This window comes from Pseudorasbora parva, chromosome 16 (genome assembly GCF_024679245.1).
Source record: "Pseudorasbora parva isolate DD20220531a chromosome 16, ASM2467924v1, whole genome shotgun sequence".
Lineage (NCBI taxonomy): Eukaryota > Metazoa > Chordata > Actinopteri > Cypriniformes > Gobionidae > Pseudorasbora > Pseudorasbora parva.
Window position 1 is genome coordinate 32,368,480 of NC_090187.1, and position 72,089 is coordinate 32,440,568.

Genomic DNA, 72,089 nt, shown 5'->3' on the forward strand with positions numbered 1-72,089 from the left:
GAATGAGATCCACAAATATATGCAGGAGTTTCACAAAAATGATTTAGATTTACAAATAAATGCAATGACATTTGTGAATAAAAAAAAATATCCACATATATGTTTTCATGTCACAAACACAACTCTGCCTTACATTTGTTTGGATTCTTTACATTTATGGACAACAATCTATTTGGAATAATGCAACAAAACTACCCCAATACTGGCGCTGGTACATACGACGAAGATCCAGCACAAGACTGCAAACACAAGGAGATTAAATAGGGAGCAAACAAAAGAGTAATAAGAAGGTAATAAGAGAAGACAGGTGGGGCAAATGAAACAATAATCAGGAAACAAGGTGGGCAGGGTTAGACAATCGACATGAGAGCACATGAGACAAAGAAACACATGAATATGTGCTTACACCAAACGTGACATGAACATGCAGCTAATGAAAACGCATAAACATCATGTTCACACAAAACATGACAACATGAAAGCACACAGCTACACTCTAAAAAATGCTGGGTTAAAAACAACTCAAGTGGGGTTGAAAATGGACAAACCCATTGGGTTGTTTTAATGGGTTTATTCACTGGGTTCAAAGGACCCAATTTCTAGGTTTGTCCATTTTCACCCCAACTTGGGTTGTTTTTAACCCAGCATTTTTTAAAGTGTAGTGAAACACCAGCTGCATGCTACACAACACAAGACAAACACACGGACAGAAGAGTGCACACACACATGACAAGACCAAGCGCACAAGAACGAGCAAATGCTCATTCCGTGTGCTCACAACAGAACACAAAACATGAGAAGCATGAATGTCCGAATCCCAACACAAAACCGAAACCCATCTTGACCGAATATATCTGAGGAGTACATAATAAGACACTGAAAGTATACTCTCTTATTTTTCATTTAAAATAAGTATACTAATAGCACACTTGAATAAACTTCAAGTTTACAATATTTCTTCCTTGTAATTGTGTCCTAGTTTAATCAATTCATTAGAAAGGATTTCTCACATTATTTTAACCATGTAGTAATGTATGTTGTAAATCGCTTAAAATATTTGAAAATCCCTTTGATCATCAAAGGGAGTGGTTAATTACACTGAACTTGGAAAGGTAGATGACTTCTGTGGAAAGATGAAGCATAGAAAAATTGTTGAATAATTGCGTAGTGCTCCCTCCCATCTGTTTATAAGGCTCTGGTCTGTTTTACAGATGGTTAATCAGAGGTTTTTGCAGCTTTGTAAACATCACCATGGAAAAGCAGCAGATACATGAATTCAGGTAATAATTTGTTTTTCATTTATCAAACTTATATTAAATCATTAAAATCTAGATTGCCACAAACATTACATTATGCAGGTAACTGCTTATTTCGCATTGTACTTATTTACATTTTTAATATTCCACTTTCTCCAAAATTAATTTATTTTTAAAGAACAATTATTTACCTATTCCTGGTAGCATTTTATAATATATTCATGTATGAGTGCATCAGTTTGTAAATATGAATATGTATAAAAGTTAATTCATATATATATATATGTGTGTGTGTGTGTGTGTGTGTGTGTGTGTGTGTGTGTGTGTGTGTGTGTGTGTGTATGTGTGTTTGTGTGTGTCATTAAATACCACTATTTAATTATCTTTGTACATCTTTTGTGAAAAAAATTGTGAATTTTTTGTTTTGTTTTCACAATTGTGAAAAAAAGTTTAATTAAATTTTCCATTAAGCTATTCTCTTTTTTTCCTTCCAAAACAGGCGATCTTGGGATGCGTGCAGAGAAGTGCCAATTATTCAAGATGAACAGACACCAAAGAAACGAGTGCAGTGTTTGAAATGGTTATCGTGTGCCATTGTTGGTGTACTCGTCTTTGTCCTTGCGCTGCTCAGTAAAGTGAGTTGCTTTATTAATCATTGGCTAATCATTTTGGGATTATAGGATAACATTTAACTTATCTATTGAATATTAAACAAAAGGTTAGACTGAATTTTTTTTTTCTTTACAGACATCATTTCTGCTTCTGATAACATTTGGGAACAATCAAACTCAGATTATATGTTCAGAAAAAAAGCCGACCGCTCTACTTGGCATTGGCTTCGTTGTGGTTGGGCCGAGTGTTCTCCTTCTGCTAAAAAGCATATGGAAGTTCATTTTCAAGAGTGCGGCCATGCCCTCTAAAAAAACTGTTTTTTGGGTAAGCAAACAGAGTTTTTGATGAACAGATGTAGGTGATTAACTGTAACATTTCTGACTTTCATTTGACCTTTGCTCTAGGTCCTGTCTGTTGAGTTCCTGGTAGCATTGGGAGCTGCAGTTCTAACAATAGTAGCCATGCCATACTTTGACATTGTCACTAATGTGATGATCCTAAACAGCGTGAGCATCCTGTCAGCAGTGTTCCAGGTCATCGCTGTTTGCCTCGCCAAAGAAAAGAAACGGATTATAATGCTCCCCATATGCTCCATTTTCTTAATCGTCCTGGGTTATGTCCTTTTTGCAGTCAGTTATCTGGCATTCGAAAGTTCCACTCAGATTAAAGTGTCAATTGGCCTTGCCATTGTGGGGACCATCTTGGTTTCTGTGAACTGGTGGGAAAACTACAGCACCCTCTTCTCCATCTCATTTCTAGAGGACATTTCCAAAGACATCGCTCAGTCCCGTAATGTGGTGTGCATCATCTCCAGTTTGATGAGAATCCTGATTACTTCAGCTGTGGTTGGAGCTTTTGTTCCTCTTTCAGGTCAGGACTGGAAATCGGTCAAACTTGTCTTCGAACCGACTGTTATTTTATTGGTGGTGATCCAGATTGCATCCTCTGCCCTGTGCCGTTGGTTTGTAGTTGTGGCTTGCAAGATGCACGCCCTGCACCGCAGCTTCGCCTTGCCCATGTGCCTTGCTTCGATTGCAGTTTTGGCAGTGTTTTTGTTTCCATTTGCAGTCACACTCACAAAGTCTGATCCCTCCACCTGTTTTGAGAACATTCAGGCAAAACCCAATGACACATTGTTGCTGTTGATGTTAACAGATGCTTTAAAAACTCTACTCGCCAGGGACATTTTGGTAACCAAGAGTACAACAGGACTGGCATGTTTGATCGGCTCTGCTCTGAGCTGGTGGTTGGGACTCATGTTCAGTACATTTTACATCTGGTATCTGAAGATCGATCGAATTGAAAGAACCCAAGATCTGTTTGTGAGACGCATGTATGAAGGAGCGTTTCTGGAACAGTCCATGTTGCTGAACACCCGTTTTGAAATCAGAAAGAGAATCAAGGAGAAACGGGGGTGAGTGTTTCAACTTGCTAAGTATGGCTGCATATATTGTTAAAGAAGGGGGGGGGGGGAGACACACACTCAGTTTCAGTCAATCTCAAATCAATCTTGAGTACCTATAGAGTAGTACTGCATCCGTCATATCTCCGAAAAGTCTTTAATTTTTATTATAGTTATAAAAGAAATTTAGGCTGTACCGAGTCTTTCCGGAAAAAAAAAAACGAGCGGCTGGAGGCGTATCGTGTGGGCGGAGCTAAAGAATGATGAGTGCACACAAAGCGGTGATGTCCTCAAGCGTGGAGAAGAAAACGCTACTCTAATAAACCATGGCTATCAATCAGATTCAACTATACATATTATGATCCAGAATCGGATCCGGAGGCTGAAATAAATTTAACAGAAGAAGCAGCAACAGCAGGACGTCCGTTCTGTGTACTGTATTTAGTGGCCTGTCAACATTTGTGTGTGTTTACTCGTGGTTTATGATGACATGATTCGGTTTATGGACTGTTGTATGACTGTTGTATGTGACTGTTGTTTTACATGTTGTATGACTTCTGTGGAAAGATGACAGTTTTGCACGTCAGACTAGTGTAATGTTATACATAGAACAACAATGGAGTAACCGTTAGCACTTTTGAATGAAGAAGTACGCTTTGTGAGAATGTCTCTTAGTTTTATGTTTGGGTGGTTTCACAATAAACAAACTGACACCTATATTGGTCAGCTAAACAAATGTATTTAAACACACACCATAGATCGCATGCTCCATTGATAAATTAACTGTAACTATCCATGATCGCGTTGTTTACTGATGTTTACTTACGCGACGATAGCCAACAACATAGACATTTGAAGCAGTTTTACTCACCGCCTGTTTCCAAAGCAGGACCGTGAACCTTTATCTCTGGGACCGCTCCGTCAAAAACACACTTCTTGTTGATTTCGTGAAGTCCTGTGACAGCAGTGACCGTGAAGATCCACTTTTGCGACACGACTGAAGCGTGAAGTTGTGACGCTTCCCGTCATTTGTGCGTTCAAATCGGTTCAAATGCAGCGCTGCCTCTTTGCCTACTTTGAGAAAGTATCATTCTCAAATGTTTCGTTTTAGACTGTAATCTCACATGTATCCCCTCTATAGTTTTAAATGTTTCAGCATCTTAAACTGTGACAGTATCCAAAGTTTTAATATCAATAGAATTTCAATAAGAACTCAAACACATCTCATCACATTCTTTCAAATCCAATTTATCTCAGCTATGCCATGCATAGTAATTGTATAGCCTTGTACTCTTACTGTATGTACAATTTATTAACTTGCTTCTAATTTTACATATGTGACAAAGTTAGTAATTAAATGATATCTGAGAGCAACCTTTAAAAATTTATTTAGGCTTTCTTAATATGTACTCCTCAGGGCAAAAGAAACCATCAGAGTGTTTCTGTGTGCAACGATGTGGCATGAGACCTACGATGAAATGATGAAGATAATCATCTCTATGTTCAGGTAAACATACACACTTTCTCAACTTGTAAAATTCAGTCTCAATTCAATTGTAATTGCAATACTATTTCTTTTACTACCAGGCTCGATAAATACAGGCCAAAGAATAACAAACCGAGCGATGTCGAGTTTGAATTCCATATTTATTTTGATGACGCTTTCATGGATGTTGATAATGGAAGGCAGCGCCATGCAAACGAATACGCTGAAATTCTTGTGGATGTAGTTAAAGAAGTTTACACGTAAGAATCCACCTTAATCTGATCTGTTCATGTGTTCTAAGAAATGAAATACAAAAAAACTAATCTACTAATACGTCATTCATTAGCATTTTCAGTGAGGAGGATCCATGTATATTCAAGCAGTCGCCACCACTACCAATGCAGAAGATCATAAACACACCCTATGGAGGTCGACTGGAATACATCCTCCCTAAAGGCAATATGATGATGGTTCACCTCAAAGACAAGACGCTTATCCGTCACAAAAAAAGATGGTCTCAGGTAAGAGTCATTAAAGATGCAGTTAAACACAGCACAGGTTCAGATGTTTTGCATTCAGAACCAGAACTAATCGTCTATGTTTGCAGATAATGTACTTGTATTACATTCTTGGCTGGAGACTTAACAGACAGTACTTTAAAAAGTTTGAGGAAGGAGAAGAACCTGATTCCCTTAAGGAAGAACTGAAGGTTAGAGTCTTAACTTTAAACTTCACGACTAATGTATCTACAGATAATACATTATCAGCTATACTCTGGATGTTTTTAATACTTCTTAGAAAGAAAGGGAGAACACGTATATCTTGGCCCTGGATGGGGATACTGATTTCCAGCCGTGTGCAGTCATGCTGTTAATTGACAGACTGAAACTCTACCCAGAGGTTGGGGCTGCCTGTGGCAGGATTCATCCAACAGGCACAGGTTAGATATATATAAAGTATAATGTCTGTTATCTGTTAGATAAAGTATTTATCTGTTATTAATTTCTTGGAATTTTTTTTTTGTTTCTAAATATCTAGAGTACATATGTACTTTTGGGTCAGTAAGATAAACAAACAAACAAACAAATAAAGAAATTAATACTTTCAGCAAGGGCACATTCATTTGGTCAATAGTGACAGTAAAGACATTTATAATGTTACAAAAGATTTCTATTTGAAATAAAAGCTGTTATTTTTAACCATTTATCAATGAATCCTGAAAATGTTTTTATCACGGTTATATTTAATAAACAGCACAACCGTTTTCAGCAATAATAATAATAATATGAAATGTTTCTTGAGCAGCAAATATAATGATTTCTAATGTGACTGAAGACTGGAGTAATGATGCTGAAAATTCAGCTTTGCAATCAGAGGAATTACAAAGTATATTAAAATAACAAATAAATAAAAAAAAACATTTATTTTAAATAGTAATATATTTTACATCTACCATAAAATTTAAGGAGTTCACTACTATATGGATTATATGAAGCCACAAAACTCTAATACACAATAGGCAGGCAGGTAGGCAGCAAACAAACTCCAAACAATAGCCAAAGGGAATATCCAGGTATAGAGGGAATGCATGGGACGTCATCGCCAGCTAGAGCGACTGTGAATACGCCCCGCTGAGTGGCAAAAAGACTGAGAGGCAGCATTGGTTTACAGCGCGAATGTAGCGAAAACACACAAAACCAGGCCCGGGGCCAGAAGGGGGGTAGGGGGAGGATTGTCCACGAACCCCATGGACATCGCTGTTTCGGGCTTGAGATGGACTTGATAATAGCATGTAATTTTCTCACTCAAACCACTGCCACCTGCTGCTGCTTCTGCTTTTAGAGTGAAAAGCTGCCCATAACTGCTTGTCTAGGATATGTAATCCTCTGTAAGAATTCGTAATAACGGCATATTATCAGCGAAAAGGAGCTACCAAAAGATCCAGTGTGTATCTGTATTTGCACTCGTCAAATGATTACATTTCACACATGTTTTCGCCTCAGTGAGCAGGGGCGTAGCACCAAATTTTGGGCCCTGGGTACAAACCATCTTGCTGGGCCCCCGTACCATGTATGTGTATGTATAGAAAACTGACTTCTAAGGCCCCCCCCCTGCCTCGGGCCCTGGTTACTCAGTACCCTTTAATCCCCCCAGTCCCACGCCCCTGTCAGTGAGTAATGTAGCCAATCACAGACATGTTTGTGGACTTCTACAATGGAATTGGCCAATCACAGGTGTTGAATTTGGAATTACTCACCGCTCGAGTGTTTATCCAGGCGCTGAGTTCAGTTAAACACGTGCGTCAATCATCTGTAAGTGCAGACATTGGGAAAATAAGAGATTCATTGTATACCAGCTTCACTGCGGAACTTTGTGAGATTGCGTTTATTGAATAAAAGGCAGCTTTTAGTGACAATAAAGTATATTACCACCATAAAGTATATTATCCTGCGTGTTATGGCGGGAAAGTGACGTCACTGCATACCCTCTATTAGACAAGAAGGTCAAAACAATAGCAAAGAAAATAGCAATAGAAACCGGCACGTAAGGCAGAATAAACTGGCAATACGTCACAATGAGTTCAGTGAAGTACATGGCTCATAAAGCTGCAAACAGGAAGTGAGGCTATAGACAAGAAGTCACTAGAACTCTGGTGATGGCTCCCTCTGGTGGATGGATGGAAAGATAAAAATCTTTCTTGACCTCAAATATTTGACCGGTATTAAATGTTCCAGAATGGTTTTCAAAGTATGAGGCATAGGAAGTGTGAAGAATAGTTAACCAGATTAAACTATTAAAGTAACATTGCGTTATGACTTTTTGTGCCACATGACTATTCACTAATTTTTAAGTAATATATAATTGTGGTTATGGGTTTTGAATTAATTTTGAATTAGTTAAAGCCCCACTTGGCTACTTTTGCTCTTGGGGTCCCCCTACAGTTTGGAAAAAATAATGTCCTCAACTACTGTTGTAAGAGCTGTCATCCTACAACAGGGGATGCCATCGCGCGTGCATTTGTTGACATGACAACCCTGATAGCCCTGAACTAGTGATGCGCGGGTCGTCTCATAATCTATTTAATGGTCGCGGGTGCGTGGCGGGTTGTAAAAATATATATAGTGGTGCGGTGCGGGCCAAATAACTTCATAAAAGCGTCCCGCGGGTCGGTGCAGCACTAACAGTTCCCCTGAACACTGCAAGAGGAGTTCTTCTGGCGTCGCGTGTGAAATGTCTTCATCCCAGGTAACGTTACAGTCAGTGGCATATGTTTCAGCATGTCATATGAATATAATTTCATGGGTTTTATTTTTTTCAAACGCCAAATAATCACGATGCTCACGTTTACAAGCCAGCGTCATTATAGTAGTCTATTGGTTAGCGTTTTCCAGAATCTATATGATACTTCAGTTCAATGTTTGAGTGGTAGCTCACCGTAACAAGCAGGACAGCATCGGTCGGGCACGCCTCCTTCAGCTCACGCCGACGAGCAAACGCTGGTCACATGTTGATTCTCGTCCTGCCTTTAATCACATCACTTTTTCGTTGCCTCTTATTACTTTCCTCCAACTAAACCTTTTCTTTCTTATTTGTCTCTGCTGCTTCGGACATGACTATATTATCCGACGAACAAAGTTGGGCTCGCACGTCCGAATGTAAGGAAGTGTGTGTGTTGGTGGAAGTGACGTATATGCCGTAAAGCAGTCGAATTTTGTAGTTCTTTTTTTCTTTTTTCTTTTTTTCTCGGGTTACTACCCGAAACCCGAAGTTTAAAAGTACGATTAAAAACGATACAGACCCCATCAGGCTATGGCAGACGTGTCATTCAACCTATTGTAAGACGATTTATCATCACAAGAGTCTTAAAAAATATATTATGAAGGTTGAAAAGTTACCTAGTGCTGCTTTAAGTCATGTGCCTCAACAATTAAAGTCATAAAATAATGATACCTTAGTAAATCATTGGCTAATCATTAACTAAAGCAGACAACTGGAAGTTGAAATGCATGGCTTTGACCCATTGTGGTAATTAACACGTTCATTTACATTTGTGTAACGAACTGCTCTGAGACAGAAAGGTTGGAGATCCAAACGCAGTATTTATTAAAGGGTAATCCAAAGTCGTAGTCCATAGAACAGGCAAAAAGTCATAACAGGAAATCAGTTCGAAAAGGCAAACAAAACAGAAGGAACAGGCAAAAGGGTAATCCACAGAGAAGGCAAGAAATCAAAGACCACGATACATGAAACCAGGGAACCGCTCAGAAATGCAGTTGTGACACTAAAAAAGATGTCGCACTGACCGGCTGACCAAGGTATATATAGGCAGAGGTAATGAGGTGACGAGACAGGTGTAAAGAGTGAGTGCTAATGAGTCCTAGGCAAAGGATTATGGGTAATGTAGTTTCTGATGGAGTGACAGTCCGGGGTGGAGTGCCCTCTAGTGGTGATCATGGGCACTCACACTGGTGAATTGTGACTATTTGTTACTTAATATAATGTTATTTGTAAATACAATACATATAATACATTATGACACATTTAACTAATAACAATTTAATGAGTCATACATTAACTCATGATTATCTGTGCATTAGTTAAGCATGAATTAATTCATATTAGTGCACCTGTATTGTAAAATGTTACCAGACAGGTACATTAAATATGGTACAATATTTAACCAAATTTGAGATCCACTCATCTATTCTAAATATAAATGCACTTGTGACTAGTACTAATTATGTATAAATTATAAAGGTGATAAACTGTCTAATAAGTTAACATGCTTTAAGGGCCCATGGTGTGGTATCAGAAGTTTGAATATGCGGTAGGCCACTGGCTGCAAAAGACTGCGGAGCACGTGTTCGGCTGCGTACTGTGCAGCCCTGGATGTTTCAGTCTTTTCAGAGGAGCCGCACTCATGGACGACAACGTCATGAAGAGGTATACAACTAAAGCAAGTGAAGCCAGCCACTACGTCCAGTATGATCAAGGTAATGTCTACATGAAGCTAACCACATGATATCAAATCAGTCTTGACTAAACTAATCCTCCCTCCTTTTGGTGTAATGTCAGGTGAGGACCGTTGGCTGTGTACTCTGCTGCTGCAGCAGGGCTGGAGGGTTGAGTATAATGCAGCATCTGATGCCTACACCAATGCACCGCAGGACTTTAGTGAGTTCTACAACCAGCGCAGACGCTGGGGACCTTCTACTATGGCCAACACCATCGATCTCTTGGGCTCAGGAGGACTGACCTCTCAGAGGAACAGCTCTATCTCAAAACTTTACATCTTGTACCAGATTATCAGCATGGCAGCTTCTATCTTGGGCCCTGCCACAATCTGTCTCATGATATCAGGTAGTTATGCATGGTTTTGCATAGAAAAATTGTCAATCATTTATGCACATTATATTCATTATGATGTTTTAGCAGTAGTGCTTTTAAAGTCCTTTCTTTATCTTGCAGGAAGCTTTGTGTTCATTTTGCAAATGAATGAAAATATAGCTCTTGCTCTGGCCATAGTGCCCCCTGCTGTCTATCTCATCTTATGCTTCAAACTGAAATCTGACATGCAGATTAAAATTGCAGCATTCATGAGTGTGCTCTACGCATTTCTCATGGCAGGAACAGTTCTCTGTATCATAGGTAATGACTGTGCCTTTTTTCACGTGTAAAACATGATTTAGAACTTTTTTTAAAAATGTTTTGATCTTAAATAAACCATTCTATTCAGTTTTTACATACACTACCATTCAAAAGGTCAGTACGATTTTTCTTTTGCTGAATAAATGCATAGATTCATATAGCAAATATGCATTCAATTAATAAAAATTGTCAGGAAATAATTTTACATTGTTACAAAATCCATCACAAGAATAAATTACATTTTAACATATATTAAAATAGAACAGTCCTTTTAAATGATATTATATTTCATTATATAACATATTTTACTATTTCTGATCAAATAAATGTAGCCTTGGTCAGCATAAGATTAGACCCTGAACCTTTTTAAACCATTAGACCCTGAACCTTTGAATGGCAGTCTATGTTTAGTCCATCAATATTTTTAGACTGCACAATTTCAATATTGCACATATCTACTTAAAGATAGAGGTACTATTGTTATGGGGTTAACAGCTTATGACTTAAGACCAGTGGTGAAAAATGAGTCAGGAGTGCAATTAATTAAAGAAAAATGTACTGAAGAATAGTTTGCAGTTTCAACAGCAGAAGCCATCTTCAGGTCTCACAAGGAGTTCGTAGGCCGCTCTCCCTCTTTCACGTCTCGTCGCCCCGCCCTATCGTACGTACAATTGTCCCAACAGTTATACTGTTTTCAAGGTCTATCCACGACATTACTGCAATGTGGATGATTCTGACGGGCTCAGAGACAATGAACAGTCATAGTAAATTTCCACACATTGTCAGTTAATCTGATGCACATCTCCATAGGCGTGTCACATTTTAACACTTTTCCCCCAGCATTAGGCCCGTAGTGACCTTCCAGGTCTGGAGCAGGCGCCAGCTTGCCCAGAACAACAAGTCCACCCATCTCTTTGAATGTCCATTGTACACCACCTCAACACTGATTTGTAATGCAGAATACTGTGCACATACAGAGATACACAGTCTCTCCATGGTCGGAGCTGATTAAGCTCCAGTTGTAACTACAATGTTTCCCAAAACACTGATGGCTAATTCCTCTGATGGCTAATTTCAGCAGGATAATGCACCATGTCACAAAGCGCGAATCAAAGCACCTATATATCTATATATCTATATATATTGAAGCAGCAGTTAATTTCAGAACACCCCTTTCACTAACTACCCTTGTGAAAAAGAAGTGTGCTTAATTGTATTGAAAGTGTATTTTTTGTGCACTATATATATTTAAAGTATATTTTTTAAAAACTGCACTTGTAGATAATATGATATAATTAAAATTAAGTGCCACTTAAGTGTACTTAAAGAGAATACACTTTAATGACAATATTTCTAAACACACTTAAGTACACTTTTTTAAAATTCACTTTGTAATAATATCTAATTAATTTGTATTTTTAAAAAGTACACTTTCATGACAATATTTATAAACACACTTTAGTACACTTATAATAAGTGTACTTTGTAATAATATCTAATTAATTTGTATTTTTAAAAAGTACACTTTCATGACAATATTTATAAACACACTTTAGTACACTTATAATAAGTGTACTTTGTAATAATATATAATTAATTTGTATTTTTAAAAAGTACACTTTCATGACAATATTTATAAACACACTTTAGTACACTTATAATAAGTGTACTTTGTAATAATATATAATTAATTTGTACTTTAAAAAAGTACACTTTCATGACAATATTTATAAACACACTTTAGTACACTTATAATAAGTGTACTTTGTAATAATATATAATTAATTTGTACTTTAATAAAGTACACTTTCATGACAATATTTATAAACACACTTTAGTACACTTATAATAAGTGCACTTTGTAATAATATATAATTAATTTGTACTTTAAAAAAGTACACTTTCACGACAATATTTATAAACCCACTTTAGTACACTTATAATAAGTGCGCTTTGTAATAATATCTAGTTAATTTTCACTTAAAGAAAGTACACTTGTATGACAATATTTATAAACACACTTAAGTGCGCTTTTTAAAAATGCACCTTGTAATAATGTCTACACCTAAACTTACTTAAACCATTTTAATTATGAGTTTGTTTCATAAAGTACACTTATTTTACTAATGACAAAGCACATGGAAAATAAATGCTTTTTTTTTTAAAAATTAGTTGTCCAAATTTACATTGGATTATGTATTTTTCTTCAAAATTTCACTCGCTTACGCTCCAGTAAAACATACTGTTGAAATGTTATAACTAGCTCATATGAACTCAACTACAAGTGTCAGTTTTCTACATAATTTGACATTGTCAATCTTTATGAGAGGAGTTGTCTAATGTACTGTAGGCTACTTTACATCTGTGTACAGAATAACCTACTTTAAATATTATGTTGTTGTATGGCGATTAAACACACATTTAATTGCATTAATTGCAAGAAAAAGTTGAACAAATCTAAACCAAATTAATTTGCATTAAAATTCGGTTAAAATAGGCTACATTTAATTTTAATCAGACTCTAAACATGATTGACTTTTAGTTAGGTGAATGAGTCAAGTTCTCTGAAATACAGTCCAACTACACAGTGTGTTAGAACAACCTGAACAGAAATGGATAATTAATAAGTGATTTATAATCAACATTTAATGCACGAAATATCTTATTTTATATTTATACTTAATATTTCAATGCGCATGCGCTAAAAATACTACGTCATGATTTTGAAAAATGCGCGGTCTGCCATGATTGCGTCATCGCGATGCGTGAGGAAAATGAAGCTGAAGAGAACAGACAACAGAGGAGCGAGCCGTTTGGATCATTACAGATGAGACGTTATATGCTACAAATAACGAGTCAAGTAAGTATATCTTGATATAAGCTCTCTTGATTTTACATTTTCACCGTAACATGGTAGCTCTCTATTACGGTGTAGTTATTTAGTTTAATCGCAGATAGGATAGACGCACTATGGACTCGGGAGGTGAATTAACGTTAATCATGTTTCCTATGTATTTATTGTATTATTCATATTCATGTAACTTGTTATCTAAGATTGCATTATAATAATTTCTTAAATCGGAATGTGATCGCCGGTGTGGGCATGTTCAATGAATCTGCCTGCTGTATACAATATTTTAATCGAACTCCTACTTTTTAAATGGACAGAAGACATTTAACGTTATATACATGTATTCCATATATTAACTTATAACAACCAGTAATGAAATAATGATTTTAATATGTTCTTTTCTTTTTGCATTTGGAGAGTAAGATGTTAAAGTGTTTTTAATATTTTGTGCTTATATTATTTTATTTTGTAGGATCAATACAGATGTGTTATTGTAGATCCAGTGCAAGCTGTGTGGAATCACAGAGCCATCTTGATGAGGTCAAGTTAATGTTAATTATGAATTTATGCCCAGCCATGACACTGATCACACAAGCTAAAACATTGCTATCAAGTCTTTAGCTTTTAAATGCTTTGCATCTTGTCCATTTGTAAGTAATACATTCCCACTTGTGCATTTACAGATCCCCTAATCATTATATATTTTACAGGCCACACACCCAAAGGAATGGAGCCGCAGCATTGCTGTGCCAGGCGTGGTAAATACAGGAACATCCTTCATGGAGATGGGCGAGGTAAGCTGAAACTTGCAAGGCAAGATGAGGAAAAATGCAAGAATACTTTTCTCAATTTACATTGGTCTTGGGTTATTTATCTATATTTAAGTTATGTTTAATTCCCTGTAAAGAAGGAATAAAAACCATTATTAAAATGTTCTCTATTTTTAAAGTCCAGTGTCAGTGAAGATGATGTGCTCAGTGGGATACGTGAAGGAACCTCTCCAATCATTCTACCCTGACGACTGAGGTAATTCATCACATAGGGGATGCAGTTGTGGTCAAAAGCTTACACACACCATGCAGAATAAACTGCTTCATCAGGGCAGTACTAGATAAAAAAGAGACAACATGCTCATTTTTATGATCCCTCTTATGGCTATTTCTTTTTTTTCTTCTTTTTTTCATACAGATACTGCTGTGTGAATATAAACTGTACATCTATCGTTTTAATTTAATTGAGCCAATTATAATAATGGATAGATCTGTTTTATAAACAAGTTTTTTCTTTGCGTTTTCTTTTTCTTTCCTCAAGGTATATCTTTTTTTGCTTTCCTGCCTCTTTGGAACATGTCCATTCACATCTACTGTGGAGAGATGGTGCACCAGTTTCCTACTGATGGAGAGCTTCTCGGACATTGACATAAACAGCACTTTCCAAACAACTTGAAAATAGTTGGTGACAAACAATTTTGTGTGCCTTTGGAGTTCTTCAGGGTTTTTTTTCTTTTTTTTTTTTCTTTTTTTTCATTCACTGTAATGCTGGAATAAGATTTTAGAATAAACCTTTTGGTCCTAATTTTGGTGCTAGTAAAGGTTTAAGAGCTTATAAGTTCAGTAACAATAAGATCTAATTTGTTAACGTTATTTAATGTATTGACCAACATGATCTAACAGTGATTTCTTTTTATTTATTTATTTTATTTAATTTTTTACAGTGTTTATTAATAGTTGTTGACCTTGCTTAATAAGCTAGTTAATTAAATTTATAGTCATTGTTCATGCAAGTTAACAATGCATTAAATAATTAACATATACACCTTTTGATTTTAAGATTGCATTAATAATAGGGCTGTAACAGTACACAAAGCTGACAGTTCGGGGAGAGAACACTAAATATAAAAATGCTTTTTTTTATTTATTGGTTTACTGAACAAATTGTAATTGTCCTAAACTAAAGGTTTCTTAAAGAATTAAAAATATAATATAAAAAATATCTCTACTAATTATTATTATTATTACCTTTATTTAACCAGGAGAAAAACTCACTGAGATTAAAATATCCTGTCCTGGCCAAGATAGCCAGCTGTGTTTGCATGTACAGTTATACATAAAAAGTCACATAAAAAACATAAAACATACAACCAGTCAAAAACAATTTCACACCATTAATTTACTCTCAAAATGATGTAGTAAACTTTTAAAATGACTAAATGTCACCAGATCTTTTAGCTTCAACTCAGTCTGGAGGAAATTCCGATCTGAGGCTGCGACATATTTGAAGGACGTTTTACCAAGCTTAACTCTAACAAAGGGCACACAAAGATTATAATTTGATTCAGAATGTAATATATAATTGCCTTGTTGTTTCTGTTTAATCAAACGACAAAGAATGCTGTATAGTGTAGACTATATAGGGAGGCCTTACTTGCACTCGCATTGTATGCAAACGTGTAAACTTCTCATAAGACCGTTTTTACATTAACTTATAAATCTAATTATAGGTTAGATTTTTTTTCAGGTTTTCAGGTTAAGTAGAATATGATGAATATATAGGCTAATATAATGCATACATTTAGTGAAAGAGTTCATCTCTCTCGTGTTTTATCGACGTCTTTCTGCTGTTGAAACACTGAACGATTACACGATGTGATATATTTTAGTAAGTTGTAATGTATCCTTAACATACCTTCTGATGTTAATTCATGTTTATTCTTTGACTATGACAAGGTGATCACATTCACTCGTGCCGCAGTGCTGCTTGAACTGATGTGTCTTTACAGTGATCTGTCATGTCACATTAAAGAGCATCAATATGGCATCACTTGAATTTAATGATAAAATTGACAGAATACATATGTTCTTATGAAAACTTGTATTGAAGTGTGTTCCACTCATTAAACAAGCCGTCTGTTAACTGTTAAAGATTGCATTCGTACCGCTCGGTACACACGTGCACTGTACCGGAAGTCCTTTACCGAACCGGTTCGGTATGAATACATGTGCCGTTACACCCCTAATTAGTAAATGTTAAAATTAACATTAACTAAGATAAATAAATGTTTATATTATTATTCATTCTAGGTTCATGTTAAATTAAGTAGTTAACTAATTAAACGTTACCCAAAGTTTTGAATCTTAGTGTTTTACATGAAACGATTATTTTCTTTCCATTTGTTTGTATTTATTCATCTGTTGTGTGAGGTACTTTTCTGTGACGGGTAGATTTAGGTACCTTTGAATGAGGGAGATCTATAATAATGCATATAATTACATATAATTGCATATAATCCTCATTGTCCTCCAGACTCTTTCTAAATGAATTTGTGTTTGTGTAAATAGTTTTTTGGGTTTTTCTTGGGCATCAAAAAAAAGTTTTTTTTGTATATTTGTTTTACAGATTGTTTTGTCAATAAATGTAGAGGATTTAAATTTGGATGTGTTTATTATACGAAATTGCAGCTGCATTATTTGAAAAATGTAATTATGAATGTATTTCATTATATTAGAGTGTACATGTAAATTACGTTAAGGTATATTTTAGTTCATATTAATTGCGTGTTTTTAAGACAGTAGAATGGATGTCAGTACATTGAGCAGTGCACTTTAATTACAATTTTAATACACTAGAAGTGATTATGAAAGTACATATAAAGTTGTATTTAAGTACCACTTAAGTTGTTCCAAAAAATCACTCTTAATTGCAACTTATTGTATTTTATTTCAACTTAATATGTGATAAATTTGAAATCAATTACATATAATGTGTGTTAAGTACACCGAAAACATTGCATTTAATTCACACTTAAGTGTATATTTAGCTGACATTAAAGTATGTTTTAGTTCACATTAATTGCTTGTCAGTACATTGAGCAGTGCATTTTAATTACAATTTTAATACACTAGAAGTGATTATGAAAGTACATATAAAGTTGTATTTAAGTACCACTTAAGTTGTTCCAAAAAATCACTCTTAATTGCAACTTATTGTATTTTATTTCAACTTAATATGTGATAAATTTGAAATCAATTACATATAATGTGTGTTAAGTACACCGAAAACATTGCATTTAATTCACACTTAAGTGTATATTTAGCTGACATTAAAGTATGTTTTAGTTCACATTAATTGCTTGTCAGTACATTGAGCAGTGCACTTTAATTACAATTTTAATACAAGAGAAGTGATTATGAAAGTGCATATAAAGTTGTATTTAAGTACCACTTAAGTTGTTCCAAAAAATCACTCTTAATTGCAACTTATTGTATTTTATTTCAACTTAATATGTGATAAATTTGAAATCAATTACATATAATGTGTGTTAAGTACACCGAAAACATTGCATTTAATTCACACTTAAGTGTATATTTAGCTGACATTAAAGTATGTTTTAGTTCACATTAATTTCTTGTCAGTACATTGAGCAGTGCACTTTAATTACAATTTTAATACACTACAAGTGATTATGAAAGTACATATAAAGTTGTATTTAAGTACCAATTAAGTTGTTCCAAAAAATCACTCTTAATTGCAACTTATTGTATTTTATTTCAACTTAATATGTGATAAATTTGAAATCAATTGCATATAATGTGTGTTAAGTACACCGAAAACATTGCATTTAATTCACACTTAAGTGTATATTTAGCTGACATTAAAGTATGTTTTAGTTCACATTAATTGCTTGTCAGTACATTGAGCAGTGCACTTTAATTACAATTTTAATACACTAGAAGTGATTATGAAAGTACATATAAAGTTGTATTTAAGTACCACTTAAGTTGTTCCAAAAAATCACTCTTAATTGCAACTTATTGTATTTTATTTCAACTTAATATGTGATAAATTTGAAATCAATTACATATAATGTGTGTTAAGTACACCGAAAACATTGCATTTAATTGCACAATTAAGTGTATTTAGTATAAGTATATTATCTGTGTAATAAGTACACTTTATAAAAGTACACTAAAGTGCACTTTTTTTTCACAAGGGTAGGCTTGGAATCATAGACTAAAAAGCTACAAAACTCTAATTTTGAAATCATGACGTCTCTAAATATTCATGTCAAGAGAGCAAACATTTAAAGTAGCTGAATGTCTTAATGGATGACAGATGCATCTCTATAATACTTTCTCTCCTCAATTCTCATAGGTGATTTAGTGAGGCAAAAAACTTTTCTGACCCCCAGTGGTCTGTTCCTCATCGGTATGGTGGTGCTGTACCTCATCACGGCAGCTTTACACCCTCAGGAGTTCTCACTGGTCATCTATGGATTGTTATACTTCCTCTGCATTCCCAGCGGGTATTTACTCTTAGCCATTTACTCTATAGTCAACATGAACAATGTCACGTGGGGCACACGTGAGACTGGCAGCCATGGTAAGACTACGGCAGTCGATACCATCAAGAAGAAGGTCATGAATGCCACATGCTGCAAATGTCCATGTTTGGAATCTGAAGAAGATTTGAGCAAAGAGATAATACCAGCAGAAACTATAACAAAAACTGAAAAGCCAGATATTGCTTTGGGAAACCAAAGGTAAAAAAATACCTGTGTAGAGTTTTTTTTTTTTTTTTTTTTTTTACTATTTTTATATAATTAATTACTTTAAGATTACAGTGGATGTTTTTAATACTATTACTACTACTATTACTACTAATAATACTGTATTTTCCTTCAATGTAGGACACAAGAGTTCACACTCAGTCCTCATCAAAGTAAGTATGACATCCATACTTAATATCTTAAAAAGCTCTTGACTTGTTGAATTAGACTACCATTAAAACAGTTTAATTTTTGATATTTCTACTGATGTTTCTAATTAATTCCAAAAGCTTGGATTGAACATCTACAAGTGAAATCATACGACTTTCCCTTGTATGAATCTGCACTTCCAATGGTAAGACAAATTGGAAGATAATATATTATAATATTTATTTATGTATTTATTTTTGTAACAACAACAACGACAACAAATAATATTCTACCATAATATATGGCTACATTTGAATGGCTTTCAATGGAGAGAATACTTTTTGCATATTTTTTGTTTTGTTTTTTTGTCCATGCTAACTGGTCCAACTATGTGCCCTTGGTTGTTGCTGATATGTCAGTTACATATACATAATTAAATGTACTGTTTCACCACATGCAGGATGAAATCGATTTCTGGACAGAATTGCAAAAAAAATATCTAGAACCTCTTAAAGAGAATAAAGAACAACAGGAAAAAATTGCTAATGATCTGAGAGAACTTCGAAATAAGGTAAGCCTTGTCAATATGATCTGTATATTCTCTGGAACAGTAAAGTTTAGTCTCCATGCTGTTTTTCTTTTCTTTTTCATACAGGTTACATTTGCCTTTTTCTTCTGCAATGCACTTTGGCTAGTGGCGACTTTCTTCCTTGAGGCAATTGGTGACTCAATCTCCATAAAGATCCCAAAAATCTATCCTAATGGGACTCGATCCCCAACAGAAGTGTTTTCCCTTGATCCAATTGCACTGATGTTTCTACTGAGCTTTGCATTATTGCTGTTTGTGCAATTTATTGCAATGCTATACCACAGGTAATTAAACATGCACACAAGAATCAAATCACTATCACTGTGGGCGATTCCGTTTTATATGCTTAAAATTGTCAGATTGGAGACCATACAATATATCATAAATGTAAAACCAGTCTAAAGTCTGAAGATAAATCATTCAGTTGTATTATGTTCTTTTGTTTCAGAATCTACACATTAATCCATTTTGTGGCGTATGCCGATACAGAAATTAAAGCTCTTAGAAAGCAGTCGCAACAGGTGAGCCAATGGATCACACACAAAATAACCAAAATAATGATTTGTTGTTGATGATGATGTTTTATTTTTATGAACAATATCCATGTTTTAATAGGTTGCACAGATCCAGGACTCAAACCACCAGTGTGAGATATATGAGGCAGACACAAACTTATTTTTTCAAAACACCTCTATTTTGAGAAGGGCTGTGACTACAGTATAAGGATGTTGTCCTATAGATACGAAATAGCACTAATAAAATATTCTGAATTATTCATTTAATGTGAACCTAAATGTCTTGTCGAAGAGTAAGCAAGATGTCAATTCATGATTTTGAATTACATGATATGCCAATTAATGATCAGATTACTCACAATCAATCACCTATATCAGACAGTATTTGCTAAGAAAAGCCCCCAATCAAAGATGTTACATTATTTTTTGCAGAATAGAGCTTTGGATATTATGAACATTACACGAATTGGCCTTCAAAAGCAATTATGTTACATGTTAAACATAATATTTTAAATGATTTCTTTGTACATATCTACTGTAGAGTGTATTTAAATATATAAAAATGATTTATTCTCTCATTGTGACTCTGGATGTTATTGACTAGAAGTTCAGTTTGTTTGAATACTTGTATACTTGCCCAGAGGAAAAACTATTTGCTCATTGGTTGCTTTTTCTAAGCTCATGTGACATAGTTGTGATTCTCCTATGTTACTTGATTAAGTGTCAGCTCTTTATCAGATGTTTCTCCCAAAATTCCTTAGGAGAAACAAATATAGACACAAATGAGAGATGTCTAAAGCCGGGTGCACACTGTGCGATTTTGGCCACGATTTGGCAGTCTAGACAAATTTAGCAAATCCTAAAAGATTCTTGTGATCCTAGGCTAAAATCTGACATCTTTATTTGTTAGTTTGACATGTTCACCGGCAGCCGATTAATGAGCGCTGCGATCAAATTTGACCTCAGACGAAATTCTGGCAGTGTCAGAAGATTTGGCACACAATGCTGCAGTGTATCTTCTCCTACGACGACAGTCAAATATCTCCGGGTTTTAATTCAAACTATGACCAAAACGAGTGCTAGAGATTTTGGTAACACTTTAGAATACTGTTTCTTACTTAATGCATAACTAATAAAGAGTTACTGCAGTACCCATACGGAAATGTAATATATGTACATATATGTCCCTATATCCGGGTAGTGATGTCATATATGTTTCATATAAGGCAATACATTATTAGCGCATATATACATTCTCACGATATATGAAGATATAGGTTTATACCATGTATGAAATACCCATAGAATAATTATTATATATAAATATATTAAAATTATTTATATGATGATTTTTTATATGGTACTGTATGTTAATGCCATATATGTAAACAATATATGTCCAATTTATATATGTAAGTTTATTTAAACATAATATATGCAAACATTCAGTATGCTTGTATTGGATTTTAATGGATTTATATAGTGGTGTTTGAATCCTGGCATTTCATAATTTGGTTTTGGTTCAGGCTTCGGACATTAAAAGCTCCATGTGTGTTTTCCTCCCCGTTGTAAGTGTACAGTTTGAGCATTCGCTTGGTTTCGTGTGAGCATCTAGTTTTGCTTGGGCAGTATACACTCTTTTGTCCATGTGTTTAGGGTTGTTTGTTTAGCATGCGGCTTGTGCTCATCATAGCCATTGCGTGTACTTTCATGTTTTGTTCTGTGTAGCATGTAACGGTTACTCTGGTACATGGGTGACATTTTTCATCCTGTCCTCTAGAGGGCAACAGAGGGAGGAAGTGGTTTTAAGGTTACGAGTAGCATAGAGGAGAGGCATGGCAATGGAGAATGGGTGAAAATGCCTGGAATCACATTGTGTTTGAGAGTTAAGTGAATTGTACATTCTAATGCTTTACAATCTTGTTCAAATGCACATATTTATGTACCCATAAAAATGTTAATTCATAGTGTTTGGAAGTTTGCAGAGAAGCTTGCAGAGGACTCTGTTATGGGGCTTGAGTGCACTGATACCTACTTCTGACCTGTGTTGGATTGTGCCAGTGCCTAATCTAGGATTTAGGATTGTATATCTTCATTGCCTGCTGGGACTTCTACAACACTCAAGAGACTTGCATTGCAGACTGTATATCCTTTTCCCTCTAGGGCATTTTGAATTGTTTGGTACTGTTTTTTGTTTGTGTATCACTAGTATTTTGGGTTTAGAATTGATCTACTGTTTGTTTGTTTACTTATAGTGTTGAGCTTTGATATTTACAATACTGTTTTGGATTTCCATCCATGTGCTAATTGTTACTATGTTATCTCATTCAGTGGTTAAATAGATACAATTTATTTTCACTCCCTCATTGAGAATCTTACAGTTAGTTTGAACACAAACTATTGGCAAAAGTGAATTCCCGTTTTTTTGAGTATTTCTTATTGTATAAAAAACTAAGGCGAGCCAGTTACAAGCATGAAGGGGTTTGATTGTTTCGATTGTTTATTTTTGAAGTCTAATAAAAAGCCCATTAACCTCTGCACCCTTGAGTCCTTCATCTCTTGCCTCACCTGACAATAAGTAACATTATAAATATTTTATATTTTAAATGTCATTTGTTTTATACATAGTATAGATTTTAAGACTCTACAGCATTTGACAGTGATAATGATTTGTCACATATATAATTTAAACATATATAATATGTGGACTAAAGATATATGTCAATATATGGAATTTCTGATGCTGTGCATATATGTGCATTTATGTTTTTACTCTATATGAGCATATTAGGATATTTCATATATAAGACCTATATGTCAAAATATGTTTTATACATACATTAACATATATAATATATGGGATACATATATATGTCAATATATGGAATTGTTCCAATTTCTAATATGTTTCATATATGTTTTTACTTTATATATCACATATATCGCATATATTGATATTTCATATATAGACATATATTACATTTCCGTATGGGTACTAATGAATAATTCTTCATTAACACTAAAGCCACTAATATTAACTACTAAGGAATGCGTGTTAACTAATCAATATGTAATAGCATTTTTTTAATTGTGTTAAGTATCAATTAGTTAATCAGTAACTATTCAATTCAGTCATGCCTCCTTAAGAACTACTATTAAGTAACTACTAATTCAGCTTCACGAGGAATAACTATTAAATAACTACTAATTAACAGTGATGCACAGTATCAGATCGAGGCCCTTTTTTTCTTCTTTAGTACTAATGTTGTTAGATAAATGTACTGCTGTTATGTGTACTATATGTAAATATTCATTTACATTCACTCGCAAATGTGCCGATTAATGTTTCTGTCTGTGTGTGTCCCCACGCTATAATGTTGCAGTTCTTGCAGCATTAAATCCAAGAGAGAATTCTAGTGAAAGAGTACACAGAGATTCATGAGTGCACATGCAGGTCAAAATGTGAGCACACACACGCAATTTCTGTGAGTCCAGTTTTGTGCGAGAGAATGGATTGAGATTACGCTTGTAAGCAGAGAGATTCGTTGCTTGTAAACTTGATGTGCTCTCGCGGTACAATATTAATGCTACATTAATGATGATGTTGATGATTTTTTTATTTTTATGTAAGTATTGTCTGCAACCAGAAGTTGAGGCCGGAACCCCATCCCCAATCTAAGTGCCTTGCCAACATGGCTCGGGCATTTTATGTTTATGTGATACCAAATGATTTCTGTATTTAAGGCAATGACTGAGGGGAAAATGAGAATACAGGGAACCTATGAGTCATTAACAAAGAATTGCCAAATAGTTCTCAAGCTCAAGTTCTCACCTACCGTTGTGGACAACATAACCATTTCACGATTTAAAATTTTAGAGTTTTTGTGTGCAAACTTACGATGCAGGATCACAGAAGGAAACATTGACAATAAACTCTATTAAAATAAGTGAATGAAAGGTATGGTAATAATCAGCGATATGCGTTCACATATTGCTTTATTTGAACGTTTCATACCATAAAAATAAGTAGTTAAAATTACGTTCTAGTGACATCATCACGCAATGACAAAAAAAACGCTGAATTGCTTTATTTTTAACTCGTTATTTGAAACTAACTGTTCAAAATAATCTTTTGCAAAAATTAAATAGACTTCCAATCATTTTTAGTGAGCAAGGGACAAGTGAATGACAAGTGAATAAAGAGGAGTCAATTCCCCGCGATGGAATTGATTCCAAACATTGGAATCGACTCTCGATTCCCAACGCCTTGGAATCGAGGAATCGATTATTTTTGAAATCGACTCCCAGCCCTAGTTATCGCGCCGCAGAAATTAGTTCCATGGCTGCTCGCAATAAATCCACGGCCTCTCAGACAGTGACTGTTACCTTTCCTCTTCCCACAGGTGAGTATAGCTTCTTCTGTCCACGCTTTCAATATTTATTTTCTATCTGGCTTTTCATTCTCAGTTAAATCCATCTAGCTATATAATACATTTCTCCTCTGCTATTTGAGCAGGCCCAAAGCGTAAGGATGCCTCCGCAAACGGTCATGCCCCCCCCACCCCCTTTAATTTCTCCTCTGCTATCGGTGCAGACACAAGCGTGAGGCTGCCTCCACAAATGGTCCTGCCACCCCCACCCCCCTCTCTTTAATCTCTCCTCCACTATTGGTGCAGACCCACGTGTGAGGCTGCCTCTGCAAATAGTTCTGCCCCTCCATCCCCCCTCTCTTTAATTTCTCCTCTGCTATCGGTGCAGACCGAAGAGTGAGGCTGCCTCCACAAACGGTCATGCCCCCACCCCCCTCTCTCTTTAATTTCTCCTCTGCTATGGGCGCAGACCGAAGCGTGAGGCTGTGTCCGCAAACGGTCATGCCCACCCCCCACCCCCCTCTTTAATTTCTCATCTGCTATCGGCAAAGACCCAAGCATGAGGCTGCCTCTGCAAACAGGCATGCCCCCACCCCCCTCTATCTTTAATTTGTCATCTTCTATCGGCGCAGACCCAAGCGTGAGGCTGCCTCTGCAAATGGTCATGCTCCCCCCTCTCATTATTTTTCTCCTCTGCTATCGGCACGGACCCAAGCGTGAGGCTGCCTCCGCAAACAGTCCTGACACCCCCCCCCCACTAATTTTTCCTCTACTATCGGAGCAGACCCATGCATGAGGCTGCCTCCGTAGATGGTTATGCCCCTCCCTCTCTTTTCATTCTCTGTTAAATACATCTAGCTATATAATACATTTCCCCTTTGCTATTCGAGCAGGCCCAAAGCGTAAGGATGCCTCTGCAAACAGTCCTGACACCCCCCCCCCACTAATTTTTCCTCTACTATCGGAGCAGACCCATGCATGAGGCTGCCTCCGTAGATGGTTATGCCCCTCCCTCTCTTTTCATTCTCTGTTAAATACATCTAGCTATATAATACATTTCCCCTTTGCTATTCGAGCAGGCCCAAAGCGTAAGGATGCCTCTGCAAACAGTCCTGACACAACCCCCCCACTAATTTTTCCTCTACTATCGGAGCAGACCCATGCATGAGGCTGCCTCCGTAGATGGTTATGCCCCTCCCTCTCTTTTCATTCTCTGTTAAATACATCTAGCTATATAATACATTTCTCCTTTGCTATTCGAGCAGGCCCAAAGCGTAAGGATGCCTCTGCAAATGGTCATGCCCCCCCCACTCCCCCTCTCTTTAATTTCCCCACTGGTATCAGTGTAGACCCAAGAGTGAGGTTGCCTCCACAAATGGCCATGCCCCCCCATCCCCCTGCTCTTTAATTTCTCCTCTGCTATCGGCACGGACCCAAGCGTGAGGCTGCCTCGGAAAACTGTCCACTGCAGCAGTGCCCCACCATCTTGAGACTGCCGCTGCAGTGCCCCGCCATTTTGAGACTGCCTCTGCAGTGCCCTGCCATCTTGAGACTGCCGCTGCAGTGCCCTGCTGTTTTAAGACTGCCACTGCAGTGCCCCACCGTTTTGAGACTGTCGCTGCAGTGCCCCGCCAATTTGAGGTGAGACCTTTTTGGAAAAAACTCAATTGTTATTGAAAGATTATTTAATGAGGCCAGTAGGGTGTTTTCACACTAGCAGAATATGTGGGAGAAAGTTGCTATAGTTGGAGTACACTGTAATGCAATACAAGTGGTAGCTCAAAATCTCGGGGGGGGGGGGGGGGGGGGGGGTATTTTGAGTCCCTCAGAATTTGCTGCCTCTCGATATAGACCATTTTATCAAGCCAGAACACATTTGTTCTACTGTGGCGTCCCATGGCCAAAGGCTGGCTCCCCACCGAAACCTAGCAGGTTCTAGCCTGGATGTAATGTCAACTGGAGAGTGTTTTTTCAAACACTCAATTGTTATTAGAGGATTATTTAGGTAGGCCACTCTTAGTTGTTTACTCACAGGCCTGTATTGCTGTTACATGAAAGTGAGACCTTTTTGGAAAAAATCAATTGTTATTGAAAGATTATTTAGTGAGACCAGTAGGGTGTTTTCACACTAGCAGAATATGTGGGAGAGAGTTGCTATAGTTGGAGTACACTGTAATGCAATACAATACAGGTGGTAGCTCATTCTGAGGGGCATTTTGAGCCCCTCAGAATTTGCTGCCTTTCCATATAGACCATTTCATCAAGCCACAACACATCTGTTCTACTGTGGCTTCCCATGGCCAAAGGCTGGCTCCCCACCGTAACCTAATGGGTTCTAGCCTGGATGTAATGTGGACTGAAGAGTGTTTTTTCAAACACTCAATTCTTATTAGAAGATGCTTTAGGTAGGCCACTCTTAGTTGTTTACTCACAGATCTGTATTGCTGTTACATGAAAGTGAGATTTTTTTGGAAAAAACTCAATTGTTATTGAAAGATTATTTAGTGAGGCCAGTAGGGTGTTTTCACACTAGCAGAATATATGGGAGAGAGTTGTTATAGTTGGAGTACACTGTAATGCAATACAGGTGGTAGCTCATTCTGAGGGGCATTTTGAGCCCCTCAGAATTTGCTGCCTCTCGATATAGACCATTTTATCAAGTCAGAACGCTTCTGTTCTACTGTAGTGTCCCATGGCCAAAGGCTGGCTCCCCACCGAAACCTAGCGGGTTCTAGCCCTGATGTAATGTGTACTGGAGAGTGTTTTTTCAAACACTCAATTCTTATTAGATGATGCTTTAGGTAGGCCACTCTTAGTTGTTTACTCATAGGCCTGTATTGCTGTTACATGAAAGTGAGACCTTTTTGGAAAAAACTCAATTGTTATTGAAAGATTATTTAGTGAGACCAGTAGGGTGTTTTCACACTAGCAGAATATGTGGGAGAGAGCTGTTGTAGTTGGAGTACACTGTAATGAAATACAGGTGGTAGCTCATTCTGAGCGGTATTTTGAGCCCCTCGGAATTTGCTGCCTCTCGATATAGATCATTTTATCGAGCCAGAACGCATCTGTTCTACTGTAGCGTCCCATGGCCAAAGGCTAGCTCCCCACCGAAACCTAGCGGGATCTAGCCCTGATGTAATGTGAACTGGAGAGTGTTTTTTCAAACACTCAATTGTTATTAGAGGATGCTTTAGGTAGGCCACTCTTAGTTGTTTACTCACAGGCCTGTATTGCAGTTTGATTAAAATTGAGACCTTTTTGGAAAAAAATCAATTGTTATTGAAAGATTATTTAGTGAGACCAGTAGGGTGTTTTCACACTAGCAGAATATGTGGGAGAGAGCTGTTGTAGTTGGAGTACACTGTAATGAAATACAGGTGGTAGCTCATTCTGAGCGGTATTTTGAGCCCCTCAGAATTTGCTGCCTCTCGATATAGATCATTTTATCGAGCCAGAACGCATCTGTTCTACTGTAGCGTCCCATGGCCAAAGGCTAGCTCCCCACCGAAACCTAGCGGGATCTAGCCCAGATGTAATGTGAACTGGAGAGTGTTTTTTCAAACACTCAATTGTTATTAGAGGATGCTTTAGGTAGGCCACTCTTAGTTGTTTACTCACAGGCCTGTATTACAGTTACATGAAAGTGAGACCTTTTTGGAAAAAACTCAATTTTTATTGAAAGATTATTCAGTGAGACCAGTAGGGTGTTTTCACACTAGCAGAATATGTGGGAGAGAGTTGATATAGTTGGAGTACACTGTAATGAAATACAGGTGGTAGCTCATTCTGAGGGGTATTTTGAGTCCCTCAGAAATTGCTGCCTCTCGATATAGACCATTTTATCAAGACGGAAAACATCTGTTCTACTGTAGCGTCCCATGGCCAAAGTTTGGCTCCCTATCGAAACCTAGCGGGTTCTAGCCCTGATGTAATGTGAACTGGAGAGTGTTTTTTCAAACACTCAATTGTTATTAGAGGATGCTTTAGGTAGGCCAATCTTAGTTGTTTACTCACAGATCTGTATTACTGTTACATAAAAGTGAGACCTTTTTGGAAAAAACTCAATTGTTATTGAAAGATTATTTAGTGAGGCCAGTAGGGTGTTTTCACACCAGCAGAATATGTGGGAGAGAGTTGCTATAGTTGGAGTACACTGTAATGCAATACAGGTGGTAGCTCATTCTGAGGGGCATTTTGAGCCCCTCAGAATTTGCTGCCTTTCCATATAGACCATTTCATCAAGCCAGAACGCATCTGTTCTAATGTGGCGTCCCATGGCCAAAGGCTGGCCCCCCTTCGAAACCTAGCGGGTTCTAGCCTGGATGTAATGTGAACTGGAGAGTGTTTTTTCAAACACTCAATTGTTATTAGAGAATGCTTTAGGTAGGCCACTCTTAGTTGTTTACTCACAGGCCTGTATTGCTGTTACATGAAAGTGAGACCTTTTTGGAAAAAACTCAATTGTTATTGAAAGATTATTTAGTGAGGCCAGTAGGGTGTTTTCACACTAGCAGAATATGTGGGAGAGAGTTGCTATAGTTGGAGTACACTGTAATGCAATACAGGTGGTAGCTCATTCTGAGGGGTATTTTGAGTCCCTCAGAATTTGCTGCCTCTCCATATAGACTATTTTATGAAGCTGGAACGCATCTGTTCTACTGTAGCGTTCCATGGCCAAAGGCTGGCTCCCCACCGAAACCTAGCGGGTTCTAGCCCTGATGTAATGTGAACTGGAGAGTGTTTTTTCAAAGACTCATTTGTTATTAGAGGAGGCTTTAGGTGGGCCAGTCTTAGTTGTTTACTCACAGATCTGAATTGCTGTTCCATGAAAGTGAGACCTTTTTGGAAAAAACTAAATTGTTATTGAAAGGTTATTTAGTGAAGCCACTTGGGTGTTTTCACACTAGCAGAATATGTGGGAGAGAGTTGCTATAGTTGGAGTACACTGTAATGCAATACAGGTGGTAGCTCATTCTGAGGGGCATTTTGAACCCCTCAGAATTTGCTGCCTTTCCATATAGACAATTTCATCAAGCCAGAAGGCATCTGTTCTACTGTGGCGTCCCATGGCCAAAGGCTGGCTCCCCATCGAAACCTAGTGGGTTCTAGCCTGGATGTAATGTGAACTGGAGAGTGTTTTTTCAAACACTCAATTGTTATTAGAGAATGCTTTAGGTAGGCCACTCTTAGTTGTTTACTCACAGGCCTGTATTGCTGTTACATGAAAGTGAGACCTTTTTGGAAAAACTCAATTGTTATTGAAAGATTATTTAGTGAGGCCAGTAGGGTGTTTTCACACTAGCAGAATATATGGGAGAGAGTTGTTACATTTATGCATTTGGCAGACGCTTTTATCCAAAGCGACTTACATTGCATTCAAGGTACACATTTTACATTATTGTCAGTTCTTGCTTTTCCTGGGAACCGAACCCATGACCTTGGCGTTGCTAGCGCCACGCTCTACTGGTTGAGCTACAGGAAAGCCGCTATTGTTGTTATAGTTGTAGTACACTGTAATGCAATACAGGCGGTATCTCATTCTGAGGGGCATTTTGAGCCCCTCAGAATTTGCTGCCTTTCCATATAGACCATTTTATCAAGCCAGAAAATTTCTGTTCTACTGTAGCGTCCCATGGGCAAAGGCTGGCTCCCCAACGAAACCTAGTGGGTTCTAGCCTGGATGTAATGTGAACTGGAGAGTGTTTTTTCAAACACTCAATTGTTATTAGAGGATGCTTTAGGTAGGCCACTCTTAGTTGTTTACTCACAGATCTGTATTGCTGTAACATGAAAGTAAGACCTTTTTGGAAAAAACTAAATTGTTATTGAAAGGTTATTTAGTGAGGCCAGTAGGGTGTTTTCACACTAGCAGAATATGTGGGGGAGAGTTGCTATAGTTGGAGTACACTGTAATGCAATACAGGTGGTAGCTCATTCTGAGGGGCATTTTGAGCCCCTCAGAAATTGCTGCCTCTCGATATAGACCATTTTATCAAGCCAGAACGCTTCTGTTCTACTGTAGCGTCCCATGGCCAAAGGCTGGCTCCCCACCGAAACCTAGCGGGTTCTAGCCCTGATGTAATGTGAACTGGAGAGTGTTTTTTCAAAGACTCAATTGTTATTAGAGGATGCTTTAGGTAGGCCACTCTTAGTTGTTTACTCACAGATCTGTATTGCTGTTACATGAAAGTGAGACCTTTTTGGAAAAAACTAAATTGTTATTGAAAGGTTATTTAGTGAGGCCAGTAGGGTGTTTTCACACTAGCAGAATATGTGGGAGAGAGTTGCTATAGTTGGAGTACACTGTAATGCAATACAGGTGGTAGCTCATTCTGAGGGGTATTTTGAGTCCCTCAGAATTTGCTGCCTCTCCATATAGACCATTTTATCAAGCCGGAATGCATCTGTTCTACTGTAGCGTCCCATGGCCAAAGGCTGGCTCTCCACCGAAACCTAGCGGGTTCTAGCCTGGATGTAATGTGAATTGGAGAGTGTTTTTTCAAACACTCAATTGTTATTAGAGGATGCTTTAGGTAGGTCACTCTTATTTGTTTACTTATAGACCTGTATTGCAGTTACATGAAAGTGAGAGCTTTTTGGAAATAACTCAATTGTTATTAAAAGATTATTTAGTGAGGCCACTAGGGTTTTTCACACTAGCAGAATATATGGGAGAGAGTTGCTATAGTTGGAGTACACTGTAATGTAATACAGGTGGTAGCTCATTCTGAGGGGTATTTTGAGCCCCTCAGAATTTGCTGCTCTCGATATAGACCATTTTATCAAGCCAGGAAACTTCTGTTCTACTGTAGCGTCCCATGGCCAAAGCCTGACTACCCATCGAAACCTAGCGGGTTCTAGCCCTGATGTAATGTGAACTGGAGAGTGTTTTTTCAAAGACTCAATTGTTATTAGAGGATGCTTTAGGAAGGCCACTCTTAGTTGTTTACTCACAGATCTGTATTGCTGTTACATGAAAGTGAGACCGTTTTGGAAAAAAAAACTAAATTGTTATTGAAAGGTTATTTAGTGAGGCCAGTAGGATGTTTTCACACTAGCAGAATATGTGGGAGAGAGTTGCTATAGTTGGAGTACATTGTAATGCAATACAGGTGGTAGCTCATTCTGAGGGGCATTTTGAGCCCCTCAGAATTTGCTGCCTTTCCATATAGACCATTTCATCAAGCCAGAACACAAACCTAGCGGGTTCTAGCCTGGATGTAATGTGAACTGGAGAGTGTTTTTTCAAACACTCAATTGTTATTAGAGGATGCTTTAGGTAGGCCAATCTTTGTTGTTTACTCACATATCTGTATTACTGTTACATAAAAGTGAGACCTTTATGGAAAAAACTCAAGTGTTATTGAAAGATTATTTAGTGAGACCAGTAGGGTGTTTTCACACTAGCAGAATATGTGGGAGAGAGTTGCTATAGCTGGAGTACACTGTAATGCAATACAGGTGGTAGCTCATTCTGAGGGGCATTTTAAGCCCCTCAGAATTTGCTGCCTCTCGATATAGACCATTTTATCAAGCCAGAACACATTTGTTCTACTGTGGCGTCCCATGGCCAAAGGCTGGCTCCCCACCGCAACCTAGCGGGTTCTAGCCTGGATGTAATGTCAACTGGAGAGTGTTTTTTCAAACACTCAATTGTCATTAGAGGATTATTTAGGTAGGCCACTCTTAGTTGTTTACTCACAGGCCTGTATTGCTGTTACATGAAAGTGAGACCTTTTTGGAAAAAATCAATTGTTATTGAAAGATTATTTAGTGAGACCAGTAGGGTGTTTTCACACTAGCAGAATATGTGGGAGAGAGTTGCTATAGTTGGAGTACACTGTAATGCAATACAATACAGGTGGTAGCTCATTCTGAGGGGCATTTTGAGCCCCTCAGAATTTGTTGCCTTTCCATATAGACCATTTCATCAAGCCACAACACATCTGTTCTACTGTGGCTTCCCATGGCCAAAGGCTGGCTCCCCACCGTAACCTAATGGGTTCTAGCCTGGATGTAATGTGGACTGAAGAGTGTTTTTTCAAACACTCAATTCTTATTAGAAGATGCTTTAGGTAGGCCACTCTTAGTTGTTTACTCACAGATCTGTATTGCTGTTACATGAAAGTGAGATTTTTTTGGAAAAAACTCAATTGTTATTGAAAGATTATTTAGTGAGGCCAGTAGGGTGTTTTCACACTAGCAGAATATATGGGAGAGAGTTGTTATAGTTGGAGTACACTGTAATGCAATACAGGTGGTAGCTCATTCTGAGGGGCATTTTGAGCCCCTCAGAATTTGCTGCCTTTCCATATAGACCATTTTATTAAGCCAGAAAATTTCTGTTCTACTGTAGCGTCCCATGGCCAAAGGCTGGCTCCCCACCGAAACCTAGCGGGTTCTAGCCTGGATGTAATGTGAACTGGAGAGTGTTTTTTCAAACACTCAATTGTTATTAGAGGATGCTTTAGGTAGGCCACTCTTAGTTGTTTACTCACAGATCTGTATTGCTGTTACATGAAAGTGAGACCTTTTTGGAAAAAACTAAATTGTTATTGAAAGGTTATTTAGTGAGGCCAGAAGGGTGTTTTCACACTAGCAGAATATGTGGGGGAGAGTTGCTATAGTTGGAGTACACTGTAATGCAATACAGGTGGTAGCTCATTCTGAGGGGCATTTTGAGCCCCTCAGAAATTGCTGCCTCTCGATATAGACCATTTTATCAAGCCAGAACGCTTCTGTTCTACTGTAGCGTCCCATGTCCAAAGGCTGGCTCCCCACCGAAACCTAGTGGGTTCTAGCCTGAATGTCATGTGAACTGGAGAGTGTTTTTTCAAACACTCAATTGTTATTAGAGGATGCTTTAGGTAGGCCACTCTTATTTGTTTACTTACAGGCCTGTATTGCAGTTACATGAAAGTGAGACCTTTTTTGGAAAAAACTCAATTGTTATTGAAAGATTATTTAGTGAGGCCAGTAGGGTGTTTTCACACTAGCAGAATATTTGGGAGAGAGTTGCTATAGTTGGAGTACACTGTAATGCAATACAGGTGGTAGCTCATTCTGAGGGGCATTTTAAGCCCCTCAGAATTTGCTGCCTCTCGATATAGACCATTTTATCAAGCCAGAACACATTTGTTCTACTGTGGCGTCCCATGGCCAAAGGCTGGCTCCCCACCGCAACCTAGCGGGTTCTAGCCTGGATGTAATGTCAACTGGAGAGTGTTTTTTCAAACACTCAATTGTCATTAGAGGATTATTTAGGTAGGCCACTCTTAGTTGTTTACTCACAGGCCTGTATTGCTGTTACATGAAAGTGAGACCTTTTTGGAAAAAATCAATTGTTATTGAAAGATTATTTAGTGAGACCAGTAGGGTGTTTTCACACTAGCAGAATATGTGGGAGAGAGTTGCTATAGTTGGAGTACACTGTAATGCAATACAATACAGGTGGTAGCTCATTCTGAGGGGAATTTTGAGCCCCTCAGAATTTGCTGCCTTTCCATATAGACCATTTCATCAAGCCACAACACATCTGTTCTACTGTGGCTTCCCATGGCCAAAGGCTGGCTCCCCACCGTAACCTAATGGGTTCTAGCCTGGATGTAATGTGGACTGAAGAGTGTTTTTTCAAACACTCAATTCTTATTAGAAGATGCTTTAGGTAGGCCACTCTTAGTTGTTTACTCACAGATCTGTATTGCTGTTACATGAAAGTGAGATTTTTTTGGAAAAAACTCAATTGTTATTGAAAGATTATTTAGTGAGGCCAGTAGGGTGTTTTCACACTAGCAGAATATATGGGAGAGAGTTGTTATAGTTGGAGTACACTGTAATGCAATACAGGTGGTAGCTCATTCTGAGGGGCATTTTGAGCCCCTCAGAATTTGCTGCCTTTCCATATAGACCATTTTATTAAGCCAGAAAATTTCTGTTCTACTGTAGCGTCCCATGGCCAAAGGCTGGCTCCCCACCGAAACCTAGCGGGTTCTAGCCTGGATGTAATGTGAACTGGAGAGTGTTTTTTCAAACACTCAATTGTTATTAGAGGATGCTTTAGGTAGGCCACTCTTAGTTGTTTACTCACAGATCTGTAATGCTGTTACATGAAAGTGAGACCTTTTTGGAAAAAACTAAATTGTTATTGAAAGGTTATTTAGTGAGGCCAGAAGGGTGTTTTCACACTAGCAGAATATGTGGGGGAGAGTTGCTATAGTTGGAGTACACTGTAATGCAATACAGGTGGTAGCTCATTCTGAGGGGCATTTTTAGCCCCTCAGAAATTGCTGCCTCTCGATATAGACCATTTTATCAAGCCAGAATGCTTCTGTTCTACTGTAGCGTCCCATGTCCAAAGGCTGGCTCCCCACCGAAACCTAGTGGGTTCTAGCCTGAATGTCATGTGAACTGCAGAGTGTTTTTTCAAACACTCAATTGTTATTAGAGGATGCTTTAGGTAGGCCACTCTTATTTGTTTACTTACAGGCCTGTATTGCAGTTACATGAAAGTGAGACCTTTTTTGGAAAAAACTCAATTGTTATTGAAAGATTATTTAGTGAGGCCAGTAGGGTGTTTTCACACTAGCAGAATATTTGGGAGAGAGTTGCTATAGTTGGAGTACACTGTAATGCAATACAGGTGGTAGCTCATTCTGAGGGGCATTTTGAGCCCCTCAGAATTTGCTGCCTCTCCATATAGACCATTTTATCAAGTCAGAAAACTTCTGTTCTACTGTAGTGTCCCATGGCCAAAGCCTGGCTCCCCACTGAAACCTAGCGGGTTCTAGCCCTGATGTAATGTGAACTGGAGAGTATTTTTTCAAAGACTCAATTGTTATTAGAGAATGCTTTAGGTAGGCCACTCTTAGTTGTTTACTCACAGATCTGTATTGCAGTTACATAAAAGTGAGACCTTTTTTGGAAAAAACTCAATTGTTATTGAAAGGTTATTTAGTGAGGCCAGTAGGGTGTTTTCACACTAGCAGAATATGTGGGAGAGAGTTGCTATAGTTGGAGTACACTGTAATGCAATACAGGTGGTAGCTCATTCTGAGGGGCATTTTGAGCCCCTCAGAATTTGCTGCCTTTCCATATAGACTATTTTATCAAGCCGGCACGCATCTATTCTACTGTAGCGTTCCATGGCCAAACGCTGGCTCCCCACCGAAACCTAGCGGGTTCTAGCCCTGATGTAATGTGAACTGGAGAGTGTTTTTTCAAAGACTCAATTGTTATTAGAGGAGGCTTTAGGTGGGCCAGTCTTAGTTGTTTACTCACAGATCTGAATTGCTGTTCCATGAAAGTGAGACCTTTTTGGAAAAAACTAAATTGTTATTGAAAGGTTATTTAGTGAGGCCAGTAGGGTGTTTTCACACTAGCAGAATATGTGGGAGAGAGTTGCTATAGTTGGAGTACACTGTAATGCAATACAGGTGGTAGCTCATTCTGAGGGGCATTTTGAACCCCTCAGAATTTGCTGCCTTTCCATATAGACAATTTCATCAAGCCAGAACACATCTGTTCTACTGTGGCTTCCAATGGCCAAAGGCTGGTTCCCCATCGAAACCTAGCGGGTTCTAGCCTGGATGTAATGTGAACTGGAGAGTGTTTTTTCAAACACTCAATTGTTATTAGAGAATGCTTTAGGTAGGCCACTCTTAGTTGTTTACTCACAGGCCTGTATTGCTGTTACATGAAAGTGAGACCTTTTTGGAAAAAACTCAATTGTTATTGAAAGATTATTTAGTGAGGCCAGTAGGGTGTTTTCACAATAGCAGAATATTTGGGAGAGAGTTGCTATAGTTGCAGTACACTGTAATGCAATACAGGTGATAGCTCATTCTGAGGGGCATTTTGAGCCCCTCAGAATTTGCTGCCTCTCCATATAGACCATTTTATCAAGTCAGAAAACTTCTGTTCTACTGTAGCGTCCCATGGCCAAAGCCTGGCTCCCCACTGAAACCTAGCGGGTTCTAGCTCTGATGTAATGTGAACTGGAGAGTGTTTTTTCAAAGACTCAATTGTTATTAGAGAATGCTTTAGGTAGGCCACTCTTAGTTGTTTACTCACAGATCTGTATTGCAGTTACATAAAAGTGAGACCTTTTTTGGAAAAAACTCAATTGTTATTGAAAGATTATTTAGTGAGGCCAGTAGGGTGTTTTCACACTAGCAGAACATTTGGGAGAGAGTTGCTATAGTTGGAGTACACTGTAATGCATTACAAGTGGTAGCTTATTCTGAGGGGCATTTTGAGCCCCTCAGAATTTGCTGCCTCTCCATATAGACCATTTTATCAAGTCAGAAAACTTCTGTTCTACTGTAGCGTCCCATGGCCAAAGGCTGGCTCCCCACCGAACCCTAGCTGGTTCTAGCCTGGATGTAATGTGAACTGCAGAGTGTTTTTTCAAACACTCAATTGTTATTAGAGGATGCTTTAGGTAGGCCACTCTTAGTTGTTTACTCACAGATCTGTATTGCTGTTACATGAAAGTGAGACCTTTTTGGAAAAAAAAACTAAATTGTTATTGAAAGGTTATTTAGTGAGGCCAGTAGGGTGTTTTCACACTAGCAGAATATGTGGGAGAGAGTTACTATAGTTGGAGTACACTGTAATGCAATACAGGTGGTAGCTCATTCTGAGGGGTATTTTGAGCCCCTCAGAATTTGCTGCCTTTCCATATAGACCATTTCATCAAGCCAGAACACATCTGTTCTACTGTGGCGTCCCATGGCCAAAGGCTGGCTCCCCACCGAAACCTAGCGGGTTCTAGCCTGGAGGTAATGTGAACTGGAGAGTGTTTTTTCAAACACTCAATTGTTATTAGAGGATGCTTTAGGTAGGCCAATCTTAGTTGTTTACTCACATATCTGTATTACTGTTACATAAAAGTGAGACCTTTTTGGAAAAAACTCAAGTGTTATTGAAAGATTATTTAGTGAGGCCAGTAGGGTGTTTTCACACTAGCAGAATATGTGGGAGAGAGTTGCTATAGCTGGAGTACACTGTAATACAATACAGGTGGTAGCTCATTCTGAGGGGCATTTTAAGCCCCTCAGATTTTGCTGCCTCTCGATATAGACCATTTTATCAAGACAGAACACATTTGTTCTACTGTGGCGTCCCATGGCCAAAGGCTGGCTCCCCACCGAAACCTAGCGGGTTCTAGCCTGGATGTAATGTCAACTGGAGAGTGTTTTTTCAAACACTCAATTGTTATTAGAGGATTATTTAGGTAGGCCACTCTTAGTTGTTTACTCACAGATCTGTATTGCAGTTACATGAAAGTGAGACCTTTTTGGAAAAAACTAAATTGTTATTGAAAGGTTATTTAGTGAGGCCAGTAGGGTGTTTTCACACTAGCAGAATATGTGGGAGAGAGTTGCTATAGTTGGAGTACACTGTAATGCAATACAGGTGGTAGCTCATTCTGAGGGGCATTTTGAGCCCCTCAGAATTTGCTGCCTTTCCATATATACTATTTTATCAAGCCGGAACGCATCTATTCTACTGTAGCGTTCCATGGCCAAACGCTGGCTCCACACCGAAACCTAGCGGGTTCTAGCCCTGATGTAATGTGAACTGGATAGTGTTTTTTCAAAGACTCCATTGTTATTAGAGGAGGCTTTAGGTGAGCCAGTCTTAGTTGTTTACTCACAGATCTGAATTGCTGTTCCATGAAAGTGAGACCTTTTTGGAAAAAACTAAATTGTTATTGAAAGGTTATTTAGTGAGGCCAGTAGGGTGTTTTCACACTAGCAGAATATGTGGGAGAGAGTTGCTATAGTTGGAGCAGAGTCCTGCAACGGGTCGGGTACCCGCGGGTATCCGCGGGTACCCGCATAAAAGTGGCTAAAACGGGTGGATTATGACATTTATAAAATTCACGGGCGGGGATGCGGGCGGATAATTAACTCTGTGCGGGCGGGTAGTAGCGCGGATGGGCGGATGAAAAATATGTGCAATATTTCTGTGGCAAAGTGAACGCGAGAGCGAGAGAGAGAGAGACCAGGGCGTGATTGTGAATGAGCGTCACCTGCGAGCCACACCGGTCTCGAGTCCTCTGAGGGAGCTCGGAAGCATATAAGGACGAGAGATCACCAGACCTGGATTTGACGTTGAGTTGTGTTTACGTTTTATTATGCGTGTGCGCATGGGAGATGTCCATGAAGGGCTACTCACGTTACTTTCGTTTTGTTTGGTTAAGTCTTTTAAATGTTCGCTGGTTCCCAGCTCCTTCTTCCCCCATCCAACATTTTGTAGGCTATTACAATTTCTATGTCCAAATTACCATTACACATACACGCAACAATGATATACCATTTGACCCATCACGTCACCACCACTGCGACATTGAAACTTTAGTTGATGCCTCTCGTAGCGCAGATGCGAGCGTTGCAGGAGTAGCAATGGATGAAGTAAAAGTAAAGCTGGTGAGTGGAGTAGCTATATGAAATTGTTGACAATGAGTCTTTAAAGGCACTTTTGCCTGTTTCATTAGCCCATTCATGACGCTGTTGATGTTGAGAGAGGTGTAGGATAAAAAAATTAAGCATTTTAATTTGAATGTTTTAGCGTGTGTGATTTATCGCGGGCACGGGTCGGGTAACGGGCCAAATATTAACGGGTCTGGGCGGGTACGGATTTAATTTTGAAATTTTCACGGGTCACGGGTCGGATCTGGTGCTAAACCTTGCGGGTACGGGCGGGGGCGGGTCTCCAAAAATGGACCCGTGCAGGACTCTGAGTTGGAGTACACTGTAATGCAATACAGGTGGTAGCTCATTCTGAGGGGCATTTTGAGCCCCTCAGAATTTGCTGCCTTTCCATATAGACTATTTTATCAAGCCGGAACGCATCTATTCTACTGTAGCGTTCCATGGCCAAAGGCTGGCTCCCCACCGAACCCTAGCTGGTTCTAGCCTGGATGTAATGTGAACTGCAGAGTGTTTTTTCAAACACTCAATTGTTATTAGAGGATGCTTTAGGTAGGCCACTCTTAGTTGTTTACTCACAGATCTGTATTGCTGTTACATGAAAGTGAGACCTTTTTGGAAAAAAAAACTAAATTGTTATTGAAAGGTTATTTAGTGAGGCCAGTAGGGTGTTTTCACACTAGCAGAATATGTGGGAGAGAGTTACTATAGTTGGAGTACACTGTAATGCAATACAGGTGGTAGCTCATTCTGAGGGGTATTTTGAGCCCCTCAGAATTTGCTGCCTTTCCATATAGACCATTTCATCAAGCCAGAACACATCTGTTCTACTGTGGCGTCCCATGGCCAAAGGCTGGCTCCCCACCGAAACCTAGCGGGTTCTAGCCTGGAGGTAATGTGAACTGGAGAGTGTTTTTTCAAACACTCAATTGTTATTAGAGGATGCTTTAGGTAGGCCAATCTTAGTTGTTTACTCACATATCTGTATTACTGTTACATAAAAGTGAGACCTTTTTGGAAAAAACTCAAGTGTTATTGAAAGATTATTTAGTGAGGCCAGTAGGGTGTTTTCACACTAGCAGAATATGTGGGAGAGAGTTGCTATAGCTGGAGTACACTGTAATACAATACAGGTGGTAGCTCATTCTGAGGGGCATTTTAAGCCCCTCAGATTTTGCTGCCTCTCGATATAGACCATTTTATCAAGACAGAACACATTTGTTCTACTGTGGCGTCCCATGGCCAAAGGCTGGCTCCCCACCGAAACCTAGCGGGTTCTAGCCTGGATGTAATGTCAACTGGAGAGTGTTTTTTCAAACACTCAATTGTTATTAGAGGATTATTTAGGTAGGCCACTCTTAGTTGTTTACTCACAGATCTGTATTGCAGTTACATGAAAGTGAGACCTTTTTGGAAAAAACTAAATTGTTATTGAAAGGTTATTTAGTGAGGCCAGTAGGGTGTTTTCACACTAGCAGAATATGTGGGAGAGAGTTGCTATAGTTGGAGTACACTGTAATGCAATACAGGTGGTAGCTCATTCTGAGGGGCATTTTGAGCCCCTCAGAATTTGCTGCCTTTCCATATATACTATTTTATCAAGCCGGAACGCATCTATTCTACTGTAGCGTTCCATGGCCAAACGCTGGCTCCACACCGAAACCTAGCGGGTTCTAGCCCTGATGTAATGTGAACTGGATAGTGTTTTTTCAAAGACTCCATTGTTATTAGAGGAGGCTTTAGGTGAGCCAGTCTTAGTTGTTTACTCACAGATCTGAATTGCTGTTCCATGAAAGTGAGACCTTTTTGGAAAAAACTAAATTGTTATTGAAAGGTTATTTAGTGAGGCCAGTAGGGTGTTTTCACACTAGCAGAATATGTGGGAGAGAGTTGCTATAGTTGGAGTACACTGTAATGCAATACAGGTGGTAGCTCATTCTGAGGGGCATTTTGAGCCCCTCAGAATTTGCTGCCTTTCCATATAGACAATTTCATCAAGCCAGAACACATCTGTTCTACTGTGGCTTCCAATGGCCAAAGGCTGGTTCCCCATCGAAACCTAGCGGGTTCTAGCCTGGATGTAATGTGAACTGGAGAGTGTTTTTTCAAACACTCAATTGTTATTAGAGAATGCTTTAGGTAGGCCACTCTTAGTTGTTTACTCACAGGCCTGTATTGCTGTTACATGAAAGTGAGACCTTTTTGGAAAAAACTCAATTGTTATTGAAAGGTTATTTAGTGAGGCCAGTAGGGTGTTTTCACACTAGCAGAATATGTGGGAGAGAGTTGCTATAGCTGGAGTACACTGTAATGCAATACAGGTGGTAGCTCATTCTGAGGGGCATTTTGAGCCCCTCAGAATTTGCTGCCTTTCCATATAGACTATTTTATCAAGCCTGAAAGCATCTATTCTACTGTAGCGTTCCATGGCCAAAAGCTGGCTCCCCACCGAAACCTAGCGGGTTCTAGCCCTGATGTAATGTGAACTGGAGAGTGTTTTTTCAAAGACTCAATTGTTATTAGAGGAGGCTTTAGGTGGGCCAGTCTTAGTTGTTTACTCACAGATCTGAATTGCTGTTCCATGAAAGTGAGACCTTTTTGGAAAAAACTAAATTGTTATTGAAAGGTTATTTAGTGAGGCCAGTAGGGTGTTTTCACACTAGCAGAATATGTGGGAGAGAGTTGCTATAGTTGGAGTACACTGTAATGCAATACAGGTGGTAGCTCATTCTGAGGGGCATTTTGAACCCCTCAGAATTTGCTGCCTTTCCATATAGACAATTTCATCAAGCCAGAACACATCTGTTCTACTGTGGCTTCCAATGGCCAAAGGCTGGTTCCCCATCGAAACCTAGCGGGTTCTAGCCTGGATGTAATGTGAACTGGAGAGTGTTTTTTCAAACACTCAATTGTTATTAGAGAATGCTTTAGGTAGGCCACTCTTAGTTGTTTACTCACAGGCCTGTATTGCTGTTACATGAAAGTGAGACCTTTTTGGAAAAAACTCAATTGTTATTGAAAGATTATTTAGTGAGGACAGTAGGGTGTTTTCACACTAGCAGAATATTTGGGAGAGAGTTGCTATAGTTGGAGTACACTGTAATGCAATACAGGTGGTAGCTCATTCTGAGGGGCATTTTGAGCCCCTCAGAATTTGCTGCCTCTCCATATAGACCATTTTATCAAGTCAGAAAACTTCTGTTCTACTGTAGCGTCCCATGGCCAAAGGCTGGCTCCCCACTGAAACCTAGCGGGTTCTAGCCCTGATGTAATGTGAACTGGAGAGTGTTTTTTCAAAGACTCAATTGTTATTAGAGAATGCTTTAGGTAGGCCACTCTTAGTTGTTTACTCACAGATCTGTATTGCAGTTACATAAAAGTGAGACCTTTTTTGGAAAAAACTCAATTGTTATTGAAAGATTATTTAGTGAGGCCAGTAGGGTGTTTTCACACTAGCAGAACATTTGGGAGAGAGTTGCTATAGTTGGAGTACACTGTAATGCATTACAAGTGGTAGCTCATTCTGAGGGGCATTTTGAGCCCCTCAGAATTTGCTGCCTCTCCATATAGACCATTTTATCAAGTCAGAAAACTTCTGTTCTACTGTAGCGTCCCATGGCCAAAGGCTGGCTCCCCACCGAACCCTAGCTGGTTCTAGCCTGGATGTAATGTGAACTGCAGAGTGTTTTTTCAAACACTCAATTGTTATTAGAGGATGCTTTAGGTAGGCCACTCTTAGTTGTTTACTCACAGATCTGTATTGCTGTTACATGAAAGTGAGACCTTTTTGGAAAAAACTCAATTGTTATTGAAAGTTTATTTAGTGAGGCCAGTAGGGTGTTTTCACACTAGCAGAATATGTGGGAGAGAGTTGCTATAGTTGGAGTACACTGTAATGCAATACAGGTGGTAGCTCATTCTGAGGGGCATTTTGAGCCCCTCAGAATTTGCTGCCTTTCCATATAGACCATTTCATCAAGCCCGAATGCATCTGTTCTACTGTGGCGTCCCATTGCCAAAGGCTGGCTCCCCATCGAAACCTAGCGGGTTCTAGCCTGGATGTAATGTGAACTGCAGAGTGTTTTTTCAAACACTCAATTGTTATTAGAGGATGCTTTAGGTAGGCCATTCTTAGTTGTTTACTCACAGGCCTGTATTGCTGTTACATGAAAGTGAGACCTTTTTGGAAAAAACTCAATTGTTATTGAAAGATTATTTAGTGAGCCCAGTAGGGTGTTTTCACACTAGCAGAATATGTGGGAGAGAGTTGCTATAGTTGGAGTACACTGTAATGCAATACAGGTGGTAGCTCATTCTGAGGGGTATTTTGAGTCCCTCAGAATTTGCTGCCTCTCCATATAGACCATTTTATCAAGCTGGAGTGCATCTGTTCTACTGTAGCGTCCCATGGCCAAAGGCTGGCTCCCCACCGAAACCTAGCGGGTTCTAGCCTGGATGTAATGTGAACTGGAGAGTGTTTTTTCAAACACTCAATTGTTATTAGAGGATGCTTTAGGTAGGTCACTCTTATTTGTTTACTTATAGGCCTGTATTGCTGTTACATGAAAGTGAGAGCTTTTTGGAAAAAACTCAATTGTTATTAAAAGATTATTTAGTGAGGCCACTAGGGTTTTTCACACTAGCAGAATATGTGGGAGAGAGTTGCTATAGTTGGAGTACACTGTAATGTAATACAGGTGGTAGCTCATTCTGAGGGGTATTTTGAGCCCCTCAGAATTTGCTGCCTCTCGATATAGACCATTTTATCAAGCCAGAAAACTTCTGTTCTACTGTAGCGTCCAATGGCCAAAGCCTGGCTTCACACTGAAACCTAGCGGGTTCTAGCCTTGATGTAATGTGAACTGGAGAGTGTTTATTCAAAAACTCAATTGTTATTAGATGATGCTTTAGGTAGGCCACTCTTAGTTGTTTACTCACAGGACTGTATTGCAGTTACATGAAAGTGAGACCTTTTTGGAAAAAAAAAACTAAATTGTTATTGAAAGGTTATTTAGTGAGGCCAGTAGGGTGTTTTCACACTAGCAGAATATGTGGGAGAGAGTTACTATAGTTGGAGTACATTGTAATGCAATACAGGTGGTAGCTCATTCTGAGGGGCATTTTGAGCCCCTCAGAATTTGCTGCCTTTTCATATAGACCATTTCATCAAGCCAGAACACATCTGTTCTACTGTGGCGTCCCATGGCCAAAGGCTGGCTCCCCACCGAAACCTAGCGGGTTCTAGCCTGGATGTAATGTGAACTGGAGAGTGTTTTTTCAAACACTCAATTGTTATTAGAGGATGCTTTAGGAAGGCCACTCTTAGTTGTTTACTCACAGATCTGTATTGCTGTTACATGAAAGTGAGACCTTTTTGGAAAAAAAAACTAAATTGTTATTGAAAGGTTATTTAGTGAGGCCAGTAGGGTGTTTTCACACTAGCAGAATATGTGGGAGAGAGTTACTATAGTTGGAGTACATTGTAATGCAATACAGGTGGTAGCTCATTCTGAGGGGCATTTTGAGCCCCTCAGAATTTGCTGCCTTTCCATATAGACCATTTCATCAAGCCAGAACACATCTGTTCTACTGTGGCGTCCCATGGCCAAAGGCTGGCTCTCCACCGAAACCTAGCGGGTTCTAGCCTAGATGTAATGTGAACTAGAGAGTGTTTTTTCAAACACTCAATTGTTATTAGAGGATGCTTTAGGTAGGCCAATCTTAGTTGTTTACTCACATATCTGTATTACTGTTACATAAAAGTGAGACCTTTTTGGAAAAAACTCAAGTGTTATTGAAAGATTATTTAGTGAGGCCAGTAGGGTGTTTTCACACTAGCAGAATATGTGGGAGAGAGTTGCTATAGCTGGAGTACACTGTAATGCAATACAGGTGGTAGCTCATTCTGAGGGGCATTTTAAGCCCCTCAGAATTTGCCGCCTCTCGATATAGACCATTTTATCAAGACAGAACACATTTGTTCTACTGTGGCGTCCCATGGCCAAAGGCTGGCTCCCCACCGAAACCTAGCGGGTTCTAGCCTGGATGTAATGTCAACTGGAGAGTGTTTTTTCAAACACTCAATTGTTATTAGAGGATTATTTAAGTAGGCCACTCTTAGTTGTTTACTCACAGATCTGTATTGCAGTTACATGAAAGTGAGACCTTTTTGGAAAAAACTAAATTGTTATTGAAAGGTTATTTAGTGAGGCCAGTAGGGTGTTTTCACACTAGCAGAATATGTGGGAGAGAGTTGCTATAGTTGGAGTACACTGTAATGCAATACAGGTGGTAGCTCATTCTGAGGGGCATTTTGAGCCCCTCAGAATTTGCTGCCTTTCCATATAGACTATTTTATCAAGCCGGAACGCATCTGTTCTACTGTAGCGTTCCATGGCCAAACGCTGGCTCCACACCGAAACCTAGCGGGTTCTAGCCCTGATGTAATGTGAACTGGAGAGTGTTTTTTCAAAGACTCAATTGTTATTAGAGGAGGCTTTAGGTGGGCCAGTCTTAGTTGTTTACTCACAGATCTGAATTGCTGTTCCATGAAAGTGAGACCTTTTTGGAAAAAACTAAATTGTTATTGAAAGGTTATTTAGTGAGGCCAGTAGGGTGTTTTCACACTAGCAGAATATGTGGGAGAGAGTTGCTATAGTTGGAGTACACTGTAATGCAATACAGGTGGTAGCTCATTCTGAGGGGCATTTTGAGCCCCTCAGAATTTGCTGCCTTTCCATATAGACAATTTCATCAAGCCAGAACACATCTGTTCTACTGTGGCTTCCAATGGCCAAAGGCTGGTTCCCCATCGAAACCTAGCGGGTTCTAGCCTGGATGTAATGTGAACTGGAGAGTGTTTTTTCAAACACTCAATTGTTATTAGAGAATGCTTTAGGTAGGCCACTCTTAGTTGTTTACTCACAGGCCTGTATTGCTGTTACATGAAAGTGAGACCTTTTTGGAAAAAACTCAATTGTTATTGAAAGATTATTTAGTGAGGCCAGTAAGGTGTTTTCACACTAGCAGAATATTTGGGAGAGAGTTGCTATAGTTGGAGTACACTGTAATGCAATACAGGTGGTAGCTCATTCTGAGGGGCATTTTGAGCCCCTCAGAATTTGCTGCCTTTCCATATAGACAATTTCATCAAGCCAGAACACATCTGTTCTACTGTGGCTTCCAATGGCCAAAGGCTGGTTCCCCATCGAAACCTAGCGGGTTCTAGCCTGGATGTAATGTGAACTGGAGAGTGTTTTTTCAAACACTCAATTGTTATTAGAGAATGCTTTAGGTAGGCCACTCTTAGTTGTTTACTCACAGGCCTGTATTGCTGTTACATGAAAGTGAGACCTTTTTGGAAAAAACTCAATTGTTATTGAAAGGTTATTTAGTGAGGCCAGTAGGGTGTTTTCACACTAGCAGAATATGTGGGAGAGAGTTGCTATAGTTGGAGTACACTGTAATGCAATACAGGTGGTAGCTCATTCTGAGGGGCATTTTGAGCCCCTCAGAATTTGCTGCCTTTCCATATAGACTATTTTATCAAGCCTGAAAGCATCTATTCTACTGTAGCGTTCCATGGCCAAACGCTGGCTCCCCACCGAAACCTAGCGGGTTCTAGCCCTGATGTAATGTGAACTGGAGAGTGTTTTTTCAAAGACTCAATTGTTATTAGAGGAGGCTTTAGGTGGGCCAGTCTTAGTTGTTTACTCACAGATCTGAATTGCTGTTCCATGAAAGTGAGACCTTTTTGGAAAAAACTAAATTGTTATTGAAAGGTTATTTAGTGAGGCCAGTAGGGTGTTTTCACACTAGCAGAATATGTGGGAGAGAGTTGCTATAGTTGGAGTACACTGTAATGCAATACAGGTGGTAGCTCATTCTGAGGGGCATTTTGAACCCCTCAGAATTTGCTGCCTTTCCATATAGACAATTTCATCAAGCCAGAACACATCTGTTCTACTGTGGCTTCCAATGGCCAAAGGCTGGTTCCCCATCGAAACCTAGCGGGTTCTAGCCTGGATGTAATGTGAACTGGAGAGTGTTTTTTCAAACACTCAATTGTTATTAGAGAATGCTTTAGGTAGGCCACTCTTAGTTGTTTACTCACAGGCCTGTATTGCTGTTACATGAAAGTGAGACCTTTTTGGAAAAAACTCAATTGTTATTGAAAGATTATTTAGTGAGGACAGTAGGGTGTTTTCACACTAGCAGAATATTTGGGAGAGAGTTGCTATAGTTGGAGTACACTGTAATGCAATACAGGTGGTAGCTCATTCTGAGGGGCATTTTGAGCCCCTCAGAATTTGCTGCCTCTCCATATAGACCATTTTATCAAGTCAGAAAACTTCTGTTCTACTGTAGCGTCCCATGGCCAAAGGCTGGCTCCCCACTGAAACCTAGCGGGTTCTAGCCCTGATGTAATGTGAACTGGAGAGTGTTTTTTCAAAGACTCAATTGTTATTAGAGAATGCTTTAGGTAGGCCACTCTTAGTTGTTTACTCACAGATCTGTATTGCAGTTACATAAAAGTGAGACCTTTTTTGGAAAAAACTCAATTGTTATTGAAAGATTATTTAGTGAGGCCAGTAGGGTGTTTTCACACTAGCAGAACATTTGGGAGAGAGTTGCTATAGTTGGAGTACACTGTAATGCATTACAAGTGGTAGCTCATTCTGAGGGGCATTTTGAGCCCCTCAGAATTTGCTGCCTCTCCATATAGACCATTTTATCAAGTCAGAAAACTTCTGTTCTACTGTAGCGTCCCATGGCCAAAGGCTGGCTCCCCACCGAACCCTAGCTGGTTCTAGCCTGGATGTAATGTGAACTGCAGAGTGTTTTTTCAAACACTCAATTGTTATTAGAGGATGCTTTAGGTAGGCCACTCTTAGTTGTTTACTCACAGATCTGTATTGCTGTTACATGAAAGTGAGACCTTTTTGGAAAAAACTCAATTGTTATTGAAAGTTTATTTAGTGAGGCCAGTAGGGTGTTTTCACACTAGCAGAATATGTGGGAGAGAGTTGCTATAGTTGGAGTACACTGTAATGCAATACAGGTGGTAGCTCATTCTGAGGGGCATTTTGAGCCCCTCAGAATTTGCTGCCTTTCCATATAGACCATTTCATCAAGCCCGAATGCATCTGTTCTACTGTGGCGTCCCATTGCCAAAGGCTGGCTCCCCATCGAAACCTAGCGGGTTCTAGCCTGGATGTAATGTGAACTGCAGAGTGTTTTTTCAAACACTCAATTGTTATTAGAGGATGCTTTAGGTAGGCCATTCTTAGTTGTTTACTCACAGGCCTGTATTGCTGTTACATGAAAGTGAGACCTTTTTGGAAAAAACTCAATTGTTATTGAAAGATTATTTAGTGAGCCCAGTAGGGTGTTTTCACACTAGCAGAATATGTGGGAGAGAGTTGCTATAGTTGGAGTACACTGTAATGCAATACAGGTGGTAGCTCATTCTGAGGGGTATTTTGAGTCCCTCAGAATTTGCTGCCTCTCCATATAGACCATTTTATCAAGCTGGAGTGCATCTGTTCTACTGTAGCGTCCCATGGCCAAAGGCTGGCTCCCCACCGAAACCTAGCGGGTTCTAGCCTGGATGTAATGTGAACTGGAGAGTGTTTTTTCAAACACTCAATTGTTATTAGAGGATGCTTTAGGTAGGTCACTCTTATTTGTTTACTTATAGGCCTGTATTGCTGTTACATGAAAGTGAGAGCTTTTTGGAAAAAACTCAATTGTTATTAAAAGATTATTTAGTGAGGCCACTAGGGTTTTTCACACTAGCAGAATATGTGGGAGAGAGTTGCTATAGTTGGAGTACACTGTAATGTAATACAGGTGGTAGCTCATTCTGAGGGGTATTTTGAGCCCCTCAGAATTTGCTGCCTCTCGATATAGACCATTTTATCAAGCCAGAAAACTTCTGTTCTACTGTAGCGCCCAATGGCCAAAGCCTGGCTTCACACTGAAACCTAGCGGGTTCTAGCCTTGATGTAATGTGAACTGGAGAGTGTTTATTCAAAAACTCAATTGTTATTAGATGATGCTTTAGGTAGGCCACTCTTAGTTGTTTACTCACAGGACTGTATTGCAGTTACATGAAAGTGAGACCTTTTTGGAAAAAAAAAACTAAATTGTTATTGAAAGGTTATTTAGTGAGGCCAGTAGGGTGTTTTCACACTAGCAGAATATGTGGGAGAGAGTTACTATAGTTGGAGTACATTGTAATGCAATACAGGTGGTAGCTCATTCTGAGGGGCATTTTGAGCCCCTCAGAATTTGCTGCCTTTTCATATAGACCATTTCATCAAGCCAGAACACATCTGTTCTACTGTGGCGTCCCATGGCCAAAGGCTGGCTCCCCACCGAAACCTAGCGGGTTCTAGCCTGGATGTAATGTGAACTGGAGAGTGTTTTTTCAAACACTCAATTGTTATTAGAGGATGCTTTAGGAAGGCCACTCTTAGTTGTTTACTCACAGATCTGTATTGCTGTTACATGAAAGTGAGACCTTTTTGGAAAAAAAAACTAAATTGTTATTGAAAGGTTATTTAGTGAGGCCAGTAGGGTGTTTTCACACTAGCAGAATATGTGGGAGAGAGTTACTATAGTTGGAGTACATTGTAATGCAATACAGGTGGTAGCTCATTCTGAGGGGCATTTTGAGCCCCTCAGAATTTGCTGCCTTTCCATATAGACCATTTCATCAAGCCAGAACACATCTGTTCTACTGTGGCGTCCCATGGCCAAAGGCTGGCTCTCCACCGAAACCTAGCGGGTTCTAGCCTAGATGTAATGTGAACTAGAGAGTGTTTTTTCAAACACTCAATTGTTATTAGAGGATGCTTTAGGTAGGCCAATCTTAGTTGTTTACTCACATATCTGTATTACTGTTACATAAAAGTGAGACCTTTTTGGAAAAAACTCAAGTGTTATTGAAAGATTATTTAGTGAGGCCAGTAGGGTGTTTTCACACTAGCAGAATATGTGGGAGAGAGTTGCTATAGCTGGAGTACACTGTAATGCAATACAGGTGGTAGCTCATTCTGAGGGGCATTTTAAGCCCCTCAGAATTTGCTGCCTCTCGATATAGACCATTTTATCAAGACAGAACACATTTGTTCTACTGTGGCGTCCCATGGCCAAAGGCTGGCTCCCCACCGAAACCTAGCGGGTTCTAGCCTGGATGTAATGTCAACTGGAGAGTGTTTTTTCAAACACTCAATTGTTATTAGAGGATTATTTAAGTAGGCCACTCTTAGTTGTTTACTCACAGATCTGTATTGCAGTTACATGAAAGTGAGACCTTTTTGGAAAAAACTAAATTGTTATTGAAAGGTTATTTAGTGAGGCCAGTAGGGTGTTTTCACACTAGCAGAATATGTGGGAGAGAGTTGCTATAGTTGGAGTACACTGTAATGCAATACAGGTGGTAGCTCATTCTGAGGGGCATTTTGAGCCCCTCAGAATTTGCTGCCTTTCCATATAGACTATTTTATCAAGCCGGAACGCATCTGTTCTACTGTAGCGTTCCATGGCCAAACGCTGGCTCCACACCGAAACCTAGCGGGTTCTAGCCCTGATGTAATGTGAACTGGAGAGTGTTTTTTCAAAGACTCAATTGTTATTAGAGGAGGCTTTAGGTGGGCCAGTCTTAGTTGTTTACTCACAGATCTGAATTGCTGTTCCATGAAAGTGAGACCTTTTTGGAAAAAACTAAATTGTTATTGAAAGGTTATTTAGTGAGGCCAGTAGGGTGTTTTCACACTAGCAGAATATGTGGGAGAGAGTTGCTATAGTTGGAGTACACTGTAATGCAATACAGGTGGTAGCTCATTCTGAGGGGCATTTTGAGCCCCTCAGAATTTGCTGCCTTTCCATATAGACAATTTCATCAAGCCAGAACACATCTGTTCTACTGTGGCTTCCAATGGCCAAAGGCTGGTTCCCCATCGAAACCTAGCGGGTTCTAGCCTGGATGTAATGTGAACTGGAGAGTGTTTTTTCAAACACTCAATTGTTATTAGAGAATGCTTTAGGTAGGCCACTCTTAGTTGTTTACTCACAGGCCTGTATTGCTGTTACATGAAAGTGAGACCTTTTTGGAAAAAACTCAATTGTTATTGAAAGATTATTTAGTGAGGCCAGTAAGGTGTTTTCACACTAGCAGAATATTTGGGAGAGAGTTGCTATAGTTGGAGTACACTGTAATGCAATACAGGTGGTAGCTCATTCTGAGGGGCATTTTGAGCCCCTCAGAATTTGCAGCCTCTCCATATAGACCATTTTATCAAGTCAGAAAACTTCTGTTCTACTGTAGCGTCCCATGGCCAAAGCCTGGCTCCCCACTGAAACCTAGCGGGTTCTAGCCCTGATGTCATGTGAACTGGAGAGTGTTTTTTCAAAGACTCAATTGTTATTAGAGAATGCTTTAGGTAGGCCACTCTTAGTTGTTTACTCACAGATCTGTATTGCAGTTACATAAAAGTGAGACCTTTTTTTGGAAAAAACTCAATTGTTATTGAAAGGTTATTTAGTGAGGCCAGTAGGGTGTTTTCACACTAGCAGAATATGTGGGAGAGAGTTGCTATAGTTGGAGTACACTGTAATGCAATACAGGTGGTAGCTCATTCTGAGGGGCATTTTGAGCCCCTCAGAATTTGCTGCCTTTCCATATAGACTATTTTATCAAGCCGGAACGCATCTATTCTACTGTAGCGTTCCATGGCCAAACGCTAGCTCCCCACCGAAACCTAGCGGGTTCTAGCCCTGATGTAATGTGAACTGGAGAGTGTTTTTTCAAAGACTCAATTGTTATTAGAGGAGGCTTTAGGTGGGCCAGTCTTAGTTGTTTACTCACAGATCTGAATTGCTGTTCCATGAAAGTGAGACCTTTTTGGAAAAAACTAAATTGTTATTGAAAGGTTATTTAGTGAGGCCAGTAGGGTGTTTTCACACTAGCAGAATATGTGGGAGAGAGTTGCTATAGTTGGAGTACACTGTAATGCAATACAGGTGGTAGCTCATTCTGAGGGGCATTTTGAACCCCTCAGAATTTGCTGCCTTTCCATATAGACAATTTCATCAAGCCAGAACACATCTGTTCTACTGTGGCTTCCAATGGCCAAAGGCTGGTTCCCCATCGAAACCTAGCGGGTTCTAGCCTGGATGTAATGTGAACTGGAGAGTGTTTTTTCAAACACTCAATTGTTATTAGAGAATGCTTTAGGTAGGCCACTCTTAGTTGTTTACTCACAGGCCTGTATTGCTGTTACATGAAAGTGAGACCTTTTTGGAAAAAACTCAATTGTTATTGAAAGATTATTTAGTGAGGCCAGTAGGGTGTTTTCACACTAGCAGAATATTTGGGAGAGAGTTGCTATAGTTGGAGTACACTGTAATGCAATACAGGTGGTAGCTCATTCTGAGGGGCATTTTGAGCCCCTCAGAATTTGCTGCCTCTCCATATAGACCATTTTATCAAGTCAGAAAACTTCTGTTCTACTGTAGCGTCCCATGGCCAAAGCCTGGCTCCCCACTGAAACCTAGCGGGTTCTAGCCCTGATGTAATGTGAACTGGAGAGTGTTTTTTCAAAGACTCAATTGTTATTAGAGAATGCTTTAGGTAGGCCACTCTTAGTTGTTTACTCACAGATCTGTATTGCAGTTACATAAAAGTGAGACCTTTTTTGGAAAAAACTCAATTGTTATTGAAAGGTTATTTAGTGAGGCCAGTAGGGTGTTTTCACACTAGCAGAATATGTGGGAGAGAGTTGCTATAGTTGGAGTACACTGTAATGCAATACAGGTGGTAGCTCATTCTGAGGGGCATTTTGAGCCCCTCAGAATTTGCTGCCTTTCCATATAGACTATTTTATCAAGCCGGAACACATCTATTCTACTGTAGCGTTCCATGGCCAAACGCTGGCTCCCCACCGAAACCTAGCGGGTTCTAGCCCTGATGTAATGTGAACTGGAGAGTGTTTTTTCAAAGACTCAATTGTTATTAGAGGAGGCTTTAGGTGGGCCAGTCTTAGTTGTTTACTCACAGATCTGAATTGCTGTTCCATGAAAGTGAGACCTTTTTGGAAAAAACTAAATTGTTATTGAAAGGTTATTTAGTGAGGCCAGTAGGGTGTTTTCACACTAGCAGAATATGTGGGAGAGAGTTGCTATAGTTGGAGTACACTGTAATGCAATACAGGTGGTAGCTCATTCTGAGGGGCATTTTGAACCCCTCAGAATTTGCTGCCTTTCCATATAGACAATTTCATCAAGCCAGAACACATCTGTTCTACTGTGGCTTCCAATGGCCAAAGGCTGGTTCCCCATCGAAACCTAGCGGGTTCTAGCCTGGATGTAATGTGAACTGGAGAGTGTTTTTTCAAACACTCAATTGTTATTAGAGAATGCTTTAGGTAGGCCACTCTTAGTTGTTTACTCACAGGCCTGTATTGCTGTTACATGAAAGTGAGACCTTTTTGGAAAAAACTCAATTGTTATTGAAAGATTATTTAGTGAGGCCAGTAGGGTGTTTTCACAATAGCAGAATATTTGGGAGAGAGTTGCTATAGTTGCAGTACACTGTAATGCAATACAGGTGATAGCTCATTCTGAGGGGCATTTTGAGCCCCTCAGAATTTGCTGCCTCTCCATATAGACCATTTTATCAAGTCAGAAAACTTCTGTTCTACTGTAGCGTCCCATGGCCAAAGCCTGGCTCCCCACTGAAACCTAGCGGGTTCTAGCCCTGATGTAATGTGAACTGGAGAGTGTTTTTTCAAAGACTCAATTGTTATTAGAGAATGCTTTAGGTAGGCCACTCTTAGTTGTTTACTCACAGATCTGTATTGCAGTTACATAAAAGTGAGACCTTTTTTGGAAAAAACTCAATTGTTATTGAAAGATTATTTAGTGAGGCCAGTAGGGTGTTTTCACACTAGCAGAACATTTGGGAGAGAGTTGCTATAGTTGGAGTACACTGTAATGCATTACAAGTGGTAGCTCATTCTGAGGGACATTTTGAGCCCCTCAGAATTTGCTGCCTCTCCATATAGACCATTTTATCAAGTCAGAAAACTTCTGTTCTACTGTAGCGTCCCATGGCCAAAGGCTGGCTCCCCACCGAACCCTAGCTGGTTCTAGCCTGGATGTAATGTGAACTGCAGAGTGTTTTTTCAAACACTCAATTGTTATTAGAGGATGCTTTAGGTAGGCCACTCTTAGTTGTTTACTCACAGATCTGTATTGCTGTTACATGAAAGTGAGACCTTTTTGGAAAAAACTCAATTGTTATTGAAAGTTTATTTAGTGAGGCCAGTAGGGTGTTTTCACACTAGCAGAATATGTGGGAGAGAGTTGCTATAGTTGGAGTACACTGTAATGCAATACAGGTGGTAGCTCATTCTGAGGGGCATTTTGAGCCCCTCAGAATTTGCTGCCTTTCCATATAGACCATTTCATCAAGCCAGAACACATCTGTTCTACTGTGGCGTCCCATGGCCAAAGGCTGGCTCCCCACCGAAACCTAGCGGGTTCTAGCCTGGATGTAATGTGAACTGGAGAGTGTTTTTTCAAACACTCAATTGTTATTAGAGGATGCTTTAGGTAGGCCAATCTTAGTTGTTTACTCACATATCTGTATTACTGTTACATAAAAGTGAGACCTTTTTGGAAAAAACTCAAGTGTTATTGAAAGATTATTTAGTGAGGCCAGTAGGGTGTTTTCACACTAGCAGAATATGTGGGAGAGAGTTGCTATAGCTGGAGTACACTGTAATACAATACAGGTGGTAGCTCATTCTGAGGGGCATTTTAAGCCCCTCAGATTTTGCTGCCTCTCGATATAGACCATTTTATCAAGACAGAACACATTTGTTCTACTGTGGCGTCCCATGGCCAAAGGCTGGCTCCCCACCGAAACCTAGCGGGTTCTAGCCTGGATGTAATGTCAACTGGAGAGTGTTTTTTCAAACACTCAATTGTTATTAGAGGATTATTTAGGTAGGCCACTCTTAGTTGTTTACTCACAGATCTGTATTGCAGTTACATGAAAGTGAGACCTTTTTGGAAAAAAACTAAATTGTTATTGAAAGGTTATTTAGTGAGGCCAGTAGGGTGTTTTCACACTAGCAGAATATGTGGGAGAGAGTTGCTACACACTAAAAAACGTTGGGTTATTTTTTGTACCCAACCGTTGGGTTACACATATTGGGTCAATATGTTGGGTTATTTTAACATCGTTAAAGTAATAACCCGGCCGTTGGGTTAAATACGGTTTCCCCAGTGACGGTTCAAATTTTAACCGTCCAGTTACTGCCAACAGAAGACGCTGCTGCAGCCTGATTATGAAATGAAAGGTAAGACATGCCATTTTTTTATGAATACAACTCTTATAACATTATGTATTGTGTACTGAAACGTTGAATATAGTCGAAAACTGAATTTTATTAAAAAAAAATCCCTTTAATGCTCTCTGGAAAAATGAGATAGATTGGAAATAAACCATAGCTATCCCAGTTAGCTCGCTAGCAGTAATAAAGTAAAAACATTATTCTAGTGTACCTATTTAGAAACTTAATACGGTGATACAGAAAGTAAGTAACTAATGCCTAGTCTGAAATCACTATCTAAAGCCGCGCGGAGCATTATCAGCTCGGCCCGTGCAGCGCGAGCTCAGACCCGGTCACACGACACCACAGCAGCGCTGTGAGATCCAGGGGGAAGCGTTTGAATTCGCCGAATATTCAACAGTATAACTTACTACTCTAAATATCTGTTGTGAGATGAATGAGTGCAGATATTCACAACAGCATTGACGCAGAAAACTGAAATATTGTGCTAACAATTTTAACGTTAGTTCACAACAGTTAGAATGTTTTCCAACCCACAAATTACCTAGTTTTACCGTAGTAAGTTAACACAAACTGCAACTATGATAATTTGGCAGAAATGTGGTAGGCCCATATTCATAATGAATGTTGTCATATGAATATATATTATGCATGTTACTATTAAACGTATTACAGGAGTAGCTAAATCATACAACCATAGTACGTTTTCTTATGAAGCTATGACAGTTTTTGCCTTTATTTTAAATATGTTGTACTAAATGTGTTATATACCTGTGTTTTAGACCAATGGATTCATTTGTGAAGCAAAGACTAGAACAGTTGAACCTCTGCCATTTAATTAAAGGTGAGTACGATATTGAAACAAGTTGTACACAATTATTTTTTTAAAGACTAGTTTACTTTTCTGGTTATTTTTTCCCCCTGCTTCATTCTAATGCAGAGGAAGGATTGGATCTCAGTGGTTCTCGACTCTAGTCCTGGAGTTTCACCAATAGTACACAAGTTCGATGTCTTCCTTATCTGACGCACATTTCCGGGTTTGGAGTCTCTACTAACAAGTTGGTAAGTTGAATAACATTAGATAGGCCAATGTGCAGTGCAGGGTCTACTACAGAACCAGGTTATTTGGGAAACAACCAGTTTATTATTATTTTTTCAGCTGTCTTTTCTCATTTTCATACAGTATGTTTTAATTTCAATAAGTTGTTTTGGTTGTGTCTAAGTGCATATGAAATCAGGTCCACACATTTGGTATAGGTGAAAACTGTTTTTTTCTCTTTTTCTGTTAACTTGTCTTTCAAAGATGATCATGGAGAAATTGCCTTTAAAACCCTTCCTGCCATCCTGCCATCATCGCCATACCTCACAAATGGACAACATGGTGTGTCCAACATATGCTGAAATGAAGAGAAGCTTAATTACATTCACCAATCAGCCTGTAAGTAAAAGCAACACTATCAAATTAGCTTTGATAAAGTGCACTGCTCATATGCATCCATTTATTATTTGCTTTAGTGATTTTGCTTGTTAATAGATTATCCAATAGTTTACCCAAAAAATATCCCATTATGTACTCACCCTCAAGTCATCCTAGGTGTATATGACATTCTTCTTTCAGACGAACACAATCAGTTATTAATAAATGTCCTGACTAATCCAAGCATTATAATGGTCAAAATTTGAAGCCCAAAAAAAGTGCATCGATCCATTATGAAAGTAATCCATAAGGCTCCATGAGGTTAATAAGGGCCTTCTGAGGTGAATCGATGGGTTTTTGTAGAAAAATATCCATATTTAAAACTTTATAGACTAAAATAACAAATTTTCGACAGACAGCCTTCCTTATTCAACTTACAAAGAAACTGTAACGCCTCTCGCAAATCAAAACGGTTACGCTACGTCCAACTTAATCGTCTCGACATTTACGTTTTTTTACGCTACGTCCGACGTTATTCTCACAGCAGTTACGCTTTTTTCAGAAGTTGAATACTTAATGCGGTCCATTGGAAGCTAGATATTTTACTTTATAACGTGTTAAATATGGATATTTTTCTTACACAATTCCATCAATTCACTTCAATGGGTTCTTATTAATCTCCGGAGCCGTGTGAAGCACTTTTATAATGGATGGATGCATTTTTGGGCTTCAAATTATGGGCTTCCATTATAAAGCTTTGAAGAGCCAGGATATTTATTAATATAACTCAGATTGTATTTGTCTGAAAGAAGAATGTCATACACACCTAGGCTGGCTTGAGGGTGAGTAAATCATGGAATCATTTTCATTTTTGGGTAAACTATCTCATGAATTATCCTCGTGTCGTTGTAAGACTTTCGTTGTTCTTTGAAACACAAATGTTAAAGAAATCTGCAAGGTTTCTGTCCCTCCATTGACGACCTACGCAACTACCACTTTAAGACCCAGGACAGACAGCTTTAAAGTAATCCATGGGATTCAAGTGGTCTAACCTCAGTTTTATGAAGCGACACGAGTGCTTTTTGCAACAACAACACAAAAAAAAAACATAACACAACAACATTTGCTCTCTTTTCAACACAACACGCATGCGTCTAGGGGCTCTCGTGAACATGTGTTGAGATTAATGTTTTGTAAATAAAGTGGTAAATTATGGTTAAGGGATAGAATATACGCTTGTCACTTCATAAAACTGAGGTTGAATTACTGGAGTCACATGGATTACTTTAATGTCTTTACTGCCTTTCTAGGCCTTTCTGTGTTCCGAAGATGAACCAAAGTCTTACGGGTTTGAAACAGCATGAGGATTAGTATGTTGATTGGTGAAAAATGAACAGCAGATGTAATGACTAATTAGTGACAATTTCTTTAATTCAGTACAACACTGCTTCATTGCAACTTTGACGTAATTTAACACTGCTGATGTTGTCACAGTGCAAGCAAACTGAATTTTTTTTTAATCTTTTAAGGTTGGAACTAACATGGTGCATTAGCTGAACAGTGAGACAAGCCAGGATCCACATGACGATGCTTGGGGACAAAGAGACCTCGCTGATTTTTTTCATTTTCACTGTGGAGGCAGTTGAACAGAAGACCTTATTTCAAGCACTGGCTGTATGTTTCAGATTTTTTATTTATTTATGACATGAACTATCCAAAGACCTCTGCCCCATTTGGGAGATTTTGTAGCATGCAAACTTGAATATATATTTTGCTGCCTCATTAAAAACTTTGATTATCATAATTTGTATTTGTTTTGCTACATATGTTTACAACACATCAAGGCATACAGTGTACAATGTAGATTTTTTTAATAAAGTTGTTTATTTCTGGAAGACTTTAATATTATGAATTTGTGTATTCTGTCCATATTTGTATAGGTTTTTAATTTAATATTTGTTGTGTTCATTTTTAATTTTTGTTTTGTATATACACCTTTTACGTATGTTTACCTTATGTACATTTTTGTGTATTATGTGTGCTGTGTATTTTGAATTTAATATTTACACATTTATGTATATTTACAATAAATATGTACTCCCCAATATTTAGTTTGACATTTACAATATATATTTTAAAGCACATTTATTGTTTTATACAAATAAAAAATCTGTATTTGAAAACAATGGGTATTTTATTTATTAAAATAATGGCATGAATAAAAATTTAACTCAACTGTTGGGTTACTTTTAACCCAACTGTTTTTTAACCCAATGCATTGGGTTAAAATAACCCAACGTTGGGTAGGTGCTATATCAACCCACAGTTGGGTTACGTGTTGGGTTATTTTTAACCCAACATTTTTAAGTGAGTATAGTTGGAGTACACTGTAATGCAATACAGGTGGTAGCTCATTCTGAGGGGCATTTTGAGCCCCTCAGAATTTGCTGCCTTTCCATATATACTATTTTATCAAGCCGGAACGCATCTATTCTACTGTAGCGTTCCATGGCCAAACGCTGGCTCCACACCGAAACCTAGCGGGTTCTAGCCCTGATGTAATGTGAACTGGATAGTGTTTTTTCAAAGACTCCATTGTTATTAGAGGAGGCTTTAGGTGAGCCAGTCTTAGTTGTTTACTCACAGATCTGAATTGCTGTTCCATGAAAGTGAGACCTTTTTGGAAAAAACTAAATTGTTATTGAAAGGTTATTTAGTGAGGCCAGTAGGGTGTTTTCACACTAGCAGAATATGTGGGAGAGAGTTGCTATAGTTGGAGTACACTGTAATGCAATACAGGTGGTAGCTCATTCTGAGGGGCATTTTGAGCCCCTCAGAATTTGCTGCCTTTCCATATAGACAATTTCATCAAGCCAGAACACATCTGTTCTACTGTGGCTTCCAATGGCCAAAGGCTGGTTCCCCATCGAAACCTAGCGGGTTCTAGCCTGGATGTAATGTGAACTGGAGAGTGTTTTTTCAAACACTCAATTGTTATTAGAGAATGCTTTAGGTAGGCCACTCTTAGTTGTTTACTCACAGGCCTGTATTGCTGTTACATGAAAGTGAGACCTTTTTGGAAAAAACTCATTTGTTATTGAAAGGTTATTTAGTGAGGCCAGTAGGGTGTTTTCACACTAGCAGAATATGTGGGAGAGAGTTGCTATAGTTGGAGTACACTGTAATGCAATACAGGTGGTAGCTCATTCTGAGGGGCATTTTGAGCCCCTCAGAATTTGCTGCCTTTCCATATAGACTATTTTATCAAGCTGGAACGCATCTATTCTACTGTAGCGTTCCATGGCCAAACGCTGGCTCCCCACCGAAACCTAGCGGGTTCTAGCCCTGATGTAATGTGAACTGGAGAGTGTTTTTTCAAAGACTCAATTGTTATTAGAGGAGGCTTTAGGTGGGCCAGTCTTAGTTGTTTACTCACAGATCTGAATTGCTGTTCCATGAAAGTGAGACCTTTTTGGAAAAAACTAAATTGTTATTGAAAGGTTATTTAGTGAGGCCAGTAGGGTGTTTTCACACTAGCAGAATATGTGGGAGAGAGTTGCTATAGTTGGAGTACACTGTAATGCAATACAGGTGGTAGCTCATTCTGAGGGGCATTTTGAGCCCCTCAGAATTTGCTGCCTCTCCATATAGACCATTTTATCAAGTCAGAAAACTTCTGTTCTACTGTAGCGTCCCATGGCCAAAGGCTGGCTCCCCACCGAACCCTAGCTGGTTCTAGCCTGGATGTAATGTGAACTGCAGAGTGTTTTTTCAAACACTCAATTGTTATTAGAGGATGCTTTAGGTAGGCCACTCTTAGTTGTTTACTCACAGATCTGTATTGCTGTTACATGAAAGTGAGACCTTTTTGGAAAAAACTCAATTGTTATTGAAAGATTATTTAGTGAGGCCAGTAGGGTGTTTTCACACTAGCAGAATATTTGGGAGAGAGTTGCTATAGTTGGAGTACACTGTAATGCAATACAGGTGGTAGCTCATTCTGAGGGGCATTTTGAGCCCCTCAGAATTTGCAGCCTCTCCATATAGACCATTTTTTCAAGTCAGAAAACTTCTGTTCTACTGTAGCGTCCCATGGCCAAAGCCTGGCTCCCCACTGAAACCTAGTGGGTTCTAGCCCTGATGTAATGTGAACTGGAGAGTGTTTTTTCAAAGACTCAATTGTTATTAGAGAATGCTTTAGGTAGGCCACTCTTAGTTGTTTACTCACAGATCTGTATTGCAGTTACATAAAAGTGAGACCTTTTTTGGAAAAAACTCAATTGTTATTGAAAGGTTATTTAGTGAGGCCAGTAGGGTGTTTTCACACTAGCAGAATATGTGGGAGAGAGTTGCTATAGTTGGAGTACACTGTAATGCAATACAGGTGGTAGCTCATTCTGAGGGGCATTTTGAGCCCCTCAGAAATTGCTGCCTCTCGATATAGACCATTTTATCAAGCCAGAACGCTTCTGTTCTACTGTAGCATCCCATGGCCAAATGCTGGCTCCCCACCGAAACCTAGCGGGTTCTAGCCCTGATGTAATGTGAACTGGAGAGTGTTTTTTCAAACACTCAATTGTTATTAGCGGATGCTTTAGGTAGGCCACTCTTAGTTATTTACTCACAGATCTGTATTGCTGCTACATGAAAGTGAGACCTTTTTGGAAAAAACTCAATTGTTATTGAAAGGTTATTTAGTGAGGCCAGTAGGGTGTTTTCACACTAGCAGAATATGTGGGAGAGAGTTGCTATAGTTGGAGTACACTGTAATGCAATACAGGTGGTAGCTCATTCTGAGGGGCATTTTGAGCCCCTCAGAATTTGCTGCCTTTCCATATAGACCATTTCATCAAACCCGAACGCATCTGTTCTACTGTGGCGTCCCATGGCCAAAGGCTGGCTCCCCATCGAAACCTAGCGGGTTCTAGCCTGGATGTAATGTGAACTGGAGAGTGTTTTTTCAAACACTCAATTGTTATTAGAGGATGCTTTAGGTAGGTCACTCTTAGTTGTTTACTCACAGGTCTGTATTGCTGTTACATGAAAGTGAGACCTTTTTGGAAAAAACTCAATTGTTATTGAAAGATTATTTAGTGAGCCCAGTAGGGTGTTTTCACACTAGCAGAATATGTGGGAGAGAGTTGCTATAGTTGGAGTACACTGTAATGCAATACAGGTGGTAGCTCATTCTGAGGGGTATTTTGAGTCCCTCAGAATTTGCTGCCTCTCCATATAGACCATTTTATCAAGATGGAACGCATCTGTTCTACTGTAGCGTCCCATGGCCAAAGCCTGGCTCCCCATCGAAACCTAGCGGGTTCTAGCCTGGATGTAATGTGAACTGCAGAGTGTTTTTTCAAACACTCAATTGTTATTAGAGGATGCTTTAGGTAGGCCATTCTTAGTTGTTTACTCACAGGCCTGTATTGCTGTTACATGAAAGTGAGACCTTTTTGGAGAAAACTCAATTGTTATTGAAAGATTATTTAGTGAGCCTAGTAGGGTGTTTTCACACTAGCAGAATATGTGGGAGAGAGTTGCTATAGTTGGAGTACACTGTAATGCAATACAGGTGGTAGCTCATTCTGAGGGGTATTTTGAGTCCCTCAGAATTTGCTGCCTCTCCATATAGACCATTTTATCAAGCCGGAATGCATCTGTTCTACTGTAGCGTCCCATGGCCAAAGGCTGGCTCCCCACCGAAACCTAGCGGATTCTAGCCTGGATGTAATGTGAACTGGAGAGTGTTTTTTCAAACACTCAATTGTTATTAGAGAATGCTTTAGGTAGGCCACTCTTAGTTGTTTACTCACAGGCCTGTATTGCTGTTACATGAAAGTGAGACCTCTTTGGAAAAAACTCAATTGTTATTGAAAGATTATTTAGTGAGGCCAGTAGGGTGTTTTCACACTAGCAGAATATTTGGGAGAGAGTTGCTATAGTTGGAGTACACTGTAATGCAATACAGGTGGTAGCTCATTCTGAGGGGCATTTTGAGCCCCTCAGAATTTGCAGCCTCTCCATATAGACCATTTTTTCAAGTCAGAAAACTTCTGTTCTACTGTAGCGTCCCATGGCCAAAGCCTGGCTCCCCACTGAAACCTAGTGGGTTCTAGCCCTGATGTAATGTGAACTGGAGAGTGTTTTTTCAAAGACTCAATTGTTATTAGAGAATGCTTTAGGTAGGCCACTCTTAGTTGTTTACTCACAGATCTGTATTGCAGTTACATAAAAGTGAGACCTTTTTTGGAAAAAACTCAATTGTTATTGAAAGGTTATTTAGTGAGGCCAGTAGGGTGTTTTCACACTAGCAGAATATGTGGGAGAGAGTTGCTATAGTTGGAGTACACTGTAATGCAATACAGGTGGTAGCTCATTCTGAGGGGCATTTTGAGCCCCTCAGAAATTGCTGCCTCTCGATATAGACCATTTTATCAAGCCGGAATGCATCTGTTCTACTGTAGCGTCCCATGGCCAAAGGCTGGCTCCCCACCGAAACCTAGCGGATTCTAGCCTGGATGTAATGTGAACTGGAGAGTGTTTTTTCAAACACTAAATTGTTATTAGAGGATGATTTAGGTAGGTCACTCTTATTTGTTTACTTATAGGCCTGTATTGCAGTTACATGAAAGTGAGAGCTTTTTGGAAATAACTCAATTGTTATTAAAAGATTATTTAGTGAGGCCACTAGGGTTTTTCACACTAGCAGAATATGTGGGAGAGAGTTGCTATAGTTGGAGTACACTGTAATGTAATACAGGTGGTAGCTCATTCTGAGGGGTATTTTGAGCCCCTCAGAATATGCTGCTCTCGATATAGACCATTTTATCAAGCCAGAAAACTTCTGTTCTACTGTAGCGTCCAATGGCCAAAGCCTGGCTTCACACTGAAACCTAGCGGGTTCTAGCCTGGATGTTATGTGAACTGGAGAGTGTTTTTTCAAACACTCAATTGTTATTAGATGATGCTTTAGGTAGGCCACTCTTAGTTGTTTACTCACAGGACTGTATTGCAGTTACATGAAAGTGAGACCTTTTTGGAAAAAACTCAATTGTTATTGAAAGATTATTTAGTGAGGCCAGTAGGGTGTTTTCACACTAGCAGAATATGTGGGAGAGAGTTGCTATAGTTGGAGTACACTGTAATGCAATACAGATGGTAGCTCACTCTGAGGGGCATTTTGAGCTCCTCAGAATTTGCTGCCTTTCCATATAGACCATTTTATCAAGCCAGAAAATTTATGTTCTACTGTAGCGTCCCATGGCCAAAGCCTGACTACTCATCGAAACCTAGCGGGTTCTAGCCCTGATGTAATGTGAACTGGAGAGTGTTTTTTCAAACACTCAATTGTTATTAGAGGATGCTTTAGGAAGGCCACTCTTAGTTGTTTACTCACAGATCTGTATTGCTGTTACATGAAAGTGAGACCTTTTTGGAAAAAAAACTAAATTGTTATTGAAAGAATATTTAGTGAGGCCAGTAGGGTGTTTTCACACTAGCAGAATATGTGGGAGAGAGTTGCTATAGTTGGAGTACATTGTAATGCAATACAGGTGGTAGCTCATTCTGAGGGGCATTTTGAGCCCCTCAGAATTTGCTGCCTTTCCATATAGACCATTTCATCAAGCCAGAACACATCTGTTCTACTGTGGCGTCCCATGGCCAAAGGCTGGCTCCCCACCGAAACCTAGTGGGTTCTAGCCTGGATGTAATGTGAACTGGAGAGTGTTTTTTCAAACACTCAATTGTTATTAGAGGATGCTTTAGGTAGGCCAATCTTAGTTGTTTACTCACATATCTGTATTACTGTTACATAAAAGTGAGACCTTTTTGGAAAAAACTCAAGTGTTATTGAAAGATTATTTAGTGAGGCCAGTAGGGTGTTTTCACACTAGCAGAATATGTGGGAGAGAGTTGCTATAGCTGGAGTACACTGTAATGCAATACAGGTGGTAGCTCATTCTGAGGGGCATTTTAAGCCCCTCAGAATTTGCTGCCTCTCGATATAGACCATTTTATCAAGCCAGAACACATTTGTTCTACTGTGGCGTCCCATGGCCAAAGGCTGGCTCCCCACCGAAACCTAGCGGGTTCTAGCCTGGATGTAATGTCAACTGGAGAGTGTTTTTTCAAACACTCAATTGTTATTAGAGGATGCTTTAGGTAGGCCACTCTTAGTTGTTTAGTGTTTGAAAAAACACTATCCAGTTCACATTACATCCAGGCTAGAACCCGCTAGGTTTCGATGGGGAGCCAGCCTTTGGCCATGGGACGCCACAGTAGAACAGATGTGTTCGGGCTTGATGAAATGGTCTATATGGAAAGGCAGCAAATTCTGAGGGGCTCAAAATGCCCCTCAGAATGAGCTACCACCTGTATTGCATTACAGTGTACTCCAACTATAGCAACTCTCTCCCACATATTCTGCTAGTGTGAAAACACCCTACTGGCCTCACTAAATGACCTTTCAATAACAATTGAGTTTTTTCCAAAAAGGTCTCACTTTCATGTAACAGCAATACAGATCTGTGAGTAAACAACTAAGAGTTTATTAGAGGATGCTTTAGGTAGGCCACTCTTAGTTGTTTACTCACAGGTGTGTATTGCTGTTACATGAAAGTGAGACCTTTTTGGAAAAAACTCAATTGTTATTGAAAGATTATTTAGTGAGCCCAGTAGGGTGTTTTCACACTAGCAGAATGTGTGGGAGAGAGTTGCTATAGTTGGAGTACACTGTAATGCAATACAGGTGGTAGCTCATTCTGAGGGGTATTTTGAGTCCCTCAGAATTTGCTGCCTCTCCATATAGACCATTTTATCAAGATGGAACGCATCTGTTCTACTGTGGCGTCCCATGGCCAAAGGCTGGCTCCCCATCGAAACCTAGCGGGTTCTAGCCTGGATGTAATATGAACTGCAGAGTGTTTTTTCAAACACGAGTTGTTATTAGAGGATGCTTTAGGTAGGCCATTCTTAGTTGTTTACTCACAGGCCTGTATTGCTGTTACATGAAAGTGAGACCTTTTTGGAAAAAACTCAATTGTTATTAAAAGATTATTTAGTGAGGCCACTAGGGTTTTTCACACTAGCAGAATATGTGGGAGAGAGTTGCTATAGTTGGAGTACACTGTAATGTAATACAGGTGGTAGCTCATTCTGAGGGGTATTTTGAGCCCCTCAGAATTAGCTGCCTCTCGATATAGACCATTTTATCAAGCCAGAAAATTTATGTTCTACTGTAGCGTCCCATGGCGAAAGCCTGACTACCCATCGAAACCTAGCGGGTTCTAGCCCTGATGTAATGTGAACTGGAGAGTGTTTTTTCAAAGACTCAATTGTTATTAGAGGATGCTTTAGGAAGGCCACTCTTAGTTGTTTACTCACAGATCTGTATTGCTGTTACATGAAAGTGAGACCTTTTTGGAAAAAAAAACTAAATTGTTATTGAAAGGTTATTTAGTGAGGCCAGTAGGGTGTTTTCACACTAGCAGAATATTTGGGAAAGAGTTGCTATAGTTGGAGTACATTGTAATGCAATACAGGTGGTAGCTCATTCTGAGGGGCATTTTGAGCCCCTCAGAATTTGCTGCCTCTCGATATAGACCATTTTATCAAGACAGAACACATTTGTTCTACTGTGGCGTCCCATGGCCAAAGGCTGGCTCCCACCGAAACCTAGCGGGTTCTAGCCTGGATGTAATGTCAACTGGAGAGTGTTTTTTCAAACACTCAATTGTTATTAGAGGATGCTTTAGGTAGGCCAATCTTAGTTGTTTACTCACATATCTGTATTACTGTTACATAAAAGTGAGACCTTTTTGGAAAAAACTCAAGTGTTATTGAAAGATTATTTAGTGAGGCCAGTAGGGTGTTTTCACACTAGCAGAATATGTGGGAGAGAGTTGCTATAGCTGGAGTACACTGTAATGCAATACAGGTGGTAGCTCATTCTGAGGGGCATTTTGAGCCCCTCAGAATTTGCTGCCTCTCCATATAGACCATTTTATCAAGTCAGAAAACTTCTGTTCTACTGTAGCGTCCCATGGCCAAAGCCTGGCTCCCCACTGAAACCTAGCGGGTTCTAGCCCTGATGTAATGTGAACTGGAGAGTGTTTTTTCAAAGACTCAATTGTTATTAGAGAATGCTTTAGGTAGGCCACTCTTAGTTGTTTACTCACAGATCTGTATTGCTGTTACATGAAAGTGAGACCTTTTTGGAAAAAACTAAATTGTTATTGAAAGGTTATTTAGTGAGGCCAGTAGGGTGTTTTCACACTAGCAGAATATGTGGGAGAGAGTTGCTATAGTTGGAGTACACTGTAATGGAATACAGGTGGTAGCTCATTCTGAGGGGCATTTTGAGCCCCTCAGAGTTTGCTGCCTTTCCATATAGACCATTTCATCAAGCCAGAATGCATCTGTTCTACTGTGGCGTCCCATGGCCAAAGGCTGGCTCCCCATCGAAACCTAGCGGGTTTTAGCCAGGATGTAATGTGAACTGGAGAGTGTTTTTTCAAACACTGAATTGTTATTAGAGGATGCTTTAGGTAGGCCACTCTTAGTTGTTTACTCACAGGCCTGTACTGCTGTTACATGAAAGTGAGACCTTTTTGGAAAATACTCAATTGTTATTGAAAGATTATTTAGTGAGGCCAGTAGGGTGTTTTCACACTAGCAGAATATGTGGGAGAGAGTTGCTATAGTTGGAGTACACTGTAATGAAATACAGGTGGTAGCTCATTCTGAGGGGCATTTTGAGCCCCTCAGAAATTGCTGCCTCTCGATATAGACCATTTCATCAAGCCAGAATACATCTGTTCTACTTTAGCGTCCCATGGCCAAAAGCTGGCTCAGCACCGAAACCTAGCGGGTTCTAGCCTGGATGTAATGTGAACTGGAGAGTGTTTTTTCAAACACTCAATTCTTATTAGATGATGCTTTAGGTAGGCCACTCTTAGTTGTTTACTCACAGGCCTGTATTGCTGTTACATAAAAGTGAGACCTTTTTGGAAAAAACTCAATTGTTATTGAAAGATTATTTAGTGAGGCCATTAGGGTGTTTTCACACTAGCAGAATATGTGGGAGAGAGTTGCTATAGTTGGAGTACACTGTAATGCAATACAGGTGGTAGCTCATTCTGAGGGGTATTTTGAGTCCCTCCGAATTTGCTGCCTCTCCATATAGACCATTTTATCAAGCCAGAAAATTTCTGTTCTACTGTAGCGTCCCATGGCCAAAGGCTGGCTCCCCACCGAAACCTAATGAGTTCTAGCCTGGATGTAATGTGGACTGAAGAGTGTTTTTTCAAACTCTCAATTGTTATTAGCGGATTATTTAGGTAGGCCACTTGTTTACTCACAGGCCTGTATTACAGTTACATGAAAATGAGACCTTTTTGGAAAAAACTCAATTGTTATTGAAAGATTATTCAGTGAGACCAGTAGGGTGTTTTCACACTAGCAGAATATGTGGGAGAGAGTTGATATAGTTGGAGTACACTGTAATGCAATACAGGTGGTAGCTCATTCTGAGTGGTATTTTGAGTCCCTCAGAATTTGCTGCCTCTCCATATAGACCATTTTATCAAGCCAGAAAATTTCTGTTCTACTGTAGCGTCCCATGGCCAAAGCCTGGCTCCCCACCAAAACCTAGCGGGTTCTAGCCCTGATGTAATGTGAACTAGAGAGTGTTTTTTCAAAGACTCAATTGTTATTAGAGGATGCTTTAGGTAGGCCACTCTTAGTTGTTTACTCACAGATCTGTATTGCAGTTACATAAAAGTGAGACCTTTTTTGGAAAAAACTCAATTGTTATTGAAAGATTATTTAGTGAGGCCAGTAGGGTGTTTTCACACTAGCAGAATATGTGGGAGAGAGTTGCTATAGCTGGAGTACACTGTAATGCAATACAGGTGGTAGCTCATTCTGAGGGGCATTTTGAGCCCCTCAGAATTTGCTGCCTCTCCATATAGACCATTTTATCAAGTCAGAAAACTTCTGTTCTACTGTAGCGTCCCATGGCCAAAGCCTGGCTCCCCACTGAAACCTAGCGGGTTCTAGCCCTGATGTAATGTGAACTGGAGAGTGTTTTTTCAAAGACTCAATTGTTATTAGAGAATGCTTTAGGTAGGCCACTCTTAGTTGTTTACTCACAGATCTGTATTGCTGTTACATGAAAGTGAGACCTTTTTGGAAAAAACTAAATTGTTATTGAAAGGTTATTTAGTGAGGCCAGTAGGGTGTTTTCACACTAGCAGAATATGTGGGAGAGAGTTGCTACAGTTGGAGTACACTGTAATGGAATACAGGTGGTAGCTCATTCTGAGGGGCATTTTGAGCCCCTCAGAGTTTGCTGCCTTTCCATATAGACCATTTCATCAAGCCAGAATGCATCTGTTCTACTGTGGCGTCCCATGGCCAAAGGCTGGCTCCCCATCGAAACCTAGCGGGTTTTAGCCAGGATGTAATGTGAACTGGAGAGTGTTTTTTCAAACACTGAATTGTTATTAGAGGATGCTTTAGGTAGGCCACTCTTAGTTGTTTACTCACAGGCCTGTATTGCTGTTACATGAAAGTGAGACCTTTTTGGAAAATACTCAATTGTTATTGAAAGATTATTTAGTGAGGCCAGTAGGGTGTTTTCACACTAGCAGAATATGTGGGAGAGAGTTGCTATAGTTGGAGTACACTGTAATGAAATACAGGTGGTAGCTCATTCTGAGGGGCATTTTGAGCCCCTCAGAAATTGCTGCCTCTCGATATAGACCATTTCATCAAGCCAGAATACATCTGTTCTACTTTAGCGTCCCATGGCCAAAAGCTGGCTCAGCACCGAAACCTAGCGGGTTCTAGCCTGGATGTAATGTGAACTGGAGAGTGTTTTTTCAAACACTCAATTCTTATTAGATGATGCTTTAGGTAGGCCACTCTTAGTTGTTTACTCACAGGCCTGTATTGCTGTTACATAAAAGTGAGACCTTTTTGGAAAAAACTCAATTGTTATTGAAAGATTATTTAGTGAGGCCATTAGGGTGTTTTCACACTAGCAGAATATGTGGGAGAGAGTTGCTATAGTTGGAGTACACTGTAATGCAATACAGGTGGTAGCTCATTCTGAGGGGTATTTTGAGTCCCTCCGAATTTGCTGCCTCTCCATATAGACCATTTTATCAAGCCAGAAAATTTCTGTTCTACTGTAGCGTCCCATGGCCAAAGGCTGGCTCCCCACCGAAACCTAATGAGTTCTAGCCTGGATGTAATGTGGACTGAAGAGTGTTTTTTCAAACTCTCAATTGTTATTAGCGGATTATTTAGGTAGGCCACTTGTTTACTCACAGGCCTGTATTACAGTTACATGAAAATGAGACCTTTTTGGAAAAAACTCAATTGTTATTGAAAGATTATTTAGTGAGGCCAGTAGGGTGTTTTCACACTAGCAGAATATTTGGGAGAGAGTTGCTATAGTTGGAGTACACTGTAATGCAATACAGGTGGTAGCTCATTCTGAGGGGCATTTTGAGCCCCTCAGAATTTGCAGCCTCTCCATATAGACCATTTTTTCAAGTCAGAAAACTTCTGTTCTACTGTAGCGTCCCATGGCCAAAGCCTGGCTCCCCACTGAAACCTAGTGGGTTCTAGCCCTGATGTAATGTGAACTGGAGAGTGTTTTTTCAAAGACTCAATTGTTATTAGCGGATTATTTAGGTAGGCCACTTGTTTACTCACAGGCCTGTATTACAGTTACATGAAAATGAGACCTTTTTGGAAAAAACTCAATTGTTATTGAAAGATTATTCAGTGAGACCAGTAGGGTGTTTTCACACTAGCAGAATATGTGGGAGAGAGTTGATATAGTTGGAGTACACTGTAATGCAATACAGGTGGTAGCTCATTCTGAGTGGTATTTTGAGTCCCTCAGAATTTGCTGCCTCTCCATATAGACCATTTTATCAAGCCAGAAAATTTCTGTTCTACTGTAGCGTCCCATGGCCAAAGCCTGGCTCCCCACCAAAACCTAGCGGGTTCTAGCCCTGATGTAATGTGAACTAGAGAGTGTTTTTTCAAAGACTCAATTGTTATTAGAGGATGCTTTAGGTAGGCCACTCTTAGTTGTTTACTCACAGATCTGTATTGCAGTTACATAAAAGTGAGACCTTTTTTGGAAAAAACTCAATTGTTATTGAAAGATTATTTAGTGAGGCCAGTAGGGTGTTTTCACACTAGCAGAATATGTGGGAGAGAGTTGCTATAGCTGGAGTACACTGTAATGCAATACAGGTGGTAGCTCATTCTGAGGGGCATTTTGAGCCCCTCAGAATTTGCTGACCATTTTATCAAGTCAGAAAACTTCTGTTCTACTGTAGCGTCCCATGGCCAAAGCCTGGCTCCCCACTGAAACCTAGCGGGTTCTAGCCCTGATGTAATGTGAACTGGAGAGTGTTTTTTCAAAGACTCAATTGTTATTAGAGAATGCTTTAGGTAGGCCACTCTTAGTTGTTTACTCACAGATCTGTATTGCTGTTACATGAAAGTGAGACCTTTTTGGAAAAAACTAAATTGTTATTGAAAGGTTATTTAGTGAGGCCAGTAGGGTGTTTTCACACTAGCAGAATATGTGGGAGAGAGTTGCTATAGTTGGAGTACACTGTAATGGAATACAGGTGGTAGCTCATTCTGAGGGGCATTTTGAGCCCCTCAGAGTTTGCTGCCTTTCCATATAGACCATTTCATCAAGCCAGAATGCATCTGTTCTACTGTGGCGTCCCATGGCCAAAGGCTGGCTCCCCATCGAAACCTAGCGGGTTTTAGCCAGGATGTAATGTGAACTGGAGAGTGTTTTTTCAAACACTGAATTGTTATTAGAGGATGCTTTAGGTAGGCCACTCTTAGTTGTTTACTCACAGGCCTGTATTGCTGTTACATGAAAGTGAGACCTTTTTGGAAAATACTCAATTGTTATTGAAAGATTATTTAGTGAGGCCAGTAGGGTGTTTTCACACTAGCAGAATATGTGGGAGAGAGTTGCTATAGTTGGAGTACACTGTAATGAAATACAGGTGGTAGCTCATTCTGAGGGGCATTTTGAGCCCCTCAGAAATTGCTGCCTCTCGATATAGACCATTTCATCAAGCCAGAATACATCTGTTCTACTTTAGCGTCCCATGGCCAAAAGCTGGCTCAGCACCGAAACCTAGCGGGTTCTAGCCTGGATGTAATGTGAACTGGAGAGTGTTTTTTCAAACACTCAATTCTTATTAGATGATGCTTTAGGTAGGCCACTCTTAGTTGTTTACTCACAGGCCTGTATTGCTGTTACATAAAAGTGAGACCTTTTTGGAAAAAACTCAATTGTTATTGAAAGATTATTTAGTGAGGCCATTAGGGTGTTTTCACACTAGCAGAATATGTGGGAGAGAGTTGCTATAGTTGGAGTACACTGTAA

The 72,089-nt window shown here is 39.4% G+C and overlaps 1 protein-coding gene and 2 long non-coding RNA genes across 6 annotated transcripts; all 3 read left to right on the forward strand.

The window, feature by feature from the left end:
- Positions 1 to 1,143: 1,143 nt before the first annotated feature.
- Positions 1,144 to 20,633, forward strand: LOC137043849 (chitin synthase chs-1-like). Its single transcript, XM_067420323.1, has 19 exons — positions 1,144 to 1,280; positions 1,756 to 1,891; positions 2,004 to 2,192; positions 2,273 to 3,282; positions 4,688 to 4,777; positions 4,858 to 5,016; positions 5,103 to 5,277; positions 5,364 to 5,465; positions 5,555 to 5,696; positions 9,550 to 9,750; positions 9,833 to 10,117; positions 10,226 to 10,405; positions 18,408 to 18,795; positions 18,943 to 18,974; positions 19,092 to 19,156; positions 19,412 to 19,522; positions 19,607 to 19,824; positions 19,989 to 20,061; positions 20,156 to 20,633. The coding sequence occupies exons 1-19, from the start codon at positions 1,252 to 1,254 to the stop codon at positions 20,261 to 20,263; spliced, it is 3,693 nt and encodes a 1,230-aa protein (XP_067276424.1). The 5' UTR covers positions 1,144 to 1,251; the 3' UTR covers positions 20,264 to 20,633.
- LOC137043850 (uncharacterized) lies at positions 13,805 to 16,461 on the forward strand. Its single transcript, XR_010898573.1, has 3 exons — positions 13,805 to 14,050; positions 14,206 to 14,282; positions 14,568 to 16,461. It is a non-coding gene; the product is annotated as an uncharacterized lncRNA (long non-coding RNA).
- A 34,475-nt stretch (positions 20,634 to 55,108) lies between the features above and the next one.
- LOC137043454 (uncharacterized) lies at positions 55,109 to 59,015 on the forward strand. 4 transcript variants are annotated; one of them, XR_010898485.1, is made up of 4 exons: positions 55,109 to 55,236; positions 56,013 to 56,074; positions 56,171 to 56,668; positions 58,177 to 59,015. It is a non-coding gene; the product is annotated as an uncharacterized lncRNA (long non-coding RNA). The 4 variants fall into 4 exon arrangements; XR_010898484.1 differs by lacking the exon at positions 55,109 to 55,236 and having other exon boundaries at positions 55,255 to 56,074; positions 56,171 to 56,292; positions 56,534 to 56,668; positions 58,177 to 58,709; XR_010898483.1 differs by lacking the exon at positions 55,109 to 55,236 and having other exon boundaries at positions 55,249 to 56,074; positions 58,177 to 58,716.
- The last annotated feature ends 13,074 nt before the right edge of the window (positions 59,016 to 72,089 follow it).

Excerpts from the sequence above, each read along its gene's own strand:
- LOC137043849 (XM_067420323.1), top strand. The coding sequence starts at position 1,252 with ATGGAAAAGCAGCAGATACATGAATTCAG. Across the intron at positions 5,466-5,554 it reads CCCTTAAGGAAGAACTGAAG|AAAGAAAGGGAGAACACGTA; the intron begins GTTAGAGTCTTA and ends AATACTTCTTAG. Across the intron at positions 10,118-10,225 it reads AATCTGTCTCATGATATCAG|GAAGCTTTGTGTTCATTTTG; the intron begins GTAGTTATGCAT and ends TTTATCTTGCAG.